This window comes from Thalia democratica, chromosome 6 (genome assembly GCF_965202585.1).
Source record: "Thalia democratica chromosome 6, ktThaDemo2.hap1.1, whole genome shotgun sequence".
Classification (NCBI taxonomy): Eukaryota; Metazoa; Chordata; class Thaliacea; order Salpida; family Salpidae; genus Thalia; species Thalia democratica.
In genome coordinates this window covers 17,539,969-17,612,057 of record NC_139170.1, presented here as the reverse complement: position 1 = coordinate 17,612,057, position 72,089 = coordinate 17,539,969, and the positions used below count along the sequence as shown (strand labels likewise).

The following is a 72,089-nucleotide window of genomic DNA, read 5'->3' as shown; positions in this document are numbered from 1 at the left end:
AAGAGATCATCAGTTAATAATAAAGTCTTACTCAAATATAATATTTAAGTGAACAATAGTCAAAATGAAATATTCTTTTAAATATGACACATTTATATAGTTGAATTATACTTAACTATAATTTTCTAAATTCATACATAAAACAGTTTAGTATTTAAAAAAGTTTCACTTACATAAAAAAAAATTTAAATACAGTGAGTGGTATTATATTACAGTTTAAATTTTATAACTTAAATCTATGTCCATTGTACATTCAAAAAAAATATTTTAAACCAAGTTTGAAATATTGTTAAACGTAACAATTTAAAGTAGTTTACAATTGTTAGTTTACAACAAATTTTAAAATTTATAATGTATTTAATATGTATAGATGCTATCTAGCTATTATGACCGATTTCATTACTTAAAAATTATTATCAGTTTTTGAAAAATGAAACATTTTGCTAAAATAGTCACTTAAACAAAACTTATTTTATTAGTAAACTATAACAAAGACAAACCTTATTATCACATCTAGAACATTTAAAGTATGAAAACAACTTGTATTCTGTCACATTGAATTTATTTAATACTACTGTTGGGACTTTTCTATATCCTTTTTCACATTCACAAAAGTACTCTGTAAATATAATTTATTTAGGCTTTTTTCCAATGTTTTATTTTTGTAAAAAAATTGTAGATTTCCATGAATGTTATATTAGTTTTTGGTCATTGTCTGTGATTAGTGTGAATTTTTTTGCAAATTTTAATGAGTTAATTAAGGTTGTTTTTAATATGTATGAAGGTTTTTAATATGGGTAGCTGTCAAAATTTCACAAAGATACTTTTGCACAAAGAGATAAAATTGCACAAAGATACTTTTGCACAAAGGGTCACTTTTGCATGAGCAGACAATTTGACCTGTTCCCTTTCAATCATTATGAGTATATTATTGTGAAAATCTATTTAAACAAAGCAATACTGTATATTTTTAATGTTTATTCTATTTACATAACTAAATTCTATTTAAAATGAAGTTTAAAGTTAATAGACTGAAAACTATAACAGTACATAACATGCACTGAAATTTAATGTGATGTCGGATTATTTTTGTGTTTATTTACTTAGCTCATTTACAATAATAACTAACTATTTATTTTTAAAGGTTGAAACAAATTTTTTGTAAAACTTAATACTGTTTCTCATATAGAAACATAAATATAACTTGTTAATTAATTTAAGGTCATAGATAGGGTGGTAAATCAATTTTTTTACAACTTGAACTGATTTTGTAGATTTTTAACTAAGCTACAAGTTGTTTTACAGATCTTAAAATTCAAAAAAATTTTTTAGATATTGACAGTTATAGAGAGAGAGTACAAAAGGTTTTTTTATGGGAGGAGAAAACTAATACTACAAACAAATAGAAATCACTGAAAATATATCTCTTCCTACAATTCTTGAGATAAATACCTCAAACTTTTAGGAGGTGTTTCTTGAAATATTTAGAAAAATCTGTCTTAATATTTTTTTCTAATATTTAAAGATTTAAATTTTATAAAAAAAAACAATGAATTAAAAGTTTTTTTATAAAATAAAAGTTCAAAATTATTTTCAAAAATATGCTTTAAATTGTATGTAATTTAGGTAAAAAATTATTTTATCAATATTTGAATCAATTTAGAAGTAAAATGGTTCAAAGTCAATCTAACCATGTTTAACAACAATTAATAAAACAATTAATATGCTTTAAACGTTTATCTTTACAGAGGGAAAATTGAAGCTGATGATTTTCATTATTAAAAAAATTAACAAGTTATAATCTTACTGTCAGATGTTGGAACTGCATGTCTCACTTCACATTGTTGACAGGTAAATGTAGCTGTGTTATAATACTCATAGATTTTGCAATCTGAAGGTTTCTTGTATTCGAAACCATATGTATCTATAGAATTAGTTTCTAATCCAAAAGTAAGACATATGAACAATAAAAACAATAAGATAACATATTTTGACTTTGCTGTTTCTTTCATAGCTTTATTTTTGTTTACAATAGTATTAGAACTGAGTTTACTCAAAAAGTAGGAAACATAACAGTGTTCCATATTAAGTATTTTAATATTTATTTCAGCTAGTGTAAGCAAAACTAGGCTAAACTAGTTTTAAAAAAAGTAGCTAGCAAAAATTGAACAATTAAAATCAAGTTTTTTTTTACTTAAATTTAAGTTCTAAGTCAAATAAAATATTTCAACTCTCATGTCGTCTACTATTTGTGTATTCTCCTGGTAGCTAGACTACAGTACAGGCGTCTACCATAGCGCCCAGCAAAAAACTAAAAACTTAAGCGATTGCTTTTAATTTCAATAGTTTCAATACAAGGTTTTAAACAAATGTGTAACATTTCTTTAAAACTATATTTTTAAAGTCCTGGACAAGACGTTAAAAAGTTTCCGTGGTGTGCGACCTGATAACGGAAAGGTTCTTTGTGCACCAGGTCCTAGGACTAGATATTTCAGCGCCTTTTTTCAACCGTTCAATGAACAATATACAATGTATATCTTCGATAGGATTGGCTCTTTTTTTTATTAAACATGTTGAACATAAATTTTTAATATTTCACTGTTTAAACTAAATTTGTTTCAAAATGTTTTAATTAATAATTATAAAACCTAAAATTTTTGTCTTTTTTTTTTGCACAATTTACTTTTCACATATTTTATAAGTTCGACAAATTGCGGCCTGCGTAGTATTTTTAAACTAAATGTACACCTTTTAAAATAAAATAAAAAGTGTTTGTAGTTAAAAGTTACAATTAGGCTCTTAATTTTATGATAATTTTTTTAATTAATCTGTTATTCCTTATTTTATCATACTTTAGGTTTGAAACCGTGTTTTTATATAACTTATTACAATCATTTCAAAACATCTGCGCCCTGCTGCCTAAAAAGCCTGCTGAGTGCTGACAGCTGACCTATTAGTTAAAAGTGTCTGTATAACTCTTTTTTTTTCTAATTATTACTAAACACTTTTCCTAAAAATATAGTCATACTTTATATGGGTAGGTGTCAAATATGCACGATGGGACAGTTTTACATGGGTTGAAAATTTATTTGATTATTTTTTTTAAATTTTAGTTTTTTTTTATTATATTTTACTTCCACTGTTACTCCTTAGCCTTGCCATCTTTTTTAACTTTTTTAACTTTTTTATAAACAATATTTTTTAGTTTAATTTTTTAATTTTTTATTTTTATTACCACTGTTTTCCCTAAGCCTTATTCTCCGTCGGTGACTTTTGTTTTCTTTTTTTTTTTAATTAGTTTATTTATTATTATATATATTTTTTTAATAATTTTCATTAATTATTTTAATCTTATTTTTACAATCATTGTTACTGTTAATCCTAACCCTAGGTAGGTAAATTTTATTTTCTTCCATTTTGCTATTTTACCAATTTATCTTTTATTTTTCTCTTGATTTAACTTTTTTTTTGTTTTAATTCTTTTTTACTCTCGTGCAAAAATTATCCTTCATGCAAAAGTGACCCTCCGTGAAAAAGTGTCTTGGTTCAAAGACATCTTCGTGCAAAAATGTCTTTGTACATATTTGACCCGTTCCTAGTTTTTATATATTTTAGTTTTTAATTAAATACTTTAATGCTTTTTAACTTTTTTTGTTGTTTTGTTACTTAAAACTTTTGAAAAAAACATAACATTTTTTTTATAATGGATCTTATCCCTAACTCACCTTGACCAAATATATTAAAAATAAGCTGTAAATTTTTTTTATTGATTAAAACTTTAAATAAAATTAAATTAAATGTTAGCCAATTAGAAGCGCTTCAGATTTGTAGCAGACAGAATTATAACTTATCCAACGCAATAATTGGTCAATTTCTTTTGAATCCCTTTGAAAAATGTATAAATTAATTCCAAATTTTTTAAGGTGTTAATAAATAGTAAAAAAGAAACACTAAAGTGTATTTGATTACTTTAAAGTAAATTATACATTCTAGATTGTCATAATAGATAGTATGTTTTTTGATTTAATAAATTTATGTTTGTTAAAAAAATTGTTAATAAGATAAGTTTTAGTTCAACAAAAAAAGTATTACACCAAATTAAAATTATTTTAATTACTATGTGAGCTTTTTAAACCCAATAAAACAATAGATATTCACGTTATTTTTAAATATTAAAAGTTTGATAGAATTAGACTAAGGTTTGCTCTACCGTAGGAGGTGATTTTAAAGATTTTTTAATGAAGAACAATTCAATATTTCTATAATTTTAATGTGTGATAAAAATAATATGATCGATGTGTTCTTATTATATATATATTTTACTGGATCACTTCTAAACTATTTTATGATAAAGTTTTCATTTAAATATTCGTGGTCAACTGTTTGGTTAACTATTAAACTTAACCATTTACTAAATTTATAACCAAACAACACTAAACTAACAATTTTCAAAGTATAAAAAGATTTAAAGATAAAAATATTTTTTAAAGTGCTCTAAACTCTGTTGTAAAAACGTTAATTTAAGTTTTCTTTAATACAAAAATGTTGAAATTTTTTTTTTCTTTAAGTTATGAGATTTATATGTAAAATTATCATATAAAACTCTAAACTTTACTAAAACGGGACTAAACTAAGAAACAACTTTTTCAATAGAATTAAATCAAATAATATTTCATAGTTATGTTTAGAGAAACATAAAGTCTAAAACTACAGCTATTTTAAAAGGTGCTGTAAGTAAATAACTACATGAAATAAATAATCTATCTGACAGATTCTATTTACCAGATTTACATTATATACAAAGGGTCGGCAAACTGCGGCCCAGCGAAGGGTAAAACTTACAATAGATATTTTAATATTTAAGTAACAACGTGAAATTCGAAACTTAAACTAGATATTTAGGGTCTGTTATGAAAAGTAAAAACCATAACGCAACCTTAATTCTTTTATTGTACACTTTTGTTTGAATGTTCAAGAAACATCATAGTTTTTTACGATTATTTCTCATGCAATATTATAACACAGTACTTTATAATTTATTAGCTACTTGTAATTAATTTAGACTATATAATGCGTTTTTGATTAATAAACTAATTTTTAACTATATGAAATTTATCTTAAAGTTGTGTAAAAACTTTAAAACTAAAAAGCGTTTTATTTTGCAATGAGTTAGTAACTCAAGTTGTTTAAAGGGGGCGTATGTTTGTATTTATAAACATGTTATTAGTATTATAGATAGTTTCAAAGTGTGATTGTACACCAATACAAATTTATAAGTTCATTAATTTATTTTTTTTAATATTCTCTGTAAATTTTTTAATCAACGTTTTAAACATTTGATTAATAACATGTATTTCAACAACTACTTGAATAAATAGTTATTGAAACACTTACAACTAAAGTTGTTACAATTATTAGAAAATACAGTTTAAAAACTACAATTAAAAGTTTTGTATAGTAAAAAAACTTAAACCCTTCAGTTAAAGTTGTTCGTTGTGCTTGGTTCCTACTAAAATAAAAAAGCCTGGTAAAAGTTCTTTTACAAAAAAAAAAGAAAAATAACATTGGAAAAACTTAAGAGTTTATAAGTTAAGTCGTGCTTTTTTTAAATTTTCTAAGACATTTAAAAAACTCAAGTTGTTTGATTTTTTGTGTAAGTATCAAGCTAAATATGTTATTTTATAATAAATTTATAATCTCAATTTTAGCTAAGAGAGCAAAGAGTAACAGCTTAGTATGTAACTCTAAAAAATACTTTATTTACAGAAATCAAATCGAATATTATGATTTTTAGAAATTGATATTAATTAGCATTAAGTATGCTAAGATGAATTTTTAGAATGGTACTACTATTTTTAATCGTTTTATTTCATAAATACATTTAGTATTACCTTAATTTTAATACTTTTTTATCTTTCTCCACTTACAAAACAAAATATCTAAAGTTAATAATAAATATATCGAAAATAATATTACATTATTAAATATACTTTCTATATTAATTAATATTATGTTAAACTTTAGCCGTGGTAGTTTTTATAATTGAAGAAAAAATATTTTGTTTTTGATTTAGTGTGAATTATAAAATTCATGTGTGTTATGTAGATCTCTTAAAAACTAAAGTACAACTTGGGTTCGTTTGTTTAGTATTTTAAACAAAATACTCAGCACCGACTTTAATTTTTAGGTATTTAATAATTTATATATAAAGTGTACTTATAAATATATATATTTTTTTTTTAACCACAAGCATGAGCTTTGCATTATTATTTTAAAAGTAATGGTCATCATGTATAAACCCTTTCGGAAATATAAAAGTTTAAATATTCTACTAGAGTATATTCATAAACACAATAGATAAATCTCCAACTAAAACTTTAGTTATTAAAACTTACTCTAAAGCGTTTTAAAGTTTGTATTATGCAAACTTTATATAAATATTTTTTTATATGTTTAATATGTGCGATTTATAAGTTATAGACAACCAATATAAAAATTCAGACAACGTTTTTTCGTACTTTTCGGTGAACTACTTTTTAAGGCCTACTGATTGTTGCAACGTTAATTGAGTTAGTCGGCAACACAGGGGGAATTTTATTTGCAGCAATCACCCTTGAGAATGGAAACAGGCGATCCCTCCACTTTGAAAAAGTGCACACAACACACAGTGTTGTTATAATCAGGTCGACACTGGCGATACTCGGCCAGTAGATGTTTATAATGTTGTTTGTTATTAGAATGAGAATCACGTTAAGCTGCAGTGAGCTCAAACAACAACCCAAAGTGCAAAGCATCAGTCTTTTAAGCATTTTCCGAATATCGTCTGCAGTATTTCTTTTATTTTCTTCTTTTGTTGTACAAAAATTTAAGGGCCGGATAGGATAAGCAATAAAAAGTAACAACGTAATCTAAAAAGTGGTTTTTCATGTTATATATAGCTACATTTCAATAAAAATCAAAGAAAAAAGTTAATTATTCTACTAACTAAAAAATTGATAAACTAAACTTTTTAGTTTAACAAGTAACATCTAATTTAGTGTAATATAAAAGCTAAAAAACTTTACATTTGAAAAAGTTTAATCGCCAAAAACTAAACATATGATAACAAAGTTTTGTACTAGCAATCCACCAGATGCTTAAAGTTAGAATTCGGTAGATCACTAGTTTGAAAAGATGATTTATTAAAAATTATCCTTATATTCCTTTTTTACCTTACCGATAATAATTACATATAAAAAGTTAAATCAAAGGAAACTTTCAAGTTCTTTAAAAACAACTAACGTTATAAATAGAACTAAATTTATGTAGTACAACGTATTTAATTTTTTTTCTTACAAGACAAGCTTGGTCAAAAAACTAGTCAGTTAAATAGCTACCTCAAACTTTATACTTTTCTGTACAATTTAAACTTATCAAACTTTTAGTTTTACAAAGAATAACTAAGTTTGATAAAAAAATATAACGTAGCAGTCTGATGTGCTATAAAAGTTAAATAACTTTTTACTGCATTAAAGTATTTTTGATGCAAAAACCTACTTGACAGAAAACGGTCATGATGCAGTAAAGTATCAACATGAAAACCACGTGATGCTGACCCATCCACATTTGACGGCAGTGCCGCGCGTCTTTATCCCACTCCGAGGACGCCAGCACAACCGTTGTCACGGCAACCACCATGATCGTGAAGCCCACCAGCAGACCCACGTTCAGTTTGGCCAAGTTGTCCGACATGTAGAGCTGCAGCCTCGGGTCCGAATACAACTTTCTCTGCCGCCACCAGATGATTGCGAACGCCGTCGAAACGCCCACGATGTAAGGCACTCCGCCAGCAATGCTGACCAGCAGGTGGCAGTCGAGGCTGGTAAAGGAGGTGGTGTGGAGGATGACGGTGTCCTTGAGTGTGTGGAGGAAAGCGGCGGATGAATTGGAGAAGCACAAAACGTTCAGGACTACCAACTCTCTCTGCTGCCTCTTGTGGATCAAATGGTAGAAGATGAGAGCAGTGAGAATGTAAGTTGCCACTAGGAGGTTTATGGCGTTTATGACGTAGTCTTCGATAAAAAAATGTGTCGTTTCGGAATTCTTTGATGTTTTTTTGGTGAGCAAGTAGTATAAAGTGCTTTCATTGATTGAAGTTAAGTTTGATGTTCTAATCCATTGATTCATTTTTTATAATGTGATTCTCGTAAATTGGTCACTTAAAAGCATTTTTTTAATGTTTTCTTTAGTAATAGATTACTAAGTTTTGTATGATCAGTACTTCTTAGCTGTCAAATATTTTAAGAAAACTACTTGTTATACATACTTTTATATTTGCAGTAGTATGTATTTTAAAAATAGCTGTCATTATAAATTGAAGTTATTGTTTTAAGAAGATTATAAAGTAACTGTGTTTTAAAAAAAAAGTCTTAAATGTTCTTTTCACTAATATAACTGAATGAAAGCTACTTTCACAGCTTGAAATAAAGTCATAAATAGCTACTTTATGTTGTCGTTTAATTTTAAAACCTTTTAACTTAAGTTTCAATCAAAACAAAAAGTTTATCGCAATCAAAACTAATATATCCAGAAATTTAGTTTAAAATCGCTTTCTTTTTGTAAAATCAATTTTCCTTAAAAAAAATTTTAGAATCATATTGATTATGTGAGTATTAAATATATTTTATATTTGTAATTTTTTTTACAGCGTAGCTTATTATACAACAAAAATTAATATAGCTAAGTAAAAATAAACGACTAACTTTTATACAAAGCGCTAACTTTTACAAACTGTTTAATTTTTTAATAGTTGTGACGTTTATCTTGTATGTAAATTCTTATTTTGAATTGTTGATTAAGTTATGTAGAAATTAGTTATGAACAAGTGCAAAGTTTTTTTAAGTTTAACATCTCTATTTAAAGTTATAATTATTTTTTTTGTTTTAAATGTATATATGAAAAAATCTAAGGTTACTACTACAATAGTTATAATATGTGAATTGTAGTAGTATAACTATTTAAAAAAAAGTGATTAATTCTTTTTCAAATAAATAATGTCCTTAAAGATTTATAATGAAAGTATTAAAACTTGTTTTATTTACGTCTACAATACTAGTTTATTATCAATCATTGTTAAATTGCTAGCTAATAAACAGATTTTCATAAGTTTTGCATATCAGACTAGAGCTTTAAAGTTTTATTGGTACTTAACTTTTTTGTAATGTTCTATTGTTCAAATAACTTTAAATTATTGATAGGTTGCATGTATGATATAGTACATACATACTCTTTTTTTAAATAACTATATTTAAAATATTAAGTCTAGTGAACAATGTTAACAAGTTAAAAAATAAAAGTTTTTAGTACTAAACCAATACATTTTTATTTCCAGTTCTATGATTAATATTAAGATAATTTAAAGAAATTTATTTTTGTAAAAATAAACGAAATTAACATGCAAAACTGCAATTTTTATGAACATGACATTTTATACTTTTTTAAAAACTCTTTAAATAGAAGAATTTGAAATTTCATACAAACTTCAAAATTAATATTTAGTACTACTACATGTTCCCTTTTAGTGTATAAGCTTCATACTTAATAAATTTCAATATTTAATCAATATTTTTAGTAATTCTTTTAATATTCTTTTTTTACGATAGTTTTATCAGTCTCACTGTTGTCTATAATAATATAAACAATTTTTAAAGGTCAAGCAAGTAAGTTACATCATGTTTAATTTACCTGCCCTTTCGAAAATTTAATTAAACTACCAAAAATCATATTTATTTAAACTTGAAAAAATGGCTTGGTGACACGTCATTTGGTAAATACTTTACAAGTTTAAATACTAAAAGCAGACAAAGTAGGATAATCATGAAACTTAATTTAAGAAGTTCAAAATAATTTCAAGTTTTAGTTTCAGTTTAAAACTTCTATAAACTAAGTATCCATTTCTAACATAAACGAAAACAAAAATACAACATAATACAAGTAATTTTATGCTAAAACTTAAAAAATACTCTATTGACCTATGCAATTTAGTAACTTTGTGTTTGATTATTTTAAATAAACTTTAAAACACCCAAAGTTTAATATAAACTAGTTTTTGATTTTAATTTGAAAATAAATCCGGAATTAATTTAGTGACAAGCGGAATAGTCTATTTTCAATTTGAAATTTATTGGCAATGTATTCTTCACTTGGATAAATAAATGAATATTGATCGAATACCTGATACTGTTTTCTTACTTTTTTATCAGTAGTAGTTTTTTATTTTACCTTCTGTACTTTTAGAGTTTTACTGATACCTTAATTAACTTTAGAAAATAATTTTTTTAATATTTTTTCTTATACTATGACTTGAATACTTCGCTAGTTTGTTGGCCAGATGTGGCAGCCATTGTTCATAACAGGTAGAGTTTAGTTGGCCGCTTTATATTTCTAAAACTATACTAAAAAAGATTATAAAGTTTGTCTTATGACCAAAATATAACAATATATCCTTTAAGTTAGCATTACAGTTTACTATTAAGTTTTTTTCAATAACTTTGTTGATTACAATCTTTTATGACTAAAGTTGTGGGCCGCATCCTACCAGCATGTCCAGGTCCATACCTATGATACACGGTTGATTGAATTGAAAGCAAATAAACTAAAAATTGGTCATATAGCTTAGTTTAATAGTTAAACAATACATGGTTTTAGGTTAGGAATGGGCAACGGGCGGCTTCTAGGCAGGATTAGGCTCGAAAAGCAGAAAACTTTTTTGATAAATCTTATGCACCAATAGAAAACGATTGTTGTAGGTAATAAACAAATTAATAATTAATTTTGAAATTTATTTAAGCATTAATGGTGGTGTACGACTTGATTATCGAAAGGTTTTATACCAAACTTTTTTAACGCTTTTCTTTTGTCGTTCACTAAACAGTACTATTGGTTTTTAGATTTTATAATCATCTAGATACTGATCCGACCAGATATCAAAAAAAAAAAAAAAATGGTCTGCAAGATTCTAATCTTTTGATCCAATAGATTGTGAATATAAATAAATATTATGATATATTTTTTTAATATGTATATTTTTTATTGAACGACAAAATACGCTCTAAAGGTTTGGTCCAAGGACTTAGTGCACGAAAAAACCTTTCGGTTATCGAGTCATACACCAAAAAAGTTTAACGCAGGGTATCCCAAACTCATTTACTAAATCGCCCCCTTTTCAGAAATTTGAAAAAAAAATCGCCCCCCATGATTTTATAAAGTATTTTTTCTTCTTGAGTACGCACTTTTGAGCCAAAAAAGTTGTATTTGAAATGTAATTTAGTCTGGAACATTTTGAGCACGCTCTTTTGGGCTGTGTTCAAAGTAATTTACAGTGTTTGAAAAAATAATTTACAGTTATTTTCTTATAAGCCCAGTAAAGTGTATTGAAATAATTAAATATTAAAAAGTCTTTTGTAATCTGTAATCAATTCTGTTTAAATATGGATTGTTTTGAAACTAATGAAACCTTTAGGTTAGTTGTGGACAACTTTTGTAGTCAGCAGGTAATTTTTACTAAAAAATCCTTTCTAGTGTCGATTTGTTAAAAAAATGTACTTGCGGGCTGCATAATTAAAAAAAACTAACATATAAGAAAAGTAAAAAACTCGAGCAAAGTTGAAATATATTGATTTACTATTATTGTGATCTAGGAAGTACTATTGTGAACTGAAAACCAAATTGAAAGCGTGTTTCAAAGTATTAAGTATCAAAAAGCTAAATTTTATTTGTTTTGCACAAGTAGTTTTTAAGTTACTTAGCGGGCCGAAATTTGACTAAATCTGGACCGTATGCTACCCATCTAAAATCTAAACTGAAACCTGACGTTATAATAATCTCTTATAAAACGAATTTCGGACATTTAGAAGTGAATGGTAATTAATTTATTTAAGTCGCACAGTATACTTGAAATACTTTTTAAATAGGCATATTCTAAAATTATTTTACCATAGTAGAATACCATGAAACAGTATTTGACTTGGAATAACCTTTAAAAAACTAAACCTAACAATATTTTATTTTCTCTATTTAAATTAAAAAATTAAAGCTTTTACAGATAATTTTGTGAACAGAAAGTAATCAATTAAAATATTTTTTTAGATTTAAGTTTTATTTTGTAACTGTAGCAGTCTTTTCGATGGCTTATTTAATTCTGTTCAAAAATTAATTGGTTTTCTAGCTATCAACCTATAATGATTTAACAGAGGAAAATAGTGAAAAATTAAAAGTTAGGGTTGAAATATTAAAATAAACAACACATTTTAATTGTCAAAATATTTTGAATTAAGATAAAACAAAAAATAGTTGTACTAACAGTTTAAAATTCCTTAATATAGTGATTTTTTAACAATCATAAATTAAGTTACAAAATAATAACTTTAAGAATCTTTTTAGTGATATAGTTACAGTCATTTCAAATAGAGACCTCAAATCTATACTCTTTTAAAGTCAGAAAATATGTTTTGAAATAAAAACTTTAATGTTTACAAGATATTTCTACTTATACAGATTAAACAAGTAATAACAAAAATCTGTCAAATAAGTATCTTTTAACAAATATTTTATTCACTGTGCTATAGAAACTTTTAGTGTAATGTAAAACGACAAATATAAACTACAAAACTAACCAAGTCAAAACATAACTATTAATAACTTTAAAACATAAACCACTCAAAAAATATAGTAGACTTCCGCTTGAATTTGCACTTTGAACAAAATAAAAAGTGTGAACTCAAAAATGCTTTATTATTTTTTTTACAAAATGGCAAATTTTAATATGTTATAATGCAATAATGTTATGAATAAACGTAAAATCAACTAAAACATTAAACAAACATTCATTAAAAAAGATTGATCTATATAAGCTATTAAGTATAATAAATTTTTTGTTTTATTAATACTTAGTTACTTATATACTTTGTTTAACTTAAATTTAAGAGATTATAAATTTGCACTTTTTTTGGGTAAAAAGTGCGAACTCGAGAGGAAGTCTACCGTAATTAATATTCATTAGGCATTAAGCCAACCTGTTGTAGAATAAATAACTTAATAAAATTTTTATTATAAAAAGACTTTTTAAACAGTACAAACCAGCTTAAATAAGAAATCTTTTTAAAAATCAACTAAAATTGAAGACCTTACAGAAAATAATGTCTGCAACTGAAGTCTAATCTAATGTGAAGGATGAGCTTGCAAGTTTTTCTATATCTGGTTCTAAATCAGTCAAATAAAGCCTCAAGTCACCTCCTTTACAAATATCCAGATTATATCTTTTGCTCAAAATGTTAATAACTGAACTGAAAGCTTCAGCATAGCTAGAAGGAAAAGCTATAAACAACAAACTAACTTCTTTCCAAATGATTTGATACTTTAGTTTTTGTTGAGTCCAAAAGCTTTCATATCGTTCTTTGGAAAAATTTACTTTAAGTTCAAGGTCAGTTTGTAAGTCTGAGAAAGTTTCCTGTAAGTCAACGTTTACTTCAAAAATATCTTCATCGAAGGGATCCATAATCCACTTCGGGACGTTTGAAAATTGTCAGTAAACCGTTTACTAATATCACATTTAAGCTGTTCCAGGTGAGATAAAAATACTTCTACTTCATCTTCAATTATTTGAAACTTATTCCGAACTTTCAAATAGTGAATACTGATTATTTTTGATTTTTTTTTCCATACAGTTCAAGATGGTTTCTGAAACTGGTTACCTTACTTTTTATTTTTACAAGATTCAAGTTTTTACCTTGTAAAGTTTTGTTCAGATTGTTGATCTTACCATATAAGTCTGACATGTAAGCAATATCTATTTTTCTTTTAACAAGATTGTCTGCCAATACCTTATCCTATTCAGAAAAAAAAAATCAATTATTGAATTAAAAACAGACAAAAACTATCTAAACAGTTTCATTTTGATAACAATTTCACTTCTGTATACATTATCAATTTAATTTATTGTTTTTATGCTCATCATTGTCATTGCACAGCTGTTTAAACAGACGACTTTGTAAAGCATGCCTTTTTATTTTGTTGAAGGCTTTTATCACAAAGTTTAATGAGTCATTTAAACGGACGTTCAAATTTTTTGCAACTAAATGTTGGCAATGATGTATATCGCAATGAATAGTAAATGTATCAGGGTTTAACTCTTGAAAAAATGTGATTAATCCACGATACTTTCCTATCATAGACGGATCACCATCTGTTGCAATTCCTATAAGATGTTTTGAAGGCATTTTATTTACTTCAAAATATTTTTAAATTTTTTAAACACAAACGTTCCTGTGCTATGCGTTTCAATTAGTTGAGAGAACGCTAGTTCTTCGTATGTTGTATCATCAACTATTAAACGCACGCAAACAAGAAAAAGACATTTATTTTCCGGCAAAGTGGACTCGTCAACCTGCATCAAAAAAATTTTTGCACATCATTCGAACTAACTTTTGTTCAACACATTATGACATTTAATATATACGTCTTTTCACAGTGTTGTTGCTTAATGGAATAAAACATAAAACATTAAAGGTGTTTTTATAATAAATGACGTTTTCCAGAACTGTTTTTAAGATAGGAATAAACGTTTTTTCCCCAATGGTGTGAGGCAGTCCTTGTTTAGCAACTATGAGAGACATATAATAAGAAGCTAATTGTCCATATTCAATACTTTGTGTAGATTTCTTGAACATGTTTGTGATTTTACACTCTTTTGTTTTCTCATCTCGACGTTTTTTAAATAACTCTACATTTTTATTAACATGTTCGGAATGAAATCTATATTTTACGTAAACAAAATGGATTTTTTTGTTAAATTTTTACCTCAGGGGCAAACATTTAATGGCAAGCTAAGACTAGTAAAATAACAAGATAGAAAGAAAAAATTTTATGACTGCCCAAAATTATAAAATCGCCCCCCATTTGCCCCCTTACTAGTTTTCACCCCCCCCCCCCCCCCCTTTCGCCCCTTTACTAAAATTCGCCCCCCGACTTACTAAAATCGCCCACTTTGAGTAAACCTGGTTTAACGTCCTGTCCAGGACAAAAATTACTTAAAACGTTTTAATTTTTTTTTTGGAAAATTGTTATCTGTAGTAAAACTACGAAAAACATTATATTAATTTAACTAAACTATTTAAAGTGCATTTACTTGTATGAATCAATGAAAAATTATTTACAGACGGTACAACTAAACTATATATTTAATTGTATTATACAACTAGAGTCTTTGTGGTATATATTTTAAGTTTAATGTTTAGTTTTATTAACACTGAAGTTTAAGTAAACAAACCTAAAATTTATAGCAGTATAAATATATCTATTTTGTGACTATACAAAATTTTATTTTTTTATTAGTCAAGTTTGTTACTAAAAAAAATTCTTGTTAAACTCCTAATAACATAAATAAAAGAAAACTTCATCAGCTTACATTTATGTTAAAAAATATTAACAAGCTACGCTATTTCAGTTGTTTTAAGTTTAGTTTATTTAACGACAAAAAATACGCTCAAAAGGTTTGGTCCAAGGACCTGGTGTAAAAAAAACCTTTCGGTTATCGAGTCATACACTAGAACAGTTTACCCGGTAAACTTTACCGTCATGCCTAGGACAGTTTACACTTTTTAATAGTAATTTTTAAACTACTAAAACTTTTAATTAGTTGAAAACGTTGATACACAAAGGTTAGCTTTTTACATAAGTTAGGATATAAGTTTTAAAATTTTTTGTTATTATATTAATTAAAGTACATTTGTTTTTAACAGTAAATTTTTCTAGTAACGAGTTAGGGACCTTTAAGTATGATTTTCTAATTTAAATAATCACATACACTAACATAAACTGGTGTTTTTTTTCTAGCTGTATGTGTCTTAAGTAGCATTTGAACTTTGTGTCACTGTTTAAAGTTTTATGTAGTTATGAAATTTATGAGTTATAGAAATTAACTAAGTACAAAAATTCAACGAGTGAAAAACATCATTTATAGTACCTAAATTTGTTCACATGTTACATTAGAAAATTATTGCAGCTAAAGTTGCTTTTTGAACTATACTGATAGAAAAATAAATTTTAATTTAACGCTAATGTAGTTAAGTTTTGGACAAATTTTTGGTATAGTAAGCTGAACCCTGTTTGTTACTAGATATTTTGTATAAGCCTTGTAAGATCAGACAAACTTAATGTAAACCTTTGTTATCACTATCACTTTATGTTAAAGTCATTAAATTTTGTTTTAGATGTTTTATAAAACAACAACTCAGACAGAAAAATGGGAGCCGATCATTTCTAATCCGATCACTTCTAACCCGATCACTTCTAACCCGAAACTTCTAACCCGATCACTTCTAACCCGATCGCCTCTAACCCGATCGCCTCTAACCTGATTACTTCTAACCCGATCATTTCTAATCCAATCGCTTCTAACCCGATCATTTCTAACCCATTTAAACCCAATCATTTCTAACCCGATCATTTCTAACCCGATCACTTCTAACCCGATCATTTCTAACCGATCACTTCTAGCCTGATCGTTTCTAACCCATAACTTGTTTATTTTTGTTTTCAATTTGGACTACTTGCGAAAACTTTAGGCTTTAAATTTAGTGGTTAGTCAATGCACTTAAGTTTTTGATTTCTTTTTTTCAACTGTCTGTACCTTAATTCCAATAATGTTTATTTTAGTTGTATCGATTATGCTTTGAGAAAGCTACAAAAACAATTGAAAAGAAAACAATAAAACACCAAACGGTTGCACAAATGGGCATTATCTAATTTTAAAAGTCAGGATATGTATATCAGGTTAATGTTTGAACATGAAGAAAATTTATTCATGAGTTTTTGTAGTTTGTTTAAATTTTGACATTTTGGTATGTTCTAAATAAATTTAATAAAAGTATCCCTGAACTTTATTTTGATGTAAAAGTGCGTGATTCAGACTATTATGCTGATTGTTGCACTAAAATCATTGAAATAATTTACTAAATCGTCTCAATATGTGTTGCTGAATTTTTCAGAGAAGGGTTTTTGTTGAAAAGAAATTGGAAATTAATTCTGAAATGAAAGTTTGTGCAGCTGTGTTTGGTTTTGTTAACACTCACTGATTGTTGTTAAACTGACTGTTGTACGTTAAAGTTGCTTACTATAAAGTTAAAACCAAATTTGTTAAAAACCTCTACTTTAAATCATAAACAAGTTAATTAGTATTGAACTAACGGTTTATTTATTTTACTGTTAATCTATATAAATTAAATAAAACTGTAGTTTTTGATTTTAAAATGTATAAATTTTCGTCTCTTCGTTATGTGTCATTCAGTTTAAGTGGCCCAGATTTTGATGCCTGGGTCTAGAGTAGGACAACAAACTTCCAATAGCAATAAACATCAAAAATTAAACTCTAACTAATGCTATCGGAACATTAAGTTTTATTTTAAACAAAATAAACTAAATTTTAATAAAAAACTACTTTGTTGAGTATAGTTTGTTTTTAAAACAAATCCTTATTTGAAAACAATGATAAACAAACATATTAATACAGATCGGGTTAAAAATGATCGGGTTAGAAATGATCGGGTTAGAAATAATTGGGTTAAATCGGGTTAGAAGTTATTGGGTTAGAAGTGATCGGGTTAGAAATGATCGAAAAAGAAGTGATCGGGTTAGAAGTGAGCGGGTTAGAAAAGATCGGGTTAGAAGTGAGCGGTTAGAAATAGTGATGTACCGGACCCGGACTTTTTTTTCAAATTAGGATCCGGCCGGACCCGGATCCGGACTTTTTTTTCATATCAAGATCCGGCCGGAACCGGATCCGGATTTTTTTTTTATATCAAGATCCGGCCGGATCTGGATATCAGACAAAAATGGTAATATCCGGCCGGATCCGGATAGTGAGTCCGGTAAATCACTAAATATAAATGAGCGGGTTAGATGTGATCGAGTTAGAAGTGATCGGGTTAGAAATGATCGGGTTAGAAATGATCGAGTTAGAAGTGATCGGGTTAGAAATCATCTGGTTAGAAATAATAGCGAGTTAAAAATGATAGTAAACCCAGAAAAAGACATCTACTTTAGCTTTAGAAAAATAAAAAATAACTTATTTTAAGTAATAAGATTGAAAAACCTGCAAATTAATTCAAAATACGATTATAAAATGTATTCACAACAATTTTATAACTAAAATGTTTTGGACTTCACACCTTTTAAAGCTCTGTAAAGAATAGGCACTATAAAACCTCTTCGGATCTATATAAAGCTTCGTTTTGTTATACACTGGAAAAGCATTGAAAAATAATTAAAAAATTTAGAATTGTATGAAAAACAATTTTTTTTTAATATGAAAAATGTTTACTCATAAAAAAATTATTTATACTTAATTGTGTTATTAAGTGTAGAAAAATTTACATTAGTATTACAAAAAAAATTGAAAATACTAGTTTAATTATTTTGAAATTTGTACTTTTATAAAAACCAATTACGTTTTTAATTGATGCTGTTAGTAATTTTTTTTTTCCTTAAAAAAAAGTTAAAAAATTATTTTACTACCTTGTTAATTTAAACTTTTGTTACATTCTTTTAAATTTGGTTTATATTTTAAATAGTGAATTAATTAAAAATAGTGAATGTTATTAACAATATTAGTAATATGAATTATTTTCCCTTAAATTATTTTATCAAAACAGATGTCTATTTTGATATGATAAGTTCTAATACAACTTATAAAGTGTTTTTAAAAGTACATATATTTTTAAAAACAATGTAAAGACTGTTTCAGGTGATCATTTCAGCGTATTTTAGGAGATTAAAGATTTTTTTGTCTAGACTTTGCATAAAATTAAGCCTAAAGTTAAAAGTACTTGAAAACCGTAACGAAACACAAAGCAGAAAAGTTTTTGATGACTTAAGAAAACATGTTCAGTTTAAACCACTACGCAATCAACAATTAATAATAACTGTAGGTGCGAAATAAGTTTAACAAAATTTCACATTTAACAGTAAGTCAAACTTATGATTTACATTTTTATGGTATTTACTCAGTGTACATTGTACATATATGTATATAATAGTCTCTATTTGATGTTTCCTTCGTATAGCTAAGTGTAAGTACTTTTTGGTTTGGTTTTCAAACTTGCTAAATTATCAAAACAAGTACTACCTACTAAAATTAAAATAGTTGGATATAAATAATAAAAAGAGTTATAACTATTTGTTTTAAATATTCCAAATATTTAAACTACATGTTTTAATTAAGACTCAATGTCTACACTTGTCTTTTTTATTTTTACTTTCAGGATTCGTATAGAAATTAAATCTTTAACAGAGTTCAATAAATTTTTTAATTAACGAAATTATTTTACATATAATATTTTAATATAATAATTTTTTTTTAATTGTTATGCAATGCTTAGTGTAGTACGAAGACGTATTTTCATTTATTAGTACTTGTTTTTTTTTTGTTTTTGCTTTGAAAAAACATCTATTCCTAGTTTAGATAGTGCAGATACCGTTCTAAGCGCAACCTATCAACACCCACTATCATTCTATCCACCATTTTAAGCTTCCTGTTAGCTAAATTACAAGTGCCTGCTAAACTATCCAACTATTTCCAATTTTATTACATACGCTATTCATTTATTTTTTAGTTAACTTGAAGCACATGTAGCAAAACGTTGCTTTTCAATACGTAATAAAGTTTAATATAAATATTGATTACTAAGTAATTGGTTTTCGCTGTTTTTGGCTATATGGTTTTAGAAACAAATTCCATTATAAAACTTTTTCTAATTTTCATAAGTACTTGAACCACAAAGTACCTACTAATGGAAAAAAATCGAATTTTGCTTTGAAAATAGTTCGCTAAAAAGCCAAGATTCTGGCGCAGTTAAGCTTCAAACCAAATTCCTTTATAATTGAAGTTATGCGAGTTAGTTTTTGCTTAAATTAAATTTTGTGAAATAGAAATCAACGGTCAAAAAAAAATATCAAAAAAATTACATCAACTCATATATATTTTATTAGTGTTTCATAGTTTTAAATTGTTATTTTAAAATTTTGTAGATTAAGAACTAAAAATTTAGTTTAGTTAATAGTTTTATAAAAAAATTTAGTTTTTTCAAAAGAATCTTATAATTTTGTCGTTACCCTATTAAACTTTCAAAAATAGTGTTAATTTCGGCACAATTTAAAATAATGTGTTTTTAACCCTAAATTTCAGAATCTATTTATTTTTTAACTTTTTAATATGCTTTAACAGAAGTATTCTTTGAATACACCTTACAAAGTATTTTTCAAATTTTCACTGAATAATTTCGGTAGAAAGTACCCCCTGTTGTTATCAAAATTCTTTGTTCAACAGCTACTTAATAAATACAAGATGTTACAACAATATAATAAATAAAACACGAGTTTAGGAGCTAGATTTTTAGGTTTCTCATTTATCCTACATTTAATACAAGAAAAAATATAACAAAACTTTTTAAAGAGCAACTACTTAAATTCTGATAGCTTTTGTTCTAATAGGAATTATTTATTTATTTTTAAATTTTTATAGATATAATCTTTGGCTACAATAAAATTAAAAATTATTTAAACTTAATGATTTGTACTAAACATTATCCACTATTTCCAGTTAAACGCGATTTTATCAAATTGCAAATAGCATCATGAAGATTACAAGTCTAAGCCAGACTCTAAATACATTTCTACCTAATTAAATAGTTAATTGATGTTAGACGTTGGGTATATTTTTAATTGCTTCTTTATATACTTTTCTGTTTAAATTCATGTTAGTTGGCAAACAATATATTATAAACTGAACACTCTTCTACTTTTTTCTAGTTTATTAAAATACTTTAAAGTCAAACATATTTATACAACCTTAAGTAAAACACTGTAAATAGCATTAACAACAACAGCAGAAAGGAAACAAAGGGCGGCTTTAATAAATTTTATTGTTATTGAGTTTTTTTAATTCCAAGTTTTTAACGGGAAAACCTAGTTTATTATCACGATTATTAGTAAATCATAAAATCTAAACGAACTAAACTTTAGAGATTATATACAGTCCCAAGTAGTATATATATAACCAAGTTAAGTTATTACCAACGAAATAATGAAGTGTGAATTGTAGTCCAAGAGAGTAACGCTGTATAGATTTCCACTGTTGATAGTATTTCCTGAAGAAAGGTTCCATTATTTAGTTTTTATTTTTCAATTATAATTAACAAACTTGGAAAATGAGCTTAGCTATTTTTTTGATTTTTAAGTGCATTTGAGTTAAGCTTTGCTTTATAACAATTTCTATTACTATACCAACGAGACAAAATATTTTTTTTACTGTGTGCTGGTCATTAGTTTCTAATTACATTTTTGTTATTACACTTTTTAGTAGTCCTTACAAAGTATTAGCCTAATATATATTATAAATTGTAACAGACTATTAGGTTTTTTCGATAAAACAAATTTTAGTAAAATAAGTCTGTTCTTTAGATTCAAAATATTAACAGAGTTATACATTTTTGAATTGATTTATCCTTACTTAAAACTTATTAAAATATTTCTAAATTTTATTAAACTATTTAATAGTTCACTTTCAAAACTTCTAAGAAATCTAGACATAGTTAGCATGTAAGACAAAATTTTATAAACTCATAAATTGTAAACGGCTAGCATGTTTTAAAATTTTAACTGAAAAATTCTTTCGTATTTAAAAAAAGTTGTATAAAACTTTTAAAATGGTGAGCGTAAAATTTGATAAACTTGGAGTGTGTAACTAACGATATAGTATAACTTTTTTTTTAATCTAAAAACATCTCTTTGATCTATTTTACACACATAAAATTTCTAAGTTGTTTTTTTTTTCTTTTGAAAAAAGCAGACTCTTAATCTGATTTTCAAAGTTATATTTATTATCACAGATTTCTTAAAACTTATTCTCGTTTTATTTCTAACATTTAAAAAATTCTTGAAAAATTTTTTATTAACATATTAAATGCATGAAACAATTTTTAGATTAAAATTTATACTTGACATTAAGTTCGTTTATACAAAAACCATTTCAACTCTAAAACTAATTTCATGACTACCATCAAAGATATAGGAAATTCTCAAATTGAAAAAATCCCGCAAATCTTACTATCTTTCGAAGCAAGGTTGCCAGAAATAAAGAACTTTTTTTTCTTAATATAATGCTTGAGTATTTTTTGGCAATCGCCACAAAGGTAATTATGCTTTCAACTACAAAACTTAAGAAGCATTCGCAAATAACTGCACGTATAAATTTAAACATTGTGAGAATTATAGTATACTTTCTTTTTTCTAATCATAATTTTGAAAAAATTGTGATGTTTAACACAAAGCTATAAATTTCCATAGACTTATGGCTAATTTTTCCAAGTTATTCTTTTAATTAAGTAAATTTCATATAACAACATTAAAGACTTTTTCTTTAAGTCGATTAGAAAACAAAAAAAAATTTATAATGTGGTGTACGACTTGATAACCAAAAGGCTTTTTCGTACACCAGGTCCTTAGACCCAACTTTTTAAGCGCTTTTTTATTGTTCAATAACCAATAGTACTAGTCAATAAATAAAAAACTTTATATTTTACAGTATATCAGTATTTTACTGCCTTTGTTGATAAAAAATCAAATAATTTAAGAAATTCTATCATTTACATATCATGTTTACCAATTTCAGCTGAAAAATCGATTATTATTCGTTTACATTTATCAGATATTTCATTTAAGAAATATTTCTTAACTTGACTTCAATGATTTTTTAATATCATAAGTAATTTTTAAAACGGAATTTAAAATATGTTTGCACATGTATAAACATACTACTACTTTTTATTTGGAATTAAAGTACCTATTTAATTTTTCTTTAATTTAAAAACAAAGCTAAACTGTATTGAAATTGAGGGCTATCGGTCAAAAAATATATTATCAAATGATACAACTTATAAAAGTTATACATATGCGTTCAGCATAACAGTTTTTAATTATAGAACTCAACAACATTAACATAGTCAAAGACATTACTCAACTAAAAAAATATATAGATAATCACTCTAACTATATTTTGCTGTAGTTTATAAATTATATCAAAAAAAGTTCTATAGTTTTTTATCTAGGGTCTGTTTGTCTTGACTATCATATATAGCCTTACTTCAAACAAACATTTGAAGATTATAATTAACAAAAGGTGAAAAGCAATAAGTTAAAAAAGGTATTTGTTTTTAAATTTATTAGCAAATAGATTTTTTTTAAATAGCAAACGTATTTGACTGAAGCTTACACTGTAAGAAAACAATAACTGAGTAGAGAAGGATTAATAAAACCTAGTTGATATAAAAAGATTGAGCTTATCAATAATAGTTTTTTTTTAAATAGATTAATGTTTCTCAAAAAGTGCACGCATACGGATAGCTATTAGTTTATATTAAAATTATGTCGGAAAAAAAAACTTGTAGAATATATACATTATTATTTTTTCATATCAACCCTAGGAAAGTTTTTTCAAATATTGATAATTTTAAAACAGATAAAGTATGATTTAATAACACTTTATAATGTTATAAATATTTTTTTTATTTAGCTTTTATTTGTGTACTTTAATTGTAATTTCGGGACCGTTGTATATACTGGCTATAAAGCATTGGTTAGTTATTTAACGGTAATTTTATAATTACCTCAAAAGCAAATAATTTTTTATTGGGTGTAATAATATAAATCGTGAATACTTTTAACTTTTAATTACTAAGTTTAATTCGTGTGTTACAGTTATAAACTGAATTTTAGTAAATTCCTTTCAAAAAATAATAAACATAACAAAAAACTCCAATTCCATGATATCCATAATTCCAAAAAAAAATCTTGTATAATCAGCATTAACTTGAAACTATTGCAATTGATGCTATTAAATTAATTTTATTTATCTCTTTGAGTTAATGCTAAAACGAAAAATTACTCTGGCTTATTCTTAAAGCGAACATAATTTTAAATAAAAGTCAAAATTTTAAAGACAAACTCTATTACAATCATATATAGTTAACATAAGCTATTTGGAATAATATGGTTCTATAACTTTAAATTCAATATATCTTTAGTGTGTTTACATAATGTACTAGATCGTGTGTTTAAAATATAAGTATTTTTTATCAACTCTTTAATAAGGACTATAGTAGAATAATTCTTAATATGGAGATTCTGTGTAATGATGTGATCAGTAATAAATAAAACCTATTAAAATTTTTAGACCCAACTAATTTGTAATACTTTTGTATAACATATCAGCAAAACATAAGTGAATATGAAAATAATTTTATTGTTCTTTTTTACTAATGATTATAAGTAGTATCAGAAGTAACTATTTTGTAATGCATGATTCTAATGTATAACTTTTACTTTTTTAAACTAGTTTCTTAAAACGCTTCCTAATAAACTCGTTTTCTTATTAGTAGTTTTATTCATATGAAGCTTGGTTGCTTTTAGTAATAATTTTGTTTACAGTACAACTCCATATCAGAATTCAATTATCTTAATAAAAATACCTTTTAGTGATGCTATTAACACCTCAGTTATTACCAATTAAGTTTTTTCTTAAACTAATTTTACAAAATATTTTTTTGGATGATATCATAATTCCAGTGTATTTTATCGAACTCCACTACAAAATTTTACTCTAATTTGTTTGCGTATAAACTAAACTGCTTGTAAACAAAATGATCTATATCATGATTTTTGCTATTTTTTTACTGGTTCGTTTTAAATTTGTCTTTATGAAAACTACATTTTTAGCTATTAAACTAAAAAGTCTTTTTAAATATTTATACTTACGTTTTTATTCCTTAGTTTAGAATTTTATAGCACGTCCAATAGAACAGTATTGAAATTTACTTGGTATTAACAAAAATGTTAGTTGGTTTCAAAATATTTTGTAAACTAAACAGATGAGGTTGCGTAAACATAAAGTCTGAGATAAACTTTCCAAGAAGATTATAAGTATTTGAGAACAACGAGCTGCGAACGATCTATGAAGACATAATAAAGATATTGTCCTTGACAAGACGTTAAAAGGTATCCAAGTGGTTTGCGACTCGATAACCGAAAGGATTTTTCGTGCACCAGGTCGTAGGACAAACACTTTGTGCGCTTTTATTTGTCGTTAAATAAACAAGATATTTACCCTAGTTCTAAAAGCGTTTAAGTATGAGTATTATACTCAATTATAATTATATTTTTATCAAGTATACATTTTAGAGGTAACAGGCAAAAAAAACTGTCTATTTTAGTTAACAAAAAAAAAGTATTTCTGTAATACAAGTTTACAGTATTGTTAAGATTAATAAAAAGAAGTGTAAAATATTTATTGCGACCATGTTCAAGTACAATTTGGCGACTAATTAACGTTGAAGTGTTTTTTAAAATTGGATGTTTTCAGTTTTTAGTAATATTTGTATAGTATTAAATATTGTAGTCATTCCAAGAAGTATTAAATATGTAAAAGCAACACAAGTCCCGTAGAACGCGCGAAATGAAAAAAAAAAGCTGTCGGCTGCGAAATCAAAGGGCTTCTCATTGGCTATATTTTATTTCTTTTTTTTTTAAGTTTTAATTAATAATTTTATGTTTTATTTGTTACATGTTTTGGTAAGGTGTGTTAGGGGTAGCAGTTTTGACCAAAAAATCTGGGTAATGTTTTAGAAATTTTTATTGTAATAATGTACTGCTGTATTATATTACGTTATATCATTTGCATAATATTATGAACAAAAGTTTCCAAAATCTTACTACTGCAGCCAACCCAATTCCAAATACAGTGTATATTTACACTTTTAGAAATTTTTTAAACTGCAAACTAGGAGCTGATTTTCAGGTAACTTATCATAAAAGTTTTTATAAATATTTTAGGTTCAAATTTTAGTAGTTTTAACAGGTAGACAATTTTACTGTACTGAAACTTAACATTTATTTACTGAGACTGTATAAAAAAAATGCTTTAAATTAACTGCGAATATGAATCCAAAATAAATCTATTTTTGTGCGAAAACCAGTGAAACCACACGTTAAACTATAGCAGTAAAAATATCAGAAACTTATTTTTATGATTGAAATTATAGCTTTTTTACTTATTGTTTTAAACAACCTAAATTTGACCATTATACCAACATGTACATAGAGATTTTTAATTGTACTAGTCTTAATTTTTTTGAATTCAGTTACTTTTAAATATTTACAAGATTTTAAATATACAAACTTATTTTTTGCGTTGTTGTTTTAGTGTGACTCATTATTTTAGAAGAATGCAAAAAATTTAAATATGCTGTTTAATATTATAAACTTACATATACCTACTTTTTATTATTACTTATTTACTCAACCCTTTTACGATTTAAATTAGTTATAATTTTTTTTTTTGATCAGTTAGGTAGTGCAAAAAATAATTTACAAATATTTAAATTAACCCTTCGAGGTTATCTTCATTTTTTACAGTCATGAGCTATAGTTGATTAACATGGAATAAAGAATCATATAACTCAATTGATGTATTTTTCAATAAAAATTATGCTCATTTAAGAAAACTTTTATTTGAAAATATCTGACTCAAGAGATTATACAGCTTGTTTTGGTGCCTTTACAAGAACGGCATAACTTTTTATTTTATCGCAGTGACTTATTTTTAACTATTAAAAAATTTTAATATACCATAATAAATGTATGGTTTAATAGTTGTGTTCTTTTAATTTGGTGTTATCGGGGTAGCCACGCATTTCATGAAAACTTATCTAAATGATTTTTCAGGGTTTCAAAAAACCGTAGTACGCACAATTCCTTTTTGCTCATTTATAATGAAAGCTTAGACTTCAAGGAGTAAGTGAAAATTTTAACAATTTAAATTATCTAAAATACATTGTTCAGGTTTTTTAATGGTATTTCATTTAATTTGGAAATTCCTAGTGGTTATTACCCAAAAATAAAAAAGTATGTCACTTTTATACCAAAAAACACTTAAGTCTACGTTGTTGCTACTTATGCCAATTTAAATAATTGTTAACTTAATAATTTTTAAAAAATAAAAAAACAAAAATTTAAAAACATAATTACTAAAATAAGTAGGTTTATAATTAGTAGCTGGTTTTACAAAAAAAAAATATATAACATATAGCATAAACAAATTAAATTAAATCTTAACATATTGAATACACTTTCCCTGTCAAATAAAAAAATATCTGTAAGATTTTTAAACACTTTGATATAGTTAAAATAGCAATACTATAAAAAATTATCTAAAAAGAGCATTATTCATATAGCTGAAAATTTTTTACTAGGATTTTTTCCAATGACTTATTTAGTTTGTTAGTATTCCTTTTATTTAAATATTTACAAAATAAAAATTACACTTTTAGCTTTTTTTATACACAAAACTTTAAACACTACAGTAACCTATCGCTTATTTACGCACATTGTGTCCACATAAAAAATGCGTAAAGATACGAGAGATCGTAAAGATATGAGATGTACCAAATATAGTTACTATAATGGCTGTTTTTTGATATTGCTTCAAGTTAAAAGCAGACTGGGGACTTTACCACTTTTAACAATTTGTTAACTTTATTTATAAATATGAAAGCAAAAGATAAAGCTATACATGTATTAAAAAAATGATTTAAACTATTATAAGAAAATTAAACTTCTAGAAAAGTTTTACTAATTTTAATAACAAGTAGATTTTATCTTTATTTATATGTGACTTATTTGATACTTAACATTTATATTCTATTGTACTTAGCAATTTTAATTTATCATTAAGCATTTGTTTACAATTAAGAAATGGTGTGATGTCTATACTAAAATTTGTTTCTTTAGTCTTTTACAAAAATATGCATTTGGTGCTGTGATGAATTTCTTCTTTTGAACAGGACTATATAAGATAAAAGGTAGATGTTTAATAAAAATTGTTTATGTTACTACAACTTTTTTTAATTTGACCTTTGCCCACATAAGGATAAACTTAAATTTAATCTCTTATTGTTAATAAAATTTCTGATATACTGATGTATAACTAAATGTCAGTCAAGGAAAATAAGTTTACAAAGTCTAAAGATATAGAGAGGTGAATTAGCATTTATAAACATATTCTAAATTAAAAATATACAACAAACCTAATTTGTGTAATACTAAAAAAAAACTTTTTTTTTTGAACTTTTTAGAATTCTAAAATGCGTAACTGAACGAGAGTGTGTAACGTCACGAGTGCGTTAATATGCGAGAGGTTACTGTAGTTGTTTTTTTGTTTTTTGGCTTCCATTAAATCATTTCAGTTAAATTAAAAACTTATAGTAAACCGAATTCTGGGAGGCATTTTTAAAACTGTATAAAAATACATTTGTAAATAACTTTTAAAAAGCACTAAGTTAAGTATTTAAATAATGTGTCTTTGAGAAAACTAGTTTTCTAAATTTCAGAAAAATTAAGGATTTGTTTTAAAATTTTCACAAAACTAATAAACACAAAATAATAATAAACTAAACTTAAAAATTTCAATGACTCCGCTTTATTTAATAAATTTATGGCTACCCTGACTAGTGACCAGATTGTATGTATTATTTTTTGTTAGTATTAGTATTGTGTGTATCTTTAGAAAATATTATTACATGTTTAAATTTTTTATCTTAATTTTGGCTACATTTTGTTGAATGAAATAAATTTTATAACTTGTTTTGTTTAATGGTATTAGAGACAAATACTTCAAGTATAACAAATAGTCTTGAAAAAACTATAAGACCCACATGTTTATTTTGTTTATAATGAGAGGTTATATCAGGTTTACTATTATGCTCTTAAAAAAATTAATAAAGAACTAAAAATTGCAAGGAAAAGTGATGCATTTAAAAAATTTGTACTCAATAATTTATTTTTAAATTATATGAAAATATTTATTTATGGACCATGTTTTACAACAGTTATCTTTATTTAAATCTAATTTGAAAAGAAGTATGTTTTGAATATATAATACTTTATAGAACATTTAGCATTTACTAACTGACTTTGAAAACATGGGTAGGATTTAAATCTAAACATTTGTATTTATGTATAAAAATAATTATTTAACCAAAACAATATTTTTATATAAAAATATATTATGTTCTATAATTGATCTCATGATTTATTAGATGCATAAATCACAAAACGTTCAATTAAATTAGCAAAAAAAAAGGAAGACATGCACCTTAGAACAATGATTAAAGATTGTCTGATTGAATGATTGATCGGTACTTGTACACATAAGAATTTCATATTAAGAGAGGTATAGAAAGAACAACTCAGTTTTAACAGCTCAACAACACCACAGTAAAAAATAAAAAGCAGCTTAAAAGTATTTGATAGAATATATAAACCAGATGATAGTTAGATTTATCTTATAAATTTTTCATTTAAAAATTACATAAAAATAGAAAAGATAAACATCGAAAAAAAATAAACAAGCTGTCTAACTATACAATTCTGAATTAAAAAACTAACTAAACTAAATCTATTCAACTAACTACCAACATAATTTAAAAACTTATCCTGTTAACCTGTGTTTTCCCTAAACAAAATTTTCTATTAATTTTCTAAATTAACAACACAACTTATAAGTAATTATAAATTTAACTGATCCTGATTTTTAATGAAGATTTATAGAAAACTTGGAACTGGTGGTTTTTACATTTTAGAAAGAAGCTTTAGTATAGACAAGTGGTATGTAATAATTATATAAATATATAGTAGGGTGCTTATTTTTACAGCTACTTTTGATTTTCCAGATATTATAAAAAATTAATTTTATATGATTTAAAGAAACTTTCACCCTGGCACTTACCGATTTTCAAAAAACCACCCCAATACAAAATGTATGGGATCTGAAAATGGTGACCTTTGAATTCCAAGTTCAATTTTTTTTTTTACATGTGGCTAATTGTCATACAAAAACACTGTTAACAATTTAAAATGAATTAAAGAAAGTTTAATGGTGGAATTTCTTATTTTTAGAAGAAAAAACAGGAATTTCAAAAAAAGTTACAAAATGTGATAAAATTCACGTAAAATCAAGAAATTCCACCATAAAACTTTCTTTAAATCGTTTTAAAATGTTCACTGTGTGTTTGTGTGACAACTAGTCACATGTAAAAAAATCTGAACTTAGAACTCCAAGGTCACCACTTTCAGATCCCATACATTTTGCATTGGGGTGGTTTTTAGAAAATCGGTTAATGTCAAGGTGAAAGTTTCTTTAAATCATTAAAAATTTTGTACAGAGTGTTTTTATGATATTTCGAAACATAAAAAATTTTCCAGCTGGAAAATCATAAGTAGCTGTAAAAATAAGCACCATAATATATATTCTTAATAATTAGACTTTTTAGATTAAGAGATAATACAATAATACTTCTTTAATACTACTATAGCACGACTTTGTTTTTAAACTCGTGCATCTATAAATTATGTTTTATTTTTAATAGGCAGTTATAAAACATTTTTTGTACTTAATCGTCGTGCTACTTAAGGGTTGAAGAATTTTTCTTGTCAGCGGATCAAATTAACAAAAAAAATTCTTGGCCACAATTTAAAAATAAATCCGGCAGGCTGCATTAAATTGAAAAAATTTAAAAAAAATTTTAGAAGTAAAGTTAAAACGAAATGATTACTCTATAAACACTATTGTGTACTAAAATTTAAATTAAGAGCAGCCTTTATATTAAAAATAACTTTTCATTAAAAAAATTCAAAAAATTTTATATTCAAAAAAGTATTTGTTCAGGGTTGCCAAAATTTTTTGGAAAATTTCTTCCAGGTTTTCTGAATTTGTTCAAGGTTTTTAAAAGTACTCGATTTTGAGTCTACTTTTAGTTTAAAGTTTAGTTTAAGGATAAAAAGTGTGCCTGGTAGTATAACAACATTGAATAGATACTGTAAAACTACTTAAATGTGTTTTTTAACAAAACAATTTTTGATGATGACAATTCTTTTAATCTATATGGTAGATTTTTCGTGTCAAATTAATATTTTACTACTTAACATGAAAAAATTGTTTAAAATTTCAGATTTTTTAGTGATTTTTGTTCAAAATTCCAGGTTATTTTCAAAATTTCTCAAGGTTTTTTCAGGTTGATTTAGCCTAAAGTGTCAAGTTTCAAGTTTCTCCAGGATTTAAGATTTTTTGGTAGCCCTGTTTGTTACAAAACTCAATTTTACTAAATAAAAAAAATATTATAATTTTTAAGTACGTGGTGGGTATTTCTGATTGTGGCCCACCCTTAAGCTAGACACATGGAAATTTTAGCGTAAAAAATGTTTTACAACCGCAGATTTACAAAAAACATCATTTATTTTTGTTATTCTTTGCAGTTAATGATCATAATTCTATAGAATTAAATGCAAGTAACACTAAAAAATGTGATGCTTATCAAAATAAAATTTAATTAAATAGTCACAACCCAAACGATAAAAAAGTCAGAGCAATTTTAAGTTATTTCAATTGTTTGTAATATAATAAGATATGATGCTTAAAATACTTGCGTATTATCGTTTAGATTGTGAAATTAAGATAACAAATATATTAATTGATTAGTATAAGGTATAAACTAAATTCCATAATATAAACATTAGTTTTAAGATTACTAATATAATTTTTAACTTAGATGACAGTAAAAAAATAATAAAATAAGTGAAACTTAATTAATATTGTTAGCATCAATACTACAATAATTCTACAATAAAAACTGGTAGAAAAACTTAAGTTAAACAAAACTAAGATAGTCTTGTGGTTTCCATTTTTTTAGTCATGAAAATTTTCCTGAACACAGAAAAAACAGCTAAACAGTAGTGAAAATACATTGTGAATATCTATTGTAGTAACTTAAACATTAAACTTTTTTTCAATGATCAAGAAAAAAATTCAGGCTAATTGGCAACCATGTATATTTTAAACCTTTAAGTATAGACAAATTAAAGTTTGGTGATTCTGTTACACTGCTCAAATACCTCAAGTTACTAGTTATTACTTTGTTAATTTGTTTATGTAATAAAAAAACTAACTTATTCTTATTTTTTCATTCTAGGATGAACGTTCATGGCATTCTTTGGTCGGTTAGGCATTCCTCTCACTAAAGGTAATATAAAAATAAGTTAAGTGTATTGTAAAACCACAATTATTACGTTGTACTTATTTTATCTAGCATATAAAATTTGTTAATTAAATATTTGTAAAGTTTGATTATTTCAGGGTGGCCACTAAATTTTTAGAAATTTCTTCTAGACCTTGTGATTTTCTTCTAGGGTTTTACTAATTACAAGTTTTCTTAACTATTTTACGTTAATATTAATTGGAAATTTAAAAAAATCACTTTATAGTATGAATTTAATGAAAGGATGTGCTGTAAAATAAAGATGATGTAATGCCATTTAAAATGTGTTTTATAATAAACAAAATTCTAAATAATGTTTCATTTTTTGTATAAAACTCATTTCTTATCTAATCTTAATCTCATTTTTCAACATATAAAAACTTATCAAAATTCCAGGATTTTCCAGTTTTTTTCAAAAAATATGAAATTCCAGGATTTAAACTAAAATGGCCAACCTGAGATTTGTAAAACTATAAGTAAATTTTAGTAAATTAAATTTGAGCGATACTATTGCAAATTTCAAGTAATTTCTATATAAATATTTTCATACAAGAAAAACATAACAGTTCAATATTGTAAAAGTATGAATAATTTTAAGTTATAAGACATTAAATTAGCAATATTACTCTAAAATTTAGAGAATGAAAGAGAAGTAATATTCAAATGTATAATTAGTTGGAACAGAAATATCTTTTTGTGTTGTAAATTGTTTAAATCTTTATTTTCAAATTAAAGCTAGCTCTGTAAATTGAATGATAATAATTTGACTTTAAAGTTGATATTTTTATCACTTATTTTAATGTAAAAGTTGATTAAAACATTTAAATTGAAAATAAAACTTTCTAAACACAAAGTTTTGGCCTTAAAAGTGTAAACTTAAGAAATACTAAATTAAGCGGCAGACTAAGTAATTGATATTCATTTGTACAATTTTTCAACTAGTTTGAACATATTATCTAATACCATTTTAGAGAGATACACATCGTAGATTTATAGTTTATTACATACTTGTTACGTTTACGTACATACAAAAAAGAAACTGATACAGATGTTATTTTAAATTTTAGTGCAATAACGCCAATTAAATGGAAAAGGGCTTTGATACTATTGTTTCTAAATAGAGCAAAATTATAGCTTCTACTGATACAATTTACAAACAAGAAATCACAAACTTATAAAGGTCATAAAAAATGGTTATCCTAAGAAATTTGTTGATGACGTAATTGAAAGATCTATCAACAACAATAAAGAGTGCACTAATGAGAAACTTAATAGTTCAAACTTTAAAAACATCCTGAAAGTACCTTACATTGGAAAACCAAGTATTGAATACAAAAAGAAAATAGAAAAACTATTGAACAATTGTATTGAAGACTTCAAAGTTATTTTTCACAAGTAAAATTAGTAACTACTTCAACAACAAAGATAAAACACCTCAAGAACTGAAATCAAACGTGGTCTATGAATATAAGTGCTCTAAGGATAAGAGCATCCAATATATTGGATTCACATCAAGACCACTAATAGAAAGAGTCAAAGAACATCTTAAAGGTAAAACAGCTGTATCTGATCACATTAGTAATTCTAATATTTGTAGAGATGAAAGAATAACTGTTAACAACTTTAGTATTTTAAAAGAATGTAGAAACAAACTTGGGACCCTGATCAGCGAAGCTATTTTAATTTAACGTCATAATCCAACTTTAAACAAACAATTAATTAAACCGGGTATTACCCACACACTAAGAATTTTTGACTAGTTAGATACATTTTTCTTTTAACAATTTATAAATATTAATGTTAACTTTAACTACACTGTAGTTTATAACTTTAATAACCGATTGAATATATCTTATCATCTAATTTATCTTGCATATTTAGTTGTTTTAACACTAATTTTTGGTTTATTTTGCACAATTTTTATTTGAAAATGACTGATGAAAAGTCGAAACGTAAACGTCACAAGTATGTAATAAACTATAAATCTACAATGTGTCTCTCTAAAATGGTATTTGAAAACTCCAACACCCCCTCCTGTATTTTATATTATCTAATGTTAAAACCAATTCACACTTTTAAAATTATACATAAAATATAATTATAACTAATAATACACATAAAAATTTAACTATGTATTAAAATACAAACTTGGTGGTCTGAATCCTCTTGGTCCGCCACGCATCATTGGCATACCTCTGGGACCCATTGGTCTCGGTCCACCTCTTGGTCCCATGCGTCCCACTGGACCTCTGGGTCCCATCGGTCCGCCTCTGCCTCCCATCATTCCACCTCTGCCTCTCGGGCCCATGCGTCCTGGTGGACCACCCATGTTCTTTACGTCCGACTTGACTTGATCTAACAAATTTTCGTAGAACTGTTCTTCAGCAAGCGGACTCATTTGGCTGTCGCCTCCTGCCATTGGATCTCCTTCTCCTGCAGAAAAATAATTTGGTTCAAGTACTTTAATATTTAAACTAAAGTTTAGCTTGGTAAGATTAAGTAAAACTCACCACAAAATTTAGAAAAACTAAAAAATTTCATAAATTATTTAAAAGGTTAAATTAAAAAATAAACTTTTTTTGATGAATATTGCACCCTTGTTTAAATATAAAAGGAGTTAAGTTTTTAGTTATTGAACAAAGTTTGAATTGAATGGTAAATTATCAACACAACCATAAAAACAGCTTTTAGGTCTTGCTGATAATAAGTCGTTTTTTTTAATCAATAAATCAGGTAACACAATGAAAAAAAGAATATAAAGCTTAATAACTTATCTAAGCATAAATTTAAAACTAAAAAAATATTTTTAATGATTTCAATTAAATTCAAATTATTTTGGATAATTTTAATAAATTTTCGATTGTCCAACATTTTTTTCCAGCATCAAGCTAAAGAAGGTACTATACTAATAGCAAATATAATGTACAGTTCAATTGGCAAATTTAAACACCACAAACCCATAAAATCATCGTCTCTGGGTGGTCTTCGACAGTCATCCCTCGTTCCATCTTTCATCCTGAAAAAATTATAGTTTAGTTTTATCAATTAACTCACTAAAACCAAGAAAACTTTAAAAAATTAATATACTTATACTTCAATTTAAATGTTAAATAATAATAACAGCTATAAGTTATATATATATATATATAATCATCTTAATTAAAAACATAGTTTTATTTTTTATCTCCTCTGCTATACAAATTTATATGAAATACTAGAAACTTTTTTTAATTTAGAAACTAATTTAGATATGTATATATAAAATATAGACTAGACTATTCAAAATTTAAATATAACTTTAATCTTGACAATAAAATTACTCAAAAATAATAGGAACAAAATAATAAAAAACTATGAATTATTTTAACAATTGTATGAACTTTTAGTTTAACTTAATAGCACAAAGTAGTAACAGTTACTTTCTTATCAAAGGTAAACGCAGGATGATATATAAACAAAAAGTTAAGTTGTTCAAAAACTTATAATCGTTAGTTACTTGTGAAGTAACAAATTGATTAGTGATCATGATTATATGAACCAGCTTCGATAAAACTTATTTAAGCTGGATCCTTTCTATGTATATTCTAAAATTATTATCCCAGCAAAAACCCATATGGAAGATTTATACCTTTAAAATGTTAAAACTTTTTAATGAGCTTTTCATTCAGAAAAAAAACAACTAGAGGCTAAGATCTATTTATTAATGTTATTTGCTAATTAATTAATCTAGTAAATTTAATTTATACTTAGTTTAATTTAAACAAAAACTATACTGCTAAGTAATCTTGTTTTATACGTATTAGAGTTTTCAATAAAAGACTTTTTGATGTATTTTAGCAAGTTTCTTAAGTTTCATCATATCACATGATCTACTCCAAAACAAACAACATGCAAAAATATTTTTTATTTCGTAGTACAAAAATAAAATACTTATTGAAAAAAACTGTTTAACTTTAATAGCTAATTTTTTTTAACAAAAACTTACATGTTTGGATGCCTATTCATTCTTGGTCCATGATTTTCACCCGATGGATCACCTCTTTTAGAACCTCTAGGTCTACCATGACTAGGTCCTTGTCTAGGACCATCAAAGTTAGGCCCATGTCTTCCTTTTGGACCGTCAAACTCAGGTCTTCCCATTGGACCATCGAAATTTGGACCTGGTCTTCTTCTTGGGCTGTCAAAATCAGGTCCAGGTCTTTGTCTGGGGCCGTCAAAATTAGGACCACGCCTTTGCCTTAGACCATCCATATCTGGTCTTGGACCTCCTCTTGGGCCATCAAAGTTAGGACCTTGTCTGCGTCTTAAGCTATCAAAACTAGGATCTTGCCTTGGTCCATCTCGTCTTTGTCTTGGACCATCGAAACGGTTATTTGGACCTCCAAAGTTTCGGTCTCCGGGACCATCGTTTCTTATGGGACCGCGTGGATCATCGATAAGTGGAGGTCTGGAAGCATCTTTAGTGACTGAGCCTCGAGACTTTTCTTCCTTCGCTTTTGAATGAGGTTCTTCTAATAAAGGTCCTTTATTCTGAACTGTTTTTTCATCAGGTTTATCTGCGTTACTTTGAGCTGAAAAAAAGTTAAAAGACATTGTTTAATTAAAAATAATAATGCAAGTTTAAAAATTTAATCTATCAGTGTCAATTAAATATAACATTACACTCTTGACCTTAAAAATTCATTATAACAACATACAGCATTTTATATACAACTTGAAACACTAATACTATTAAATACATAAAAATACCTGATTCATTTTTTATTGTATTTGACTTTGGTGGTTGGTCTACTGAATCCCGTGCTGTTTAAATTGTTTTTATCAGAAAACTTAATTTTCGTAAGAGTAAGCATATGTTAGTCAACTAACTTTATATTATTTTGTGTTTTTAAAAACTATATAATAATTTAATAAATATTTTTAAATATAATTTTTATTCATATTTTAAATTTATATTAAACAAATTTTTAACACATTTTTTTCAGCTATTAAATATTTTTTGTTTTTAGCTTCAACAAAAAAAATTATCAGAGCTTACATCTAAACCGTTAAATGTATTTGACTTGCTTCTGACTTGACTTTGATGTAAAAAAAAAATCTACATAACTATTTAGAACAAACTTGCTAACATATAGATTAAATAATATTACAATTTTTAAAACTTTAAAACAAACTAATTCAGTACATATATGTTTTACCTACAATGCATTTCTGCAACATAAGCCACTGTCTACCAACTTACTTAAAAAATAAGCAGGTATATAGACTCAATAAAAACTTAAACGCACAAATTGAAACCATTAACTCTAAACTAAACATTATGAAAACTTATGTCTGAGTTTCAATACTCATCTAAACCAAAGGCTGTCAGAAAACTTATCATAAACTTAAAACAAAAATATTTTTACCTTTGTCAGTTTCTTTTCTTTCCTGCCTGATTTGAGGTCTATCAGCTGAATTCGAATTTCTCCTTACACTGCGCTCTCTACTTCTTCTGCGAGGAATTTCTCTTGAAGTCCTTCTTCTGTTATCACCACATTCAAATGGAGATCTGTCGGTTTTTTTTAACTATATAAAATATTTAAAATTTTAACTATAAGATAGCTAATTAATACTAAACATTTATTTTTTACTTTCTAGCTCAGTAGTTCCTAAAGGGGCAATATACCAGCCATTTTGTTTTAAAATTAGTCATGATTTACTCTAAAAAGAACACCCTCTAATTATTATTAACATTTGTTCTTACTTTCAGTATCTTTCTTATCTTTTGTTTTAGTTCAGCAGAAAAAAAGAAAATAAAGACAACAACCCTGCCTCCATAACCAAAATATGCAATTCAAAAAAATAAACAATAACTAAAAATAGAATCAAAATAAAATTAAAGTAAGAACAAAAAACAAAACAAAAAACATAGATTTACTTTTACAAAAATTCTTTATAAAATAAGCTAACTAAATGTATCAAAATTTATTTGATACGCCACAATATGTATTTTTGTAACATTTTTTTAATTTTTCCAATTAAAAATTTATTTTTGTTCTGAAGAGCCGCTTTAAGCGTTAAAACAGTGGTATCAGCTAATTGAAGAATAGTAGTTTTTTTTTTATATAACAAATATTTTTCTCTGAAGCTTGCACGGAAAACTTTGACATTTGTCAGTTATCAAAACAATTCCTTACAAATATGAAAGGAGTTGTTGTACATACATAATTTAGTAAACGGTGAACATTTATTTTATAAAATACCTTCTCCTAGCTCTCTTGTCCTCAGGTCTTCTCGGGCTTCTGCTTCTCCTCCTCCTCCTATCACCAATACTTCCGCGTTCCCTCGATCTGCAAGAATCAAAACTTATTATACTTAAAAAACTCAGATGCTCTATTAGAATATTTAGTCCAGTCAACAAGATTGACAATTATAACATTAAAAAAAGTATTAGCACAAGCTCGTGTTTGCTAGATAAACATGCATATCATTTAATTATAAAACTAAAACCTCAAACATTAAAATGGATTATAAATAATAAGAACTGAAAAACCTGTCAGCAAGCGGGGAATTTCTCCTCATAAACTCATCATCTCTTCGATCGGGTCTTCCTCTCGCATCGTCACGATGATCGGGTCTCCTGTCTACGAAATCTCTACGGTGTCTGTCCTGAGGCTGACCCGGACCGCGACGTCCAACCATCCTATTTGAGAAAATATACATCATAATTACCAAGTAAAACAATCTGTAATTGTCCTATATGCTAAATTAAATTAATGCTATTTGTATTGATAATATTTTTTTTAATTAAGAAATCAAATTTAAAGTAAGAGTGAGTTACTCTTTAGGCAATATGAATAATTTATTAATTATGATATACAGGAAATATGTTAATTTTGCTATCCAGATATTAGAACTTTCTTAAACTTGATTTGGAACAATTTATAAACGTTTTAAGAATAATTTCTTTTTAAGTGTAAAAAAACTAAAATTTTCCTAAACTAGTTTTGACATTTTACTTGACATTTTCAAAATAAACCATTCATTTTTTAATTAAATCATCTATAAGAAAATTGAATAATTTTATCTACATAAAAACATCTAGAAAGTAAGATAAAATCAAACACATTATTTTAAGGTTTACATCTTTCTCTATATTATCTATAATATAAATATAAGGAAATTTGAACTAAAAAACTTTTATTAAGCTTATAACAGGGTTGCCACTCGTTTTTTCAAAAAATTTTCCAGGTTTCCCAAATTTCTTCCAGGTTTTTAAAAGTACACACTTTTAGGTCAATTTGTAGTTTAGAGTTAAGTTAAAGGTAAGAAACTGTGTAAATAGTATAAAAACATTGAAAAGATACTGTAAAGTTACTTTAAATATTTTTTTTAATAAAAAATTTTTTGATGAAAATAAAAGCTTTTTACTTATATGATATATTTTTTGAATCAAATCAAAATTTTACTACTGAACATGTGAAAATTGTTAAAATTCCAGGTTTTTTAGTGGTTTTTGTTCGAAACTCCAGGTTTTTCCAGGTTTTTTTCAAAATTTCTCAAATTCCAGGTTTTTCCAGGTTTTTTTTTCCTTAATTGTCAAATTCTAGGTTTTTCAAGGTTTTTCCAGGTAAAGTGGCAACCCTGTTATAAACTGTTTTAAGTCAACTTATTACTGACTTACCCTTGTTCGTTTCTAGGCGGAAATTCTTCTGGTCTTCGGTTGTTGAAACCAGCAGGACCACCTGGAGGCATGTTTCGTTGGTTGCTGTTCATTGGAGGATACTGTTGATTGCCGGGTTGCCTGCTTTGATGCATATTTCCACCCATTTCATTGTTGTTTTCCATAGGTGGTGGTGGCCTGTTTCCACCAAACTGATTTTCATTTGGCCTATTGTCAGAAAAATTATTGCCTGGGCCCCCAAACTGATTTCCATGATGATCATTTCCGCCAAAATTATTTCCTTGGGGACCATTGCTACCAAAATTATTGCCTGGGGGACCATTACTTACAAACTGATTACCGGGGGGTGGGTTTACTGATGGACCGTTACCACCAAAATTATTTCCTTGAGGACCATTACCACCAAAACCATTTCCTTGTGGACCATTACTATTAAAACTATTTCCTTGCGGACCATTACCACCAAAATTATTTCCTTTGGGGCCGTTACCACCAAAATTATTTCCTTGGGGACCTTTACTGCCATAATTATTTCCTTGAGGGGCATTACCTCCAAAATTATTTCCTTGAGGGGCATTACCGCCATAATTATTTCCTTGAGGGGCATTACCTCCAAAATTATTTCCTTGAGGGGCATTACCTCCAAAATTATTTCCTTGAGGGGCAATACCTCCAAAATTATTTCCTTGGGGAGCATTACCTCCAAGATTATTTCCTTGAGGACCGTTGCTTCCAAAATTGCTTCCTTGAGGATTATTTCCACCAAAAGTGTTACCTTGTGGCATATTTCCACTAAAGTTATTATCTTGAGGCCCATTTCCACTGTGCTGATAGGCTTGGTTGTTTGCATGGGGTGGAGCATTGTAGTAAGAATGTTGTGGTCCCTGGTATTGCATACCTTGTTGGTTGAAACTGAAAAAAAAATTACACTAAACTTGCTGCTTAGACTACAACTGTACTTCATGGTTGCCACTGATCAAGCTGAGAAAAAATTCCTGACTTTTCCTGACTTTTTACCAAAATTTTCCTGACTTTTCTAAATCAAACTCTTAAATTAAACTTATTCTAAAATTCATAATCTAACACCTGAAACTATATAAAGCTTTCAATCTAATTTTAATACAGGTTAAAATCAACAGTTTTTTGCTGAATTCTATCATCAAACTTCCAGTACATCACTTAAACCATCTGTGTATGATTGATGTTTGTAATAAACAGCTTTATTAGCAAAATACTTGTATTTTTACCTTATTAACACAGCTTGTCTGAAAAAAGACACATTTTTTTAGCATTTCCTAGCATAAATGTATCTAGATAAACAAACGACATATAAGGAACTTTTACAATTAAAACCTTGATTCTAAAATTATGCTAGATAAACTTTTGTGTATATATCACAGTTTCACTATGGAAGTGTCCTTGCTACAGATCATCAATACTAAGAAGCTTACAAAATCTGCTTGTTCAAGTAGGGTACTTGTTCAATATGTTAATAGAAAAATTTTGCAGTTTTATTAAGGATATTTTACTAACTTATACCAGATAAAGGCATTGGAAATAAAATTAAATATTTTTGTAAATTTCTAGGAAAATTTTGGAATTTTTTTCTGACTTTAATGGACTTTTAATTAATTTTTACCATTTGAAGGCTTTGGAAAAAAAGGAATTTCGTAAATTTAAACTGAAAAAATCTGACTTTTTTTTTTTTTTAATCAAATTTCCTGCCTTTTCCTGACTTTTTTTCAAAACCCCCCATTTTTTCCTGACTTTTCCTGAATTTTGTCATTTTTTAAATTTTTCCTGACTTTTCCTGATTTCCTGACTTTTCCTGACCGAGTGGCAACCCTGGTACTTACTTAAAAAGATGTTACCAAGAAATATAAATATTACTAAAAAAGAAATTATATTACAATAATAAATACTTACGGCCTCAGTAGCAATCATGTAAAAATCTTAACTAAATTAAAAAAATTTAAGATAAGCATTGAGCATTTTAGGAAAACTGACTTCTGCTGGTTTGGTTGTCCAAACTGATTTTGAGGATTAATACCAGGCATTTGCTGACCCTGCTGCATCTGATTTCCATACATTTGATTACCAGGAGGTCCTTGACTTCCAGGATTACCTTGATTACCATACATCTGGTTGTCAGGATTTTGAGGAACATTACTGTTAGGGGTAAAGCTTCCAGGTGTGGTCGGTTGACCCAACATTTTGTTATCACCACCAGCCGTATTGTAAGCAGGGGGAACGGACACGTTGCCTTGGTAACTGTAATCAGGCTGTTTAACAAACGGGTCACTGCTGTTTGTTCCACTAAAAATATAAGTTGTTATGTATAAAAAAATTCAGGGAGCATTTTAGTATTAAACAGAAAATGTTAATATAGAAAAACATATAAGTACTTACCCAACTTGAGGAGCTCTAACTAAAGATTTAGATACTTTTGGCTTGATACCCTTGCTTATTGCTTCTCTACAAAGTTTAAAAAAAATTATGCACTTTGTATTCACTATTTTAACATATAAAGTAACTAGAACAAATTACAAATACTTTAATTACTTACTTGTTATACCAATCTACCAACTGCTGGGCCTGATCCCTCTGCAGTTCAACAAATTCAATTTTGTCGAAGAGGCCATCACTTTCCTGCGGAAGGGTAAAATTACCCTTCATTTCAAGTACAACCTCCTCTGGCACAGTCTTCCCTTCTGTTTGGTGGCGAAGCTTTGAACGATTCTGCATGTCAGCGTCGTTAGGCACCAGAACAAACGCGTTAACCTTAAATTAATAATTTTATTGATTGAGATTGACTTGGAACATTTTTTTGGCTCACACTTTGAGATACTTGCACATGTATAGGACTTGCAAGTAAAATTAAACAAATGCTACAAAATGAAATACATTACACTTTATAACTTAACTTAAATAAATTTATCAGGGGTATAGATATGAAAAATTATACAAGTTGTGTTGATTTGTACATGTGATATTGTAAGAACCAGAAGAGTTGAAAATTTCATCAACATCTGATTTGAACCAATCCACTTTTTTTTCAATTCTTCTTGTTAAAACTAACTTCAAAAACTCTTTTTTTGTTACAGTTGCTTTGTTACTTCAAACGCTAATCAAATACATACTTATCTAACTAGCAAACAATTTAATTTTTCTTTATTCAAGTTGAAACTTAGAAAAAATATTAGACCCTTAGCAACCAGTAAAGTGTTACAACTCTATTTTAGCACTTAAAACAAAAGAAAATTAATGTATTTTATTTTCAGCTTATTTTAAACATTTATTTTTTTTTTTATAATGTTTCAATTTCTGTTTAATTTTTTCAATCAAAATGGGGTTTTAATTTTTGAATTTTCAAAACTGGTTCAAAAGCATAACAGCTTTTGTAAAACTAGTTGTCTTAAAACAAAACTGAACATAAAGATTATCTAATAAACTAAAACTATGTTATTAAACTAAACAAAATTCTAAGCAAATTAAACTTTAAATAATAAAAAAAAACATTTTTTATGTAGAGTAAAAAATGTACAATTTAACTGGTTGCTTATGGACTAGTATTTATACAAGACTTTAAGAACTTAACAAAAGAAAATTTTGTAATAAATAGATAAATGTCTGTTTGTAAAAATCGAACTGTTAAAAAAATAAGAAAGAGTCTTTGAAGATTGATTGAATTTTAAAATTTTTGCTAATTTACTTTAGAAGTTGACGATTTTTCAACTCTACTGGTTAACATAATAACGCTCATTTTATTTTACTGCAAAATTTCATAAAAATAATTTACATTAAGTTTACCTTGTAACCACTTTGACGGTACTGTAAAACTTTTCGTCTCCTGGCTGATGTGTACACGTTAGTCTGATCAATGATAATGTTTCTTGGTAATTGTGCAGCTTTTTTCAATAAAATACTGAAGCAGTTGGTCGCATACTTTATCAACTCTGCGAATCGGCCTAAAAATATCTATTTTATTGTTGTAAAGTATGAAAATTAAACTTTCTAAAATCTTTCTTTATTGACCTTCAACGTAAATGCATTTTAAGTTTTATATTCTGTAAAACTGTTGTACATAACATGCATAAATTTTTCAAAAAAAACTCATTAATTAGCAATTTGGATCATAAGAAATGTAATTTGTGTGTTATTCGAGTTTTTATAAGTTAAACAAGATAAAAACGAATTCTAATAAAAACACAACTTAAAAAAGAATTTAATAGATTAATATAAAGTAAATAACCAGAAAAATTTCTATATCTTGGTAGTCCTCTCACTCTCATTTTGTCAATTATTGAATCTGTTCCTAGAATGAAAAACTTCTTTTGAGAATTTTTCTTTGCATATTCATTTGCAAAGTGAGTCTTACCTGTTTAAATTTTTTTTATTTAAAAGGTGTAAGTTATTGCTTATTTAATTATACATTTTTAACATACTTAAAAAGTTAACAAATGTATTACATTCAAATATTTAATAATTTAAAAAGGGTTCATATGCAATATATATCAATAAAAGACTAATATACGATGATTTAGACTTAAATTTTCCTAACCCTTATTGGTTGGCGTCCAAGATGGCCTATAATCAAATGAAACGACATGACCTATTAGTTAGTTTTAATAAGGTAGCCTATTAATCATAAACTTAACAGTACTTTTTATTCAAATTATTTTATAAGATATGGCCCTCGAAAATGCCACGAGATTTCGAATTTTATGAACTTTAATTGTTATTAATGGTTACAGACATATATAAAATTTTGCTTAGAAGACAATTTAAATTTCGACAATTCAAATTCTTGAAAAAATATTTAAAAGACCATATCTCAAAATGTACTATACATTTGGAAAAAAAAAAACTTACGTAGGTCTTATTAATGTTCAGGCTATTTTTACTTTTTTGCAAAATCCTAAATAATTTTTGAGATATTTAAAATTACTATATTTTAAAATTATTTCAGCTAAATCTCATAAATATAAAAAACATTTTACAAAAAAAAAAACAAAAAAATTACTTTTAGACATTAATAAGACCTACTTACGTATTTTTTTTCAAATATACATTAATTTTTGAGTTGTCGCCCTTTAAATATTTTTTAAGAATTTGAGTTGTAAAAATTTAATTTGCGCCTTCCATAAGTAACCTATTGAGGTCATTGACTTTGATCGCTTATATCTCAAAAGTTCCTTTGAAATTTGTTATGGAGTAAAAATAGCTGGTAGCCTAGACAAAACTCTATAAAATTATATCAACTTGTAAAAATTAACCCCCCCTAAAAAAACTATTACTCCAATTTATATTAAAAATTCAGAAATTTTCTAGCACTGGTAGTTGATAAATTCTGACACTTTGCCAATAATACCTTGAGTTTTGTAAAAATGACGTTACAATGAAAAATAATTGTTTAAAAATAAACTGAGAATGTATAAATTTTTTTAATTAACAAACTGATTCTCAAATTTATTTAATAATTTACAATCTTTGTTGCATTTGAACTGACAAAAAATGACTAACCTGATATGTATGAACACTATTTTTATAATACTATGTACAAGGTTCTCACTAATATTTAAAAAAAATATATAGGAATATCCATAAAGTATAGCAAAAATATAGGGAAGCTATCAAAAAAAAAAGTAATGTTAAAAACAAATTTTTAGGCACATAAATTAAAATATGTCATTAACCGTTTAGAAGCACATTCTTGATAATAAATTTATGAAAGTTCAAGGGTTTGTGAGCTCTAACTTTAGTTAACTGAGCAAACATTAGATAAATTGTATTTAGTGTATTAAAGGAAAAATGTATCTGCTAGGTGGCGCCATAAACTCACAGTTGTATTGAGATTGCAAAGATTTCTCACCACGCTGTGTCGCTTTTTTGGCTTTTAAATTAAAATCACCAAGCAAAACTACGTAATTTCTAGGGATTTTCACATTTTTTTAATTTTTTGAGGAATTTATAGGGATTTTTCAGAATATTGTAAACTTACAGGGATTTATAGGGAACCCTGCATGTAACAAAATAATCAGTTATGATCAAATAACTTTAAGTAAACTTACTTTTCAGTATTAACGGCATTTAAAAAAAAAACTTTGGCTAAGAAAAGCTAAAAATGTAAAACTTACCTTCAACAATTTCAAATACTCACAAATAAAATTACTTAAGTTCTTATTAGATACAAGTTAAGGGCATAGGGGGGTCCGACATTTTTTTTTTTACTAAAAATAACATTGGATCTTATATGAAAGCCTTAAGTACAAGCTACAAGCCAGTTTTTAAAGAATTTAAAAAAAAATTCTTTAACTTTTGAGATACTGTGCTTTTTTAAAAAAGTTTCCAATACAAATGTATGGACGGCAAGTTTTTTGGGGTCAATTTTCTTGAAAACTTAAAAAATCACTAAAAACCTATTTTATCCTTCATTTTTTGAGATAGAGATCTCAAATTTTCAGGAAACGTTTGTTCAATAGTTTAAAAGACTTTGAATGTTGGAATTTTAAAAATATTAATTAATAAAAATTTTATAATAAAAAAACCAAAAAAATAAGTGGTTTTTTTTATTAAATTTTATTTTTCAAAATTAAAAAAATTCCTACATTCAATCTTTTTTAAATTTAATAATACACTTTCTGTGAAAATTTGAAGAAGATTACTTAAAAAACGAAGGAGGGGATAGATTTTTAATGAAATGGTCTTTTTTCGCGTGTTTAGTTTGCATCTTTCATTAAGAACCTATTGAGGTCACCGACTTTGACTGCTCATATCTCAAAAAATACCTTGAATTTTTTCAAGCGGTTAAAAATGTCTGATAGCTCAGATAATATATATATAAGATCAACTTGTAAAAATCAAGGTGGACCCCCCTATGCCCTTAATCATTTGTTTTTGTAACACATAAATAAATCAATAACATCAACACACAGAAATTATTATTATTATTATTATTATATATAGTTTATATTGTTTATTCTTCTTGGTAAGTTAAAAATCTTGCTTTTACATACAAATTAAAATAAAGCTTTATTTTTTAATTTATAAAAAATTAATATAAATTTAAACAAAATCATTTTTCAACACCGCAACAAGAACTGACCAACTCCTGGAAGTCCGACCATCATGTTAATTTCACACTGTTGCTGGCTGGTTGGGGCGGGCCTGCTTCTGTACAGCGCCTCGTTTGGCATGGAGTTCATGAAACTGTAACCCTGTTCCACCCTGCAGTAAGCCTGATGTTGTCCGAAGTTCACTGACACTTTGCAGTTCTTTGTAAGTATGTGCGGGAAAAGTGGCTGTAAAAACAACATTAGTACCAAACATAAAAACTTAATAAAAATGTTACTAAAAATTGTAATAAAGTTTTACTTGAAATTATTTAATTGAATACTCATATTATTTAAGTTCAACTTATTTTACTCAAGTTATATCAGCAGTGACTTATTGTTAAATTGTAAAACAAATCACACATATTTCATTAAAGCACAATAAATTACAAAACATTAAATTATTTGTTTAATTTATTACAACACAATGAAACACTTTAAGAATACTTAGTTTTTAAACTTTGTTTTAATTACACAAAATTTAGAATACTTATATTGATGTGTACATAAATTATCAATGTGTAAGAAAAAAAAGTACCATATAAGCTTACCAAATTACTTTTCCATGGCATCTGGAATGCTTTAACAATTTTGCTACCATTTATAGTATAATAAGCATGCATATTTGTTCCATCCAGTTCAAGATAACATCCAATTATGGAACCTAACATAGTTAGTTAATTAGCTTATATTGAAGATTTTTTTTTGTAAAAACTTTCAAAGTAAGGCTACAACCCATGAAACCTTAGTATTAAAAGCTTACATACCTTTTCCAAATTTGGTTCCGTAATTTGTAAATTTTCTGTTATAAGAAATTGTTCCAGTTCCTCCATAACCAAAAGAATACTGATCTTCTCCAAGCTGAAGGTTTGCAGAATCTGTTGACCATCCTACACGTACCAGGTGAGAGTCTTCTTCATCAGAAACTGTAACTGGACAGTTTTCAACAACATGCACTTCAAACATAGCCTTTCCATGACTGAAAACAAAATATCAAATAAATTTTATTCTCACAAGTCAAAAGCATTATAAACACTTATAGACATTTACAGTGAGTGAATTATAACAAGTTTTATATTTAAAACTAAATACAGCATCAGTTTTAAACAAGAAAAACTTAGTATTACATTATGAGATTATTTAAAGTTAGTATATTTGTTATAACTTATTTTTCCTGCACCTTTTAAGAAACTGTTTTCAATTTTTTTTACCTTAATATTTCTAAATTTACAGAAAACTCTGGTATGGATGTTTATCAAGTTTTAGTTCACTAAGCAAATAATTATAAATGTATTTGACATGCACTTGCAATCAACTTTCTAGATTCAAAACTGAATTTGAAAAACTTAACTTGTTCTCTTACATTTTTAGTAGATTTCATAACTTTTCAAGTCTAAATTTTAATAATTATCAAAAACTAAAATGTTTGTTTAATAAACTAAATAAATTTCTTATCAACATAAGTTTTAGTTTATTTTAATGTAGTATATGAAATGAGTATTTTAAAGAGACAAGCAAACACTTAAAAAAAGCAACTTTTTAAAATTAAGGGCATGGGGTATTTTACAATTTGATCTTATTATTTTGAGTTTTAAGTAACAGGGTTGCCAAATGTTTTTGGCAAATTTTCTCTTGGTTTTCAAAATACCTCCAGGTTTTTAAAAGTACAATTTTTGGGTCTATTTTTTATTTGAAGTTAAGTTTAAGGTAAGAAACTGTGTTAAATAGTAAAAAGATATTGAAAAGATACTGAAAAGCTACTTTAAATATGTTTTTTGCTGATGACAAAGTTTTTTAATCTTTATGATAGATTTTTTGAGTTAAATAAAATTTTTACTACTTAACATGTTAAAATTATTAAAAAATCTAAGTTATTCTAGGTTTTTCCTCTGATTTTTGATTCCAGTTTTTTTTTTTTTCAAAATTTCTCAAATTCCAGGTTTCTCCAGGTTTCAAGTTTATTTTTGTAAGATTTAAAAAGGAATTTTGAAATTTAAAATAATCGGAGACTAAAATAGTCAAAGTCGGATACTAAAATAGGTTTCTTATGGGAGACAGAAACTAAAATAGTTAAAAAAAACTACTTCACTACAAATCCATCTCCTCCTACGTTTTTTGAGATATTAACCTCAAACTTTTAGGAAGTGTTCTTTGCAACATTTAGATTATTCTTTTGTAAAAAAAATTAAAAAATTAAAAATACAACTTAAATAAAAAATTTTAACCAGAAATAATTTTTTTTTGTCATAGTTCTTTTTTCATTGATTTTGTTAGAACAGAATTTTCTAAAATTGCAAGGGACACTTCCTGAAAGTTTGAGTTTATCATCTCAAAAAAGTATGACATCACTAAAAAGATATTTTAAATTTTTGAATAGATTGTAGAAAATTTGAAAATAAAAAAGCTTTGCTTTATTGTTCAAGGATATTTATAGTGGTACCTAAAAAAGCTTTATTAAATTAAATGACATTAATTTTGTGCTTACAGAATGTTTGTAAAAAAAGGGCATCATCAGTTTCTAAAAAAAATCTAAATAATACTTAATTAATATGCTGAGTTATCCTGAACATACTGAGTATCCAGAGTGCAAGGCAACCCTGAAAAAAGCTTAAATAAGACTGAGAAAAATTACCTGAAAAGTTAAAAGTATAAAGCAAATACATCTAAATTACATTTTTCAGCATCAAAGCAACTTATTAATGCACAACTTAGACAAACTTACTTTAGGCCATGATTAGCTTTTACACCTCCCCACATGTATCCAAATCCATCATGGCTGAGAGGTTCTAGTGAATAGCCATTGTTTGTGATGTTAACATTTAAATCACATATGTATTCATCTAATTTAACATCAGGTTTTATACTTCCAAAATATGCCTCCATAAATTTATTTTAAACTTAAAACTTTTTAATTTTATCTAAAAATTTTTTATAATTTAATACTTCAATATTCACTAGATATAATTTTTTGCTATTTCTTATAAATAATATTTAAAACATCATTAGTGTTGTGGATAAAACATACATTACTATACTATTTGATCTAGTTAAAAAGCTTCAAATGACAGAAAATTCAATCTTTTACATTAGAAAGTATTTTTTTATCCAAATGTTTAAAAAAATATATTAAACAGTAGTATACTTAACACTTATCTAAGATGAGATAACTATTTTCATTATTTGAAATAAAATAGTTTCTTAATAAATTTTATCAAATTAAAAAAAATACAAAAACTTTTGACCAACAAAAATTTAATTTTTATTACTAACAACAAATATTCTTACAACTTAACAACCTAAAAACAATTCTGGACTTTTCACAAAAATTTTTGCTTTTACTATACATGAAATAAAAAGCCCATAATGTAAAAACATATATAAAACAAAAAAGTTCACCATTTACAACATTTCTTAAAAAGATTGTTTGGCTCAGCAGATATTTTTAGGTCAGAATAAAATGAAGTAAAGAGGTGACAAGCAGTTTTTAAGTTTTATTTAGGTTTTTGTACAAAAATTTATTTTGTTAAACCTTTTTTATTTTTTAAATTACACGAATTGAAAGTTAAACTTTATTTTTAAAGAAGAAAGTTTAACTTGTAATTTATTTGTAATAAATTACTATAAAACAGGGTTATCATAAATAAAGAACTCTTAACACTGAATGCTTAATACAAGTTTGCACGATTTACATTTATCTTAAAGTTTCAAGCCCGAGTAATCTTTATTGTATCGAGTATATTTAAAATAAAATATTTAATTAAAAGTTATATTTAAGACATTAAATACTTAGTAAAAAAGAAAAATATTCTAACTAACTTCATAGAAAATAGCGGACATAAAAGTAAGAAACATATTTTATAGTTGGCTACTTTTTATGAACTTTATAGAAAGTCTACATGTAGGTATGTCAATCAGCTTTAACTTAAAATTAAATATAAATTGACTACAAAAAAAATAGTGTTTATAAGCTTTCGTTTGTTAAACAAACACTGTTAAATAAATATAAAAGCTTATTCTAATAAATATATTTTAAAAAACTTGATAATTATTAAATTTACCTTAAATTCAAAAGGTTTAAAGAAATTTAAGTATAGTTTTAAAAGGTTCTAAGTCAAAATTTTATGCATAGATTTGAATCGAAACTTTTTAGTTTAATTTACTAGAAAATAATTTATAATATTTTCAAAAATTTTAAAGAAACGCTCTATAATATGTTTTGTTTTATTTATAATACAAAAAAATAAAAATTAAAAATAAATAGAAAAATATTTTAAGATAACGGTTTTGAGACAGCGGTCTTCACGGAAATCTAAATCTGTGCACACTAAACTATAATAAAAAACTACGTACACACAAAGCTTAAAACTTCCTGAAAATGTAAAAACTACTTTTGAAACTTCCTCGTAATATCTGAAGTATATTTCAAAACGACCCTCCAATATTCTTTAGACCTTTTTTTGCTGTTTTTAATAAACTTCAGAATATATATTTTTAGTTAAAAATATGCCTAGGATCTTTTTTTTTTTTGCTCTTTATCATAAACTGTAGAATGTCTAGTATAGGTTTTAAAATTAATTTCGTGAACCCAAAAACTAATTTTGTGCACACTTTGTAGACCATGGGTTTAATATCTAAAATGAAGTAAAATTTCAGTTTTATTTTAGTATTTTTATTTTATAAGTTCGACCTAAAGTAAAAAAGAAATTTAAATATTATCACTCTAAATATATGACTCTGTACTACAGTCTTACACACTAAAATATTTAAGAAAGAGAACAGTAAAAATTAGCACGAAAAGTTTAATACTAAAGAAATACTTATACATTTTTTAGTAAGTTTCCTAAAAGCAAAAATAAAGCTAAATAAATAAAGTGTAGTATACATATACTTTAAAGTGTTTTCATTTTGCATAAAAAGATAAAAACATAACATCTTGTTTAAAAAAAAAGTTATATATATAAGTGCGAAAACTAAACGTCAATGAAAGTAAACTTACACAAATTAAATGAAGATCAGTTTGCTTAGATTATTTATTTGAATTACTTTTTATACTCAAAAATAGATCTATCTTATACCTGACACTTAAAACAACTTTTGATAAACTATTTATTTTTAAATTAAATATTTGTAAATTACCACTAAAACGACTAATTTCAAAGAAGCATTATTAAATAACTAAACCAATTCCGTTTCTAACCAATAAACAATAACCGAAAGCTAAATCTAGATAACCAAAAGGTCTTTTTTTTTCATACACCAGGTCCTTAGACGAACCTTTTTGAGCGTTTTTTTCAATAAGCTGTAACTGTAGCAATATTTTTCTTAAGGAAAGTAGTAGTTTTAATAATGAATGTTGTTTTATTATCTTTTGAAAAATCTATACTCGTGTTTACTTTCAAAAAAATAAGAACTGTAATTGCTTAAAAACTTTAACAATGAAATAGTTTGGAAAAAGTGTTTATAGTTTAACTAAGTCAGAATAAAAGATTGTAAAAGTTGTACGTACAATAAAATAGTTTACAATTTATGAAATATATAAGCAAAAATGTTTAAGCATTATAAACAAATATTTGATTATACTTTAGTAAAAACTAAAATCTTTGGTACGTGTTGAAAATGAAACATTAACAATTCGTACATTATCACTAAAAAAGTTAAATATTGTCTGTTTAAAAAAATGTTTACTCCTAAAATATATGTTTTTTTAGCTGAATTAGTTAAATTTAGCATAATACAACTAATTTAATAAATAAAAGTTCAAGGTTGTTTAAATGGAAAGAATTGTTAAACATATAAAACTTAATAATAAACTCAAATGCTTATTAGTCAAAATTAAAACAAGCAAAAAAGTTATTTTGATAAATACTTGTTGTATTTCATTCAAAAAAAATCATTACTTTAAGCATGCAAAAATTGTCACATAAAACCAAAATTTTATACTTTTTGTAGTTATGAAAACAAAAAAAAAAAGTTATATTTAAAACATTACAAGTGAAGTTATAGATTGAACTTAGTAAACTTTAAAAATAGTAGTATAAAAAATATGAAATACTTTGAACTTTGCTTTCTATTTAAGATTATTTTTGTAGTATCAAATTTTGACAATGAGATACTTTGGAAATTATAAGTTTAACAATTCTTTCCAATTAAACAACTTTGAACTTTTAGTTATTTAATTAACTTCATCTTTTTTTATTCATCTTTTTATGTTTTCAATATATTCCATTATATGAATTGAAATAAAACAAGTACAGTAACCTCTCGCTTATTTACGCACATTGTGTTCACAGAAAAAGTGCGTAAAGATACGAGAGATCGTAAAGATACGAGAGGTACCAAATTAACTTACTATAATTGGCTGTTTTTTGATATTGCTTCTAGTTAATAAAAGACTGGGAATTTTCCCACTTTTAACAATTTGTTTACTTTATTTATATATATGAAAACAAAAGATAAAACTATACACATATTAAAAAAAAATAATTTATATAAAATAATAATACTTGTAGAAAAGTTTTACTATAGTTAATAATAAGTATACTTTATCTATATGTGACTTATTTGATACTTAGCATTCATATTCTCTTCTAACTAGTGATATGTATGTTTACTGAAAACTAATTGAGATTCGTGTTCAGTGAAAGGCATAAGCTCTATATTTATCAAGTATCACTGCTATTTTTTGCTCGGAAGTTTCATTAGATTTCTTTTTTAGATGTTTATTCTTATATAGGGCAAGAGTGCTGTATTATTTATTTGTGTTTTAAATTTTCATTATTAGACACAGTCATATTTCTTTCAGAGTTTTTTTTCAATCTCTTATTGTTAACAAAATTTCTGATATACTCAATTATAGCTAAATGGTTATCAATTAGTCTAAAGATATAGAAAGATGAGTTAGCATTTAGAAAAACATAATTTAAGGTAAAAAATACAATAAACCTAATTAGTGCGATATAAAAATGAAATAAAGTTTTTATTTTTAAATATTTTGAGAAATCTAAAATGCGTAACTAAACGAGAGTGCGTAACGTCACGAGTGCGTAAAGATGCGAGAGGTTACTGTAATTACAAAACTAATTTATAAAAATATTTAGAGTTTAATTTAATTTTATAAACTAACTTCATTATGTTTTTATTTATTATAATTGTGCATACGAAAAAGACCAGAAAGTACTACTTAGAGTTTAGAAAAAGAAAGTTAATGACTTTGTTCTCATAGAACAAAAACTATAAGTTAACTTATAATTAAAAAATCTTAAAACATGCCAAACTAATTTCAAAGGAAAAATAAAACAATTAAATAAATATAAATCATCAGGAAAAAAGACGTTGACAATAAGATAAAAAAAATTAAAAAATTAATATTGCATAAAAGAAAAATGTTCATAAAAACAATAAGTTCAGTAAATCGATCTTAAAAAGTAATTTGGAATTTTTACCAACATGAATAAATACTACTTAAAAGCACTCGAGAGGACCAAGTGTGTGCCACCCTTTCTCCCCAGAGTCTCCGGTGTCACCAAAACTCAATTTGCTCACAGGCAATAAATTCTTGTCATTCAAGTAGCCCTCATCAGAAGTAATTGTGCTTTTTTCGTTGGAATCGCAGTTACAATTTTTGCTTTCATCGATGCAGTTTCCTTTTTAAATAATATTTGAAGTTTAATTTTAAGTAAGGTCGAAAATAAAAATTTTTGTTTTTGTTAAAAATATGATATTTTTCAAGGAAAAGTTCTTTTTTGTGTATAGAAATATTGATTAAGTTATGTTTATCAAGATAGTTAATAATTTTTAAATTAAATGATTTGTTTTAAAATTAAATATATCTTTGAATTATTTTTCCGAAAATTTTTAGTAACAAAGTTTTAAAAGTGTTGTAAATTTATTTTGACACACTCATTTTTTGAAACAGAGTAGGCCCAAGAAAACAACTTTATGAAATTTGTAATAATATAGTTATTATTAATAAAACGTTTTGTAACTTACTTAAAAATAAGTAATTATGTAGTTTTACAACACTGTATTAAACTATGAAAGTTTAATAACTTTAGGATATAAAGTTACTGAATATTAGAGAAGGAAGAAACTAGATTAGAGAAATAATTATTCAAAAATTTTTAATAAAACAATAAATTATCAATTTTATTATATATAAAAAGACCACACGAGGGTATTATTTAGATATGTTTTAGTAGTATATTTATAATTTTTTTGTATTATACGGGGGTCATAATTCAGTATGATAAGTTTCAATGGCAAATTTTCAATAAGTTTGTCCAATCTTGATTTTAACGATTTTATTATAACTTGTTGTGTTTTAGATTAACAGTAAATTATTTTTAAATAGTAAATATACTATTTTTGAAAGTATGTTTAACCATCATTTGGTTTACCTGTTGTTGTTGAAAAAAGTTGTAATAATAAAAATAATAGCTTTAATTGCTGTTTCAATACGAAGTTAGTAGTATTTTTGAATGTTTTCATTGTTTAAAAATTCATTTTAGTCTAAGGGTTTTTACTTGTATTTGAATTATTTATATCAATATAATAATACTTTTGAGTTTAAAGGATATATTACGTCTAAAAAATAATAGTCTAAAAATGTAAATAAAGTAAGTGAATACTTAAAAAAAGTTTAAAGGAACTATGACAAATTAATAATTCTTATAGATTAGTTTTAAGCTGGTTTTAGATTTACTTTTTCATTCAAAATTATTACAGTTTAAGTATCGAAGTTATTTGTTCTGATTATTTTAACAACGTGTTTTTTATGTTAGAATTTAAGTTTTTGTACTGTTAACAAACATTTTTAAAGCACAGTAAAAATTAACAAACAGAATTCAATGTAAAATTAGAGTTGCTTAATTAGCTCAAACTAACACCATGACTGAAAAGTCTTTTTAAAAACTAAATCTATTGACCATACTAATAATCGTAATATGTTCTTGTTAAAAAATATTTTGGTGGTTAGATTCAAAGAACATAGGCTAAAATATCTATGATAAATAAAAACGTTCAAAAAATGTTTGTTTATGAAAAACTTAAGGTTAAGATTTTAAGCACATAACTATTAAAAAGAAAAGTTTTTTAAATAAAATAAGTTATTAAACTTGAATTTTTTTTGTAAAACTTATTACTTAAAAATAGAAGCATAAAAAGTATATAATTTAACTAAAAAACATTTTTGTTAAAAAAAGCAAGCGTAAAAAACTCCGTAACTATTTAAAACTTTATGCTTCTTATTACATAAACTATTTTTTTTATTAACAACTTCTAAATAACTTAATACAAGTCAACTTTTATCTTTATCTATAACTTATATTAAGTGTAAAAAAGAACATAATCACAACCTTGTTCTCCACAAGCGCAATAATTCGAACGCGTTGTTCCACCCCAGTAGTTTTGTTTGTCGCCTCCTTTTGAATACCAGGCTGCCCAACTTGTACTTGAACCTTCAAATAACATCGATCCTTTGCACTTGTACTGTTGATCAGAAAAAATAATATCAGTTTAGATAGTTTGTTAAAAGTTTTTTTACGAAGACTATATCAGGGTTTCCAAAACTCATTTTTAAAATCACCCCTTTGGCAGAAACTTTAAAACAATTACCCTTTTCCCCTGTAAAAGATACTGCTATTTTATTCGTAATTAACTTAATTTTTCGCTCCTTTCCTAGCAATTGACCCAGATATCTAAAACTTTAAAAACAGATTGATATTGTTCAAATTGGAAACCCTGGACTAAGATAATGTCACTAAACTAGCTTGATTTTTAATGAACATATTCAATTTTTAATAAAAGTTAGGTTTTAAATAGAAAACACATACATTAAATAATCTTTTAAATAAAATGTATGTCCATCTAAGAGAAACTAAGACTTATCTTTAGAAAAAAGCTGTTTTTTTTTATTAGATATATAATTTTTCAAAAAACTTTAAGATTTTTTATATTTGATCGTATTTTTTATTTTCTATTCAATTAAATTCTATGAAACATTATCAGTTTTAAATAAATCTTTTAGTAACTGTTCAATAAGCCGAAGTCTAACTTTTATAAATTGTCGGCACTCGGTGCTTGATCTAATAATATCTTCTATATCTTTCATAGAATTTTCATATACAATAATTCGACTGTAACTCTCATGATCTTCAAATCCATGTACACTTATTTCAGATTCACTATTATGGTTCATGACTGTTTTTGCTGAAAAAAAGTCAAAAATAATTTAAAAAAAAAGTCTACAACAAGTGAATATTTTCGTTCAAACTTTTTATATAATGCCGAGCTACAAGTGTGTATCGATGTAAAAGTATTTAGTCGCTAAATTGACTAATCGATATGTTAATTGTAAAATGAATTACATATTTTTTAATTTTAAAATAAATAATGAAATAGTTTTCTCAAAAAAACTATAAGAAATAAAATGAAAATTGATAACGTGTAAACCTTTACAACATTAAAAGTGTTCAATACAAATTAGTTCGTAATTATAATGAAAACCTGTAGTGTTAGAAATCTTGCAAAACACTGTAACAGGACTTCTGAAGGTCGGATATACAGTGTAGATACCCGACGTCATGCTAGGATCGTTTTTGTATAAGTCGGCACAAGTTTTTATAGTATATTGTAGTTCTTCTTGTAAAGATTTTTCGATCATTTCGTTAGTAAGTTTGTAAACTAAATCTAATTTTTCGCTCATTTTAATATTTTGTTCCAATTGATCATTTATAAAAAGTTTAAAGACTCTGTTTACATCTTTTAAAACTTCAAATTCCTCTTTTATTTGATTAAGTTCGGGTAGGCTTAATGTAATTTCTCCCTGTTGTTATAAATATAAATTCTATTATTTTTTTTGCTCGTTTTTCAAAACAGTTCAAAATATCTTAAAACTTTACAAATCTTTTATTGAAATTTTTGATTGTATGTTTTTTAAATATGTAACAAAAACACTATTTATAAAGGTTTCAATTATATTGCAATTTTTTCTTGCATTTATCTACAATTTATTATTTATATTCTTAAGTTTTTTGAAAAATAAATTTCTATTTACTTTCTTTTTTATCTAACTTAGCAAAACTATAAAAAAACCGTTTCTTACGTCTAATTAGATACTAAATAATAAATGATACTAGTTCAAAAATTTTATATATAAAGACTAAACACGTATAGAATACATTTTAAGTTTTGCTTTAGATTTACTTATTGAAGTTAAAAGGTTTAAAGTTTCAGAAATATTATTCTTATAACTGTATTTTGTTATTGTTAATGTTGTTGAACTAAGTTTACAACAAAATTTATATCATGCATTTTAAATAGATATTTTTCTTTAGTTTGAAAACTTTAAAGTTTAATTAAAACGATAATAAACTGTATTCTTTTTCTACTTTGGCTAAAAAAACTTTGTAGAAAACAACTTCCTGTAGTACTAAAGTTTTGGAACTAGAATGAATAAACTTGTAATATATAAATAAACATATATAACTAAATATACATGTATACAAATGTATATAATTATATATGAATGAATTGATATTAGTGTACCATAATTTTGAAAAGTATTACAATATAAAGAATTAAATGTCTTTGTTATTTTCATAACGAACTCCCAACTACACTTAAAACCTTTTCTCCTTTTTGTCCAGTATCGCCCCTTTCTCCTTGCTCGCCCTTTTTTCCGTGAGCTCCGCGCTTTCCTGGAAGTCCCTGACAACTTTGTTTGTTAGGGCCTTGTAACCGGTCTACTGCATCTGACCCGCTGATGAAAAGCTTCAACTCGGAAGCGCACTCATCGTTTGATGCGAGCGAACATTGTGCCAAGTGGCAAACAGCAACTAAGAACCATATTTTTAACATTACTGCAGTTCAGCCTGAACTATTTTATCCTTTCAAAAAAAAATTCTAAAGTTTAAAACAAAAACCGTGTAAATAAAAACCATTAAATTTTCTTAATCGAGTTATGTTTAAAGGGCTTAAAAATATATAGATTTTGAAACTCTAAAGTCAAAATCTAAAATTAACTTCAATTTTCTTTCGCTCAACCGCACTACAAACTTTACATGTATTGTAGCAATGTTAAGCTTAAATAAAAGTATGAGTTTAAAAATAAAGATGCTGTCGTTTTCAAGTAACTTATTTTACTTGAGATATATACGACTAAAAATAAAAACTGTTTTAGTGCTATAACCAGGTTTTTTTAAAATTTGATCAGTACTTGTTGTCAATAGCTGTTAAAGTTTATAGTTTAATATAAATATAATAACCTGGCAACTAATTTCAAAATACTTTTTATAACTTTTTCAATAAGAGATAAATTTTTCAAATAAAATATAGCTCTACTGTTAATTTCGTCTATTTTTTTTGTAAAAATTTTGAATCTAAATACGAAACTATTAGTGAAAACTGCTAGTAACACTGTTTTAATTATTTTAATACTTAATTAAAATAAAAACATTTTATTTATTGCATTTACAGAGACAAGTTTTAATAAAATAATACTAGTTGACTTTTAAGTTATAAACAAATAAGTCCAACAGTATTTCAAGTAAACTTTTTTATAAATTTTAGTTTAATAACTTTTTACGCTTTTCATTTTGTTAGAAAATCATATAACTGTGTCAGTTCATTTAAACCCGTTTATTTTGTAATACTTTTTACTAAAAAACAAAAGATTTCTGTTCTAAATCAACTAAGTATAAATAAGTGCTTAGGTTTGTTTTATTAAACATCTAATGTAATACAGGGATAAAAAAAATAAATTTTACCGTTAATAATTTTAACGAATAATATAATATACACTACGCAAGTTTATTTTATTACTTTTTTTCCAGTTAAAGTTAAAGTTTGCATTTAATATTCATAACTTCTAACCACCATTTAGTAAACTTTTTTAAAGCACAATTTTAAAAATTCTGTTTACTCTGATAAGTTATTTCACACGTATAAACTTTTAATTTTTATTTACCACAAGTACGTATCTTTAAATGGATTTTCTAAATTAGCGTCAACCTTATTAACAACTGCAGTTGTGCAGCCTAGTATAAAAAGCAAAGTATTATAACTTTTTGGCAACATATATGTAAATATTTGTCTTAAAGGTGTGATGAAGTGCTTTTACAGTTGATGAAGCATATTTTTGTTTACATTTTGTTAAGTTTGTTAGGTTTTATGTTTAAACAAAACGTATTTAAAAATTTAAAAAAATACTGTTGTAAAAGTTTCATTGCCATGATTTAAAGATTGTAAACAAATATTCTAAAAGATCGTATTTCTTAATAATCTTTGAAATTTAAATAAATTATTCACTGAGTAATATAACGTATAAATAACGTAAAGTATAGCTGAAATTATTTTAAAAGAATTTATCTAAAGATGAACGAACACGTGCTTTTTTAATATTTTGTTCTCTTTGATAAATTTTTTATACAATACAATTTACAAGTTTTTATGATGATTAGTTTTGGATGGTTGTTTGTAAGTTTGTTGATTTTATTTAGGTTTTTCAAAGACCTTTAAAGATTATTTATAAAAAAAAAGAAAGATGATATTTATTTTTCAAAAATATATATCAAAAACACCTCAATCCTCGAGTTAAGTATATTTAGAAAATGTCAGCTAGATTTAACGATAAAAAGTGTAAAATTGTAGGTAATATTAAAGTTTAGCTGTAAAGTGTAAAGTAACGTTTATAAAACTAATATAACATTATAAATGCTAGTAATTACAAGTTCTTATGTAAACTTATCATACATATAGATTATTGAACGACAAAAAGTACGCTCAAAATATTTAGTCTGAAGACCTGGTGCACGAAAAAACCTTTCGGTTTTTTTATTCATATTTATTATAATCATTTTCATGATTATTTCATACTAAAAAGTTAGAAAAAAATTATAAAATATCAACTTTTTTAGTTTTGTTATACTTTCAAAACTGTTTTACATTTCATTTACCTTTTGAAAAAGAATCAGGAAGATTCGGAAACCTTTAAGTTCATAAGTTTTCTGATATGAAAAGTATACTCATTTTAAGTTGCAAATGGTTTTTAAATACATACAATAAAATACCCTTTGACAGTGGAATTAAGTTAAAATATTTTTTAAAGACTAATATTAAACTAAACTGGAATAAATAAACAAGACAACTAAGCACAAAAAGCTATTTTAAATATCTTTAACAAAGCTTTAACTAAGAAACACCTTGTTATAAGATAATCGTTAGTTTTTAACCAAAACAGCCAAAGTAGTTGTTTGCACAATCATGATTGTTGTAGAACCAGAATTTCTAAAAAAGAGTCATTTTATCAGATCAGTTGGTAATAAGTAGTAGATAAGCAGAAGGGGGGTAGTTTTAAGTGTGTAAACAAATTTTATTTTTTACCTTTTTACAAATTCCTTATCTTGTAGATTATTATTTAGACCAGGGTTTCCCAAACTTATTTACTAAATCGCCCCCTTTTCAAAAATTTGAAAAAAATCGCCCCCATGATTTTATAAAGTATTTTTTTCTTCTTGAGTACGCACTTTTGAGCCAAAAATGTTGTATTCAAATTGTAATCTAGTCTGGAACTTCTTATGCACGCGTTTTTGGGCTGTGTTCTAAGTAATTTAAAGGGCTTGAAAAATTAATTTACATTTATTTTCTTATTAGCCCAGTAAAGTGTATTAAAATACTAAAATGTTAAAAAGCCTTTTGTAATCTGTAATCTATTCTGTTTAATTAAGAATATGTTTTAAAACTAATAAAATCTTTAGGTTAAATGTGGACAATTTTTGTAGTCAGCAAGTCAATTTTACTTAAAAATCCTTTCTGTGTTGACTTGTTAAAAAATTTTACTTGTGGACTGCATAATTTAAAAAAGTAACATATAAGAGAAATAAAAACTCGAGTAAAATTGTAATAGATTGATAAACTGTTATTGTGATCTAGTAAGTACTATTGTGAACTGAAAACCAAATTGAAAACGTATTTCAAAGTATTAAGTATCAAAAGCTAAAATTTATTTGTTTTGCACAAGTAGTTATCAAGTGACTTAGCGGGCCGAAATTCGACTGGATCTGGACCGTACGTTACTAATCTAAAATCTTAACTGAAACCCGGCATTATAATAATCTCTTATATAACGAATTTCGAAGTGGATGCTAAGTAACTTATTTAAGTCGCACAATAAATTGAAATTATTTTATAAATAGGCATATTCTAAAATTACTTTACCATAGATTAAAAAACTACAAAACAATGAACAGCTTATTTTACACATAACGAAATAAATATTTAAACATCATTGCTGATCTAGTTTTAGGAAGTTTGACCGACTGGTTGATTCTCTCATATAAAAAGTGGTTTTATCAATAGCTTCTGTTAATGCAGAAAAAATATTAATTTCAATGCTAAAAGATATTATAAACAAGTTAGTTGTAAAGTTGAAAACTAAACTTTTAGCTTTTTAAATTACATGTTTTGTAGTAGAATACTATAAAACAGTATTTGATTTGGAATAACCTTTAAAAAACTAAACCTGAATTCTAATAAAATTTTATTTTATTTATTTAAATTTAAAAAAATAAAATTTAAAGGTTTTACAGTTAATTTTGTGAACATAAATTAGTCAACTAATTTTTTTTTATTAGATTAAAATTTTGTTTCGTAACTGTAGTAGTCTTCGATGGCTTATTTAATTCTCTTCAAAAACGAATTTGTTTTCTAGCTATCAGCCTATTATAATTTAACAGAGGAAAACAGTGAAAAATTTAAAGCTAGGGTTGAAATATTAAAATAAAAAACATATTTTAATTGTCAAAATGTTTTGAATTAATATAAAACGAACTACAGTTGTACTAATAGTTTAAAGTTCCTTAATGTACAGATTTTGTAACAAATAAATCAAGTTAAAAAATAAAACTGACTCTAAGAATCTTTTTAGTGAAATAGTTAAACTCAATTCAAAAAGAGACCTCAAATCTACAGTCTTTTAAAGTCAAAAAATCTTTTTTGAAATAAAAACTTTAATGGTTTACAACAGTGGTCGGCACGGTATACACTGGTGCACACTAGTATACATTAAATTTATTTTAGGGTGCATGAGACTTTAGGGGTGCATGAAACATATTTTGGGGTACATGATTTTTTTTTTGTGCAGAAACTATTTTTTTTTTAATTTCTTCATTTAAGACATATTCGACCTTGATATCTAATTGACCATTTTGTTGTTAATAGAACGATCATTTTTTTTACTCTCCTAGTTCTATTCTATTACATTATGTAAAAATTCTAGTTAGTATTTTAGACCTGGGTGATACAAGTAAAATATTGTTGTAAAATTTAGATCATCGATATCAAAAGTTTATTGAAATGGATAGGGTAAACTGGTAAATTTAAAGTTAGCGTGTAAAAATTAATTGAGTGTTACTGAATTATTAATGAAAAAAAAAACGATTAAAAGTGTTTACATATTCTTAAACACTAGCGGCGCTAAAGAATGCAAATTGGGTGCATAGAATATTAAATTTGTGATTTAGGTTTCACAGGTTCGAAGTAGCGTGCCGACCACTAGTTTACAAGATTTTTTTTTACTTATACAGATTTAACAAGTAATAACAAAAATATGTCAAATAAATATCTTTTAAACAAATATTTTATTCACTATGCTATAAAAACTTTTAGTGTAATGTAAAACGACAAATATAAACTACAAAACTAACCAAGTCGAAACATAACTATTAATAACTTTAAAACATAAACCATTGAATAAATACAGTAGATTTTCGCTTGAATTTACACTTTGAACAAAATCAAAAAGTGCAAACTCAAAAATGCATTTAATTATTTTTATATAATGGCAAACTCAATATGTTATAATGCAATAATATAACGAATAAACGTAAAATCCACTAAAACATGAAATAAACATTCATTAAAAAATATTGATCTATATAAGCTATTAAGTCTAATAAAATTTTTGCTTTATCAATACTTAGTTAGTTATAGACTTTATTAAAGTTAAATTTAAGAAATTATCAATTTGCACTTTTTTTGGGTAAAAAGTTCGAACTCAAGAGGAAGTCTACCGTAATCAATATTCATTAGGCATGAAGCAAACCTGTTGTAGAATAAATAACTTAATAAAATTGTTATTATAAAAAGACTACTTAAATTCAACAAACCAGCTTAAATAAGAAATCTTTTTAAAAATCAACTTAAATTGAAGACCTTACAAAAAATAATGTCTGCAACTGAAGTCTAATCTAATATGAAGGATGAGCTTGCGAGCTTCATGACTGCTTGCAAGTTTTTTATATTTGGTTCTAAATCAGTCAAATAAAGCCTCAAGTCACCTCTTTTTTTGCTCAAGATGTTGATAACTGAACTGAAAGCTTTCTCAACATTATAGCTAGAAGGAAAAGCTATAAACAACAATCTAACTTCCTTCCGAATGATTGGATACTTTTGCCTTAGTTTTTGTTGGATCCAAAAGCTCTTTTATCGTTCTTTGGAAAAATTTACTTTAAGTTCAAGGTCAGTTTGTAAGTCTAAGAAAGTTTCCTGTAAGTCAACGTTTACTTCAAAAAGATTTGCTTCGAAAGGATCCATAATCCACTTCGGGACGTTTAATTGAAAAATGACAGTAAACCGTTTATCAAAATCACATTTAAGATGTTCCAGATGAGATGAAAATACTTCTACTTCACCTTCACTTATTTGAAGTTTTAAGTTTTCCAAGCTTGCAAACTGTGAAAACTGATTATTTTTTAATTTTTTTCCATACAGTTCAAGTTGGTTTCTAAAACTGGTTATCTTACTTTTGACTATTACAAGGTTCAAGTTTTTACCTTGTAAAGTTTTGTTCAGATTGTTGATCTTACCATATAAGTCTGACATGTAAGCAATGTCTATTTTTCTTTAAACAAGATTGTCCGCCAATATTTTATCCTTTACAGAATAAAAAATCATAAACTGAATCAAAAACAGCCGAAAACTTTCTAAAGAGTTTCCTTTTGATAACCATTTCACTTCTGTATACATTATCAACTCACAAAAGCCTCATCATTGTCATTGAACAGCTGTTTAAACAGACGACTTTGTAAAGCATGCTTTTTTATTTTATTAACAGCTTTTATCATAAAGTTTAATAAGTCATTTAAACGGACGCTTAATTTTTTTTGGCGATGTATATCGCTAAGAATAGTTTGTATATCGGGGTTTAAATCTTTGTAATATGTGATTAATTCACGATACTTTCCTATCATAGACGGAGCTTCATCTGTTGTGATTCCTATAAGATGTTTTGAAGGTATTCTATTTACTTCAAAATATTTTTTAATTTTTGAAACACAAACTTTTCTGTGCTATGCGTTTCCATTAGTTGGGAGAACGCTAGTCTTCGTATGTTGTATCATCAACTTTTAAACGCACGCAAACAAGAAAAAGACATTTATTTTCCGGCAAAGTGGACTCGTCAACCTGCATCGAAAAAAATATTATTGCACATCATTCGAACTAGCTTTTGTTCAACACATTCTGACATTTCATCTATACGTCTTTTCACAGTGTTGTTGTTTAATGGAATAGAACGTAAAACATTACTAGTGTTTTTATAATGAATGACTTTTTCCAGGACTGTTTTTAAGATAGGTAAAAACATTTTTCTCCAATGGTGTGAGGCAGTCCTTGTTTAGCAACTATGAGAGACAGATAGTAAAAAGCTAATTGTCCATCTTCAAAACTTTGTGTAGATTTCTTAAACATGTTTGTGATTTTACACTGTTTTGTTTTATCATCTCGATGTTTTCTGAAAAACTCTACATTCTTATCTATATGTTGAGAATGAAATCTATACTTTACGTAAACAAAATGGACTTTTTTTTTGTTAAAGTTTTAACATAGGGTAAAATATTTAATGGCAAGCTAAAATTATTAAGATAACAAGATAGAAAGTAAAAATTTTATAACTGCCCAAAATTTTAAAATCGCCCCCTATTCGCCCCCTTACTAGTTATCGCCCCCCTTTCGCCCCTTTACTAAAATTCGCCCCCCGACTTATTTAAATCGCCCCCAGGGGGGCGATATCGCCCACTTTGGGAAACCCTGATTTAGACGCCTAGTTTAATATAATGATTTTGTTATTGTTTATTAAAAATTACTAATAAAACATTCTGCTTTGGTCAATAGTTGAAGTTTATTAACATAATTATTTGTAAAAAAGTTATAACCATACAATTTTAAAGTTAAAAGGTTTTTTGTAAACTAGAAGGTTTAGCTAGTTCGAATTTAAAATAGTTTGCAAATGTGTTTAATTATTACTTTGCTGAATGTAAATGCTGATTGTTTTTTGTATTTGTTTTAATACGTTCATATTTGTTAAAAAATAAAAGTTCTAAAAGTAAACTTTACGGTAAAATACCTTTTGTGCTATAAAGTTTACCACTTATCTTCGCTGTTCGTACTTCCTAAACAGTTTACAACTAAAGTTAGTGTATACAAAACTATCCTCCTGCGCAAAAAATATAATCGTTACTTTAAAAAGTTATGTTTTTTGTTCTAAAATTGTTTAAATTTGTTTTTCTAGACCTTCCTAAAAACATTGAAAAGCTTTTACAGTATCAAACACTTTTCGCACTGCCAATGTATTAAACTTATGCGGTTTAACTTTTTACTGCTACTAAGATTTATAATAGATACAGAAGATAAAGTTTAATATAGTATATTCAGCTAAAAGTATGTTTGACCAACGGAACAATTTTTATTTTTAACCTTATAAGTTTGTGGTTTAGTCAATGGTTATTTTATAAAATCTTATAGCTGTATAACTTAAGAAAAATATTAAACTATTAAAATTTGTTGTGCTTAAAATATGTGTGGACCAGTGGCGTAGGGTGGTATTTTGGTCAGAAGGTGCACAAATTTTTTTTTCTCAAAAAATCCTCTAAATTAAAACTTTTGTAATTAGCTATAAAAAAACTTTTTATAAGTAATTTAATTGAAATAAATTTATTAAGTAAAATAAGTTCGTCAACTGTTTTAAAAAATATTTATATATTACGAAATTAAAGAATTAAATAAAAGTATAAATTTCATTAGAATTACTTATACTTGCAAAAATGTAAACTTACTAAATAAAAATTGTTTTTATTACTTATAGTAAACTTAATATCTTTAAAAATTAATATATTCAATAAAACGAAAGTATCTGTTTTATTTACGAAAAAAATATCAATCTCTTTAATATACAATACAACAGTGATAACAACACCTCATTGCACATAATTTTAATAAAGTTACACAGAAGTTAAAATAGACCAATTTTATACCTGTTATTACAGTTTATTACAACTTTGTAAAATAGTTAAAAATATACTTTTTAAATTTAATTCATTTGATTGTATTTGTTTAAAATAAAAATCACAAACAAAGTTTATTTCTCATAGGCCGACACGCTTATCTTGTTGGTTTACAAAAATAAAGTTCAGAAAACTAGCAGTAGTCTTAACAATGTAGCATAAAAAAAAAATTGTAAAATTGTTTAATTTTTCTTTAAGCGTGACGTATTTTTGTAAACTTTTTGTAGAAAAATAATCTGCCATAAGGTTATACTACAGCGGTGCGCTATATTAATTGCGTACTTTTTGAGTCTAAATTCTTATCAAGTTAATGAATTTATAAAATTTTTCCTTATGGAGTTTCTCATCAACATCGGTGCGCATTTGAAATTACGCACCGAATCAGTATATTGAGTATTAACATGTACTTTCCTAACTTGTCACTAATTGGTATTCAAAATTTCGTTTAACTTTTTGAATACTAGATAAACATAGTTGAAAAAAGGCAAATTAAGCAGAAAAAATAAACTATAAAGGATAAAGATATAACATTCTTTTTTTTACTTTTTTTTTTGGGTGGCATGCATGCGCCAGTGTCCCTCCCCACGCTACGCCCCTGATGTGGACTTAAGAACTTTTAGAATGTCATGTTTAAGTAAATTTGATTTTTAAAATGATCTAAGAAAAGAAACATATGGAATTTACATACTTACATAGTGAGTGAAAGTTTATTTTGAATTTTATTTAAAGTTTTGGTCAAAATTTAAATTGTCATTTTACTGTGCTAAGTTTAGCCAGGATTTGTTTTTAGATTTAAAGCAAATAGTTAAACAAATAAGTTTGCAAAAAAAAGATTACAGCATATTTATTTGTTTTTTAAATGTTTTTCACGACTTATAACTCATTTTAAATTTGATGTTCGAAAATTACACATGACTTGATATATGTAAAACTTTAACATTAAATTTGACTTCTGATAAAGTCAGCTAATAAAAAACTTTAAAACTAAAAAATTGCTTCTGTATCAAAAGTTTTTATATGGTAATGTGAGGGTAATGGCTGATTTTTTAGTTGTTCAAAGTGATTAATGAAGTAATTTTCAAAAGAGTATCTTTAAAAAAAAAGTAAATGTATAGTGTTTATACATTTTTTTAATATTAAGTAATATTTTTCTATGTAAATTTTTAAGTAAGATTTTGTCTATTAGTATTAGACAGTGTCTAGTGTTTTCATTTATTTTAAACTGTTTTAGTACGTTTGCACAGTAGTTGTTGTTACGAAAATCAAAATAAAAACTCACTTAAAGTCGTTTAACAGTTTGATCTACTTTTTGATATTTTTTAGACTTAGTTAAACAAAAAAGTATTTTCAAAGAAATTAACAACAATTTAATTTAAAAAAAAACTGTTTACACTAAAAACAAAATAAACATAATCTATAGCTTACTAGTACTACTAGTAAACAATGGGAGTGGGTGAGTATAGCACGGCGTCACTTTAGCAAGGCACTTTTGTACAGCGCAACTTTTGCACGGTAGGTCACTTTAGCACGGCGTCATTTCAGAACAATGCGTCACTTTAGCACGATGTTATTACCTTTACTATTTTATCGTATTTAAAATGTATATGATTATTAAGTAACAAACTTTAACATTTTTAGGTTTGATATTAAACAGTATTGAAAAATTTAATACTATAACAACTCAAAAGTACTAAAAAATATAAAATAAATGTTTTTTTAAAAACTAAAAGACAAATTTATAAGAAAAATAAATTAAGCTCAAAATTCTTACAAACTTAGTGTATTAACACTTATTTTTTATAAGATAAATAAAAAGTTTTATAAATCCTCCTATTGAAAAGCTTTGGTTCGTGCAAAAATACGGCTCCGTCAAAATTAACCTATCGTGCTAAAATGACCCACTGTTCTAGAGTGACGCCATAAAAAAGTGACGCCGTGCAAAAGTGACCCCCGTACTAAAGTGACGCACCGTGATAAGGTGACACACCGTGCTAAAGTGACGCCGTGCAAAAGTGACTACCCGTGCTAAAATGACGCTGTGCGAACGTGAACCTCCGTACCAAAGTGACCCAACATGAAAAATTGATGCATCGTGCTGAACTGACGACCCGTGCTGAAGTGTCGCTGTGCCGTTCTAACAGCCACCCTAAACAGTAGTTATTAAATCAAGAGCGTAGTTGAAAGTTCTTATACCACAAAAACTTTTTTTAAGTATTTTTCCACTAAAAAACCTTACGAGTCACAAATTGTCACTTTGTAGGCCAGAAATTTCCGACTCCTGCATAATAATGTGGTTTTATACGACTATGTCTTGCTGATGAGTTCAAAAAAGAGCGAAATTTTCTTAGAAGCTCTTGTTAATGGTCGTGCAGTGTAGCCTAGTATTTATTACCTAAGTGAAAAAACATCCCAGCTTTGCTAACGATAACCTAAAATAGAGGTGCGCAATTCTTCTAGTCGGCGTGCTAGGTTTACCAAAAAAGTATTATACGGGCTAGGCTAGTTAAAAAAAAAGTCAAAATAGGTTGCGTAACTTTAGGAAATTGTTCTTTAGAAGTTTAAAAAAAACTTTCAAAAATAAAACCTAGAACGAAATACTATTTGATAATACTGTTTTATTTAAAGTTTTATTCGGTTTTTAAAACTGTAGTAAACATGAAGTTTTAAAAAGTAAATTACTGTCTATAAATAAAGGCAATTCAAAAATAAAAAAGATGAGTTGTGTTATCTAAATCATAAGTTTGTTTATATCGAAACAATTTGAAGTTTATGATTACAAAATCTGTTAAAATATACAATTTGTTTATCAAAAGTTTAATAAATTTTTACATAGTTTTTCAATTGAATCAATTATTTTAGAAATTGTATGTTAAAGCAAGTAATCTGCTCATAAGTAAAAGTAACAGCTTCGTTAAGTTTTGGAACAATGAAGTTTTATCCATTGGCTCATGAGAAACACTATTCTCATCCAATGTAGTGAAGCTCTCACTATTTTCAATTTTATACATCTACTTTCTAGTATTAGCTATTTATTCTATAAAATAAAACAGGAACCTGTTTTTAATAAATATTAGTGAGTTGTTGTGATGGTTGTTCTCTCATAAAAATTAACAAAACAAGTTTAGTACACCTTTGTTTTTATCAGTTTGTTTAAATAAAACAGTTTATCAGTTTATTTAAATTTTTTTTTACACTAAAAAAATATAATATATATCCAAACTTATTTATCATAAAGTATATAAAAAACAAACTAATCTAAAAAAAAAACATTTTACAAAATTTAAGTTTATCCAATAATAGGAAAACAAAGTTCATTTCATGTGCTAAACTTTCTTAGTATCTATTCAGACAAAAAGTAGGTTTTTTGTGGAGGTTTAACACTTATTTTGAAAATTTTTCTTTAAATTTGATTTAGCTGAACTTAAATTTAAGAAATGAAATTTAGCCAAGAGTTTTATTTAAAAAATATAGATTTTAATTAGTTTACACTCAATCAGTTTAAGAACTTTTTCTTGAAATGACAGGTAAATCTATACACAGTATAAGTTATATTGCTTATTACTTAGTTATTTGGCCTGATTCCTTAGGATTCCTAATGAGGGTGCTGAAAGCTCTCTTAGTTGAAGCTGAAAAATCAAAACCTAGTGGTTTAAACATACAAATAAATATCCTTTGGTGTTTTAATATTTAATAGGTGACTTCATCATGAATGAAGATGTGCTTGTTAAAATATATTATTGTTTGCGAATGCTTTTGTTTAGACTTTGTTTTAATATTATTTATTTTCTATAACCTTAAAAAATGCTTATATTTAAATTTTATAAATCAGGTAGAGTTTTAAACAAAATTACTTTCAATAACTTTTTGTTTTTTTATCTATATATTGACTGATTTTTATTTTAATCATTATTTTAGTAAGTATTTGATATAAGATAACAAATAAATACTGATTTTTATTTTATGAAAACATTGTCTAATAGTTTAATCATAAATTGATAATTCACAGTTTTGAAAGATATTATTATTAAAATAGTTGTTTCAATGATAAACAAAATCATTAAAAAATTTTCCTTTTTACATCAATAAACAAAAGATTGTAAGCTAAATCAAAACTGTAACTGTAAAAATTGTAATTTACATTTGAATTTATTTTAAGTTTTTGAAATCTTAATTAGTACAGTGCTTATTCACTTATCCGGACATATTTGGCAAGGATAAGCATTTTTTGGATAAGTACAAAATTTTTTTTTTCATCAAATAACGTAACTGCTTATTATTATGCAATTCATACTAAAAGCTCAGCTCCTCTTTTTCTGTTTAAACTTTTCATCACTTTTCAAAATATCGTATAAAGTCAACCTGCCTATGCTAAACTGCTCCCTTATAAAAGACTTTGGCACATAGTTTTTTACCATTTTAAAAACTTGAATTTTTTAATTTTATTTTTAAACTATTATGTATTTATTTAAATTTTAAAACTTTTTTTTATTTTAAAACTAATTTTTTTTATGTTTTGTCCATTTCTAATACCTGGTATGTTTAGTGTGTCAAACTTATGTAACTTATAAATAAATAAAAAATCATGCACCTCATCTTAAACAAAATGTTTGAATTAACAACTTTTATAAATTAGTTTAAACTAAAAACCAAAAATAACTGTTATACATTGATTTTATAAAAAAAACTTAATATTTAATCAACTATCAAAAAAACTTTAAAAGTTTAAATAAAAAACTTTTAGTCATATTTTAAATAACATAGGATGAAAAAAAAAACTGAACTGACTTACTTTACATACAAA

At 25.9% G+C, this 72,089-nt stretch overlaps 2 protein-coding genes across 3 annotated transcripts; both read right to left on the bottom strand.

Annotated features, from left to right (window-relative positions):
- Positions 1-20,836: 20,836 nt before the first annotated feature.
- LOC145839561 (uncharacterized) lies at positions 20,837-49,856 on the bottom strand. Of its 2 annotated transcripts, XM_082947165.1 has the most exons (19): positions 49,675-49,856; positions 47,720-47,931; positions 47,504-47,616; positions 46,946-47,141; positions 44,093-44,218; positions 43,651-43,808; positions 42,407-42,621; positions 42,250-42,315; positions 41,848-42,156; positions 39,841-40,752; positions 38,710-38,859; positions 38,420-38,506; positions 37,583-37,725; positions 36,924-36,977; positions 36,160-36,745; positions 35,132-35,190; positions 34,323-34,607; positions 32,086-32,153; positions 20,837-21,179 (listed from the first exon to the last, which is right to left on the bottom strand). In XM_082947165.1, exons 1-18 carry the CDS (start codon positions 49,833-49,835, stop codon positions 32,092-32,094), a joined length of 3,894 nt encoding a protein of 1,297 aa, XP_082803291.1. In that variant the 5' UTR covers positions 49,836-49,856; the 3' UTR covers positions 20,837-21,179; positions 32,086-32,091. The 2 variants fall into 2 exon arrangements, with proteins under 2 accessions (XP_082803291.1, XP_082803292.1); XM_082947166.1 differs by lacking the exon at positions 36,924-36,977.
- Positions 49,857-54,413: 4,557 nt separating this feature from the next.
- On the bottom strand, positions 54,414-58,808 carry LOC145838870 (contactin-associated protein-like 4). Its single transcript, XM_082946492.1, has 5 exons — positions 58,559-58,808; positions 57,456-57,638; positions 57,004-57,158; positions 56,306-56,438; positions 54,414-54,595 (listed from the first exon to the last, which is right to left on the bottom strand). The coding sequence occupies exons 1-5, from the start codon at positions 58,806-58,808 to the stop codon at positions 54,414-54,416; spliced, it is 903 nt and encodes a 300-aa protein (XP_082802618.1).
- Positions 58,809-72,089: the final 13,281 nt, after the last annotated feature.

Excerpts from the sequence above, each read along its gene's own strand:
- LOC145839561 (XM_082947165.1), bottom strand. The coding sequence starts at position 49,835 with ATGGAGGCATATTTTGGAAGTATAAAACCTGATGTTAAATTAGATGAA. Across the intron at positions 38,860-39,840 it reads CCGCCTAGAAACGAACAAGG|GATGGTTGGACGTCGCGGTC; the intron begins GTAAGTCAGTAA and ends TTTCTCAAATAG. Across the intron at positions 38,507-38,709 it reads AATTCCCCGCTTGCTGACAG|ATCGAGGGAACGCGGAAGTA; the intron begins GTTTTTCAGTTC and ends TGATTCTTGCAG.
- LOC145838870 (XM_082946492.1), bottom strand. The coding sequence starts at position 58,808 with ATGTTAAAAATATGGTTCTTAGTTGCTGTTTGCCACTTGGCACAATGT. Across the intron at positions 56,439-57,003 it reads AGTGCCGACAATTTATAAAA|TACAAGTGCAAAGGATCGAT; the intron begins GTTAGACTTCGG and ends TCTGATCAACAG. Across the intron at positions 54,596-56,305 it reads TTGCGCTTGTGGAGAACAAG|GAAACTGCATCGATGAAAGC; the intron begins GTTGTGATTATG and ends TTATTTAAAAAG.